This window comes from Dermacentor variabilis, chromosome 6 (assembly GCF_050947875.1).
Source record: "Dermacentor variabilis isolate Ectoservices chromosome 6, ASM5094787v1, whole genome shotgun sequence".
In the NCBI taxonomy this organism is placed as follows: Eukaryota; Metazoa; Arthropoda; class Arachnida; order Ixodida; family Ixodidae; genus Dermacentor; species Dermacentor variabilis.
The window spans coordinates 59010128-59080306 of NC_134573.1; the positions used below are offsets into that span (position 1 = coordinate 59010128).

General features: G+C 49.1%; 18 non-coding genes across 18 annotated transcripts; all 18 read right to left on the bottom strand.

Moving 5' to 3' along the window:
• Positions 1-19057: 19057 nt before the first annotated feature.
• TRNAT-AGU (transfer RNA threonine (anticodon AGU)) lies at positions 19058-19131 on the bottom strand. The gene has a single exon. It is a non-coding gene; the product is annotated as a tRNA-Thr (tRNA).
• A 76-nt stretch (positions 19132-19207) lies between these two features.
• On the bottom strand, positions 19208-19281 carry TRNAT-AGU (transfer RNA threonine (anticodon AGU)). Its single transcript has one exon. It is a non-coding gene; the product is annotated as a tRNA-Thr (tRNA).
• Positions 19282-28861: 9580 nt separating this feature from the next.
• TRNAT-AGU (transfer RNA threonine (anticodon AGU)) lies at positions 28862-28935 on the bottom strand. Its single transcript has one exon. It is a non-coding gene; the product is annotated as a tRNA-Thr (tRNA).
• Positions 28936-29019: 84 nt separating this feature from the next.
• TRNAT-AGU (transfer RNA threonine (anticodon AGU)) lies at positions 29020-29093 on the bottom strand. The gene has a single exon. It is a non-coding gene; the product is annotated as a tRNA-Thr (tRNA).
• Positions 29094-29177: 84 nt separating this feature from the next.
• TRNAT-AGU (transfer RNA threonine (anticodon AGU)) lies at positions 29178-29251 on the bottom strand. Its single transcript has one exon. It is a non-coding gene; the product is annotated as a tRNA-Thr (tRNA).
• Positions 29252-29335: 84 nt separating this feature from the next.
• Positions 29336-29409, bottom strand: TRNAT-AGU (transfer RNA threonine (anticodon AGU)). Its single transcript has one exon. It is a non-coding gene; the product is annotated as a tRNA-Thr (tRNA).
• A 76-nt stretch (positions 29410-29485) lies between these two features.
• TRNAT-AGU (transfer RNA threonine (anticodon AGU)) lies at positions 29486-29559 on the bottom strand. The gene has a single exon. It is a non-coding gene; the product is annotated as a tRNA-Thr (tRNA).
• An 11199-nt stretch (positions 29560-40758) lies between these two features.
• Positions 40759-40832, bottom strand: TRNAT-AGU (transfer RNA threonine (anticodon AGU)). The gene has a single exon. It is a non-coding gene; the product is annotated as a tRNA-Thr (tRNA).
• Positions 40833-40916: 84 nt separating this feature from the next.
• On the bottom strand, positions 40917-40990 carry TRNAT-AGU (transfer RNA threonine (anticodon AGU)). The gene has a single exon. It is a non-coding gene; the product is annotated as a tRNA-Thr (tRNA).
• Positions 40991-41066: 76 nt separating this feature from the next.
• TRNAT-AGU (transfer RNA threonine (anticodon AGU)) lies at positions 41067-41140 on the bottom strand. Its single transcript has one exon. It is a non-coding gene; the product is annotated as a tRNA-Thr (tRNA).
• A 76-nt stretch (positions 41141-41216) lies between these two features.
• On the bottom strand, positions 41217-41290 carry TRNAT-AGU (transfer RNA threonine (anticodon AGU)). Its single transcript has one exon. It is a non-coding gene; the product is annotated as a tRNA-Thr (tRNA).
• A 76-nt stretch (positions 41291-41366) lies between these two features.
• Positions 41367-41440, bottom strand: TRNAT-AGU (transfer RNA threonine (anticodon AGU)). The gene has a single exon. It is a non-coding gene; the product is annotated as a tRNA-Thr (tRNA).
• Positions 41441-41524: 84 nt separating this feature from the next.
• Positions 41525-41598, bottom strand: TRNAT-AGU (transfer RNA threonine (anticodon AGU)). The gene has a single exon. It is a non-coding gene; the product is annotated as a tRNA-Thr (tRNA).
• An 84-nt stretch (positions 41599-41682) lies between these two features.
• On the bottom strand, positions 41683-41756 carry TRNAT-AGU (transfer RNA threonine (anticodon AGU)). The gene has a single exon. It is a non-coding gene; the product is annotated as a tRNA-Thr (tRNA).
• A 4981-nt stretch (positions 41757-46737) lies between these two features.
• TRNAT-AGU (transfer RNA threonine (anticodon AGU)) lies at positions 46738-46811 on the bottom strand. The gene has a single exon. It is a non-coding gene; the product is annotated as a tRNA-Thr (tRNA).
• Positions 46812-46887: 76 nt separating this feature from the next.
• On the bottom strand, positions 46888-46961 carry TRNAT-AGU (transfer RNA threonine (anticodon AGU)). The gene has a single exon. It is a non-coding gene; the product is annotated as a tRNA-Thr (tRNA).
• An 84-nt stretch (positions 46962-47045) lies between these two features.
• TRNAT-AGU (transfer RNA threonine (anticodon AGU)) lies at positions 47046-47119 on the bottom strand. Its single transcript has one exon. It is a non-coding gene; the product is annotated as a tRNA-Thr (tRNA).
• Positions 47120-47195: 76 nt separating this feature from the next.
• On the bottom strand, positions 47196-47269 carry TRNAT-AGU (transfer RNA threonine (anticodon AGU)). The gene has a single exon. It is a non-coding gene; the product is annotated as a tRNA-Thr (tRNA).
• Positions 47270-70179: the final 22910 nt, after the last annotated feature.

Below are 70179 nucleotides of genomic sequence, written 5' to 3' on the forward strand. Positions count from 1 at the left end.
GTCCCTGTCCGGTAGCCGAGGCGCTGAGGGCAACGGAGGATTCTCAGAACTCGACTCGGTATGGGGTTGCTTTCCGTTTCTCCTGGTGCTTCGTCCAGCCGAGGAGCGATGGTGCGTCGCTTGTCCACAACACAAGCTTTCGCTAGCACAGCTACAAGAAGTGCGCCAGCGCGCCGTACACAACCGAACACACAGTGACGTATGTTGTCGCAACATTATGCGGTAGCAATAAACAAATAACAAAAAAGCAGCGCAGGTAAGACGACTGCACAGTGTTCCAAAGGTGGGTCACCACGTCAATGCCACACATGCAGCACAAAATGTGACAGTGCAGAAGTCGCGCTTTCACCCTGATGCGGAAGCTTCAACCTACATCGACAAAAATATGCTAGTGTCGTCTGCTGTTGGCGATAGTTGCCGACTTCGAACAGTGTAGCTTTGAGCACTGTCGAATGTTTGTCAGCTTTCAACAGACGTCGCGTCCCCAAACCGAAGTGCGGATGCAGGCGCATTCGAACCGCTCGAGCTAACTAATAAAAAAATATAACTAATAATACAGCAAACGTAATAACAAAATCCTGGCATGCTGCGAAATATTGCTGGTTGCCAGCACTCGAGGCTGCCAACTCGCTGATGCATGTTGCCAGTTGCTGGTTACCTATTTGGACAACCAGAGGGCGCATGCGAACAGCACCGCATCATGCGGTTTCAGCGTAAATGCAATTTTGTGACCGATCGCGACGACCGCCCGTTTTTCACGAACCGCATGCATGCGGTGCGGCGTGCGGCGATGGGCGGTTTGAGCGTCAATCGACCCTAAGCAAAGCAACTCCGACACGCTTTCCCGACTTCCGCATGATTCCGCACCAGCAAGCGAAGAAAATCCCTTACCGTTGCTCGTCCTTGATCATGTGGACATCGGGGAAAGGCAGAGGGAGGATTCATGGATGAAAGAAGTAATACAGCACCTAGAGCAGCCGAGTGCACCTGTTGTCAGGAAAACCAAAAGAGCGGCCCGGAGCTTTCGGTTGATCGACGGTGTGTTGTATAGAGGAGCGAAATGCTTTCAAGAAGATCGCGCAGCACTCGTTGTCCCCAAGTGTTTGAGATCGGAGGTTCTGATGCACTGCCACGAAGACATCCCGGCGGGCCACCTCGGTGTCAAGCGCAATCTCTAAATGTGCGCGTTTAATTTCTTGAGCCACCTTTTATTTTGTAGTAATGCTTTGTAACGAGTGGGACACTTTTTTTTCGTAGGGAAAGGTGTCGCGAGAAGAGTATACTTCGGGCTTCTTTGCTTTCTTTCCGGGAATTTTGTGGCCTCCTTGACGCGGGGGAAGCCTTTGTACCGAAATAATAGCGACGGCACCGCGGGCACGTGCTACCGCCCGGCCGCCGCCACCACCGCACCTGGGCCGTCAGTACGTGCACATTAGCGTCCTCTTCCCACGCTTGGCTGTCAAAAGCTGATTAGTTATGGTCAAAGTGCTTTTGTATACGGAGTGTTCACGCGACCATTTCTTGGCCCCTTTAAGCTCTGACGCTTATTGGATGACGTCGGCCTGCCTGATTGGTCAGAGTAAAAACATAGCCCATTGGTGGAGAATGCTGTCCCTTGGATGCTGCGGAAACTTAATTAAGGAATAGTTTGGGTAGTTTTTGGGTGAGCAAGTAGACAGCAGCAGACGGCGCAATTTCACCAGGGGAGACCAGGCCGGTCAGTCGGTCCGTCGACGACGAGTATGACATCGTTTCGTGTGTAGATATTTTGTACAGTTTAACGTTACGGCAAATGCCAAGTGAATAAACCTAGTTGTTCAAATGCTACTCTCGTCGTCGTACCTGCGCATTTGGACTGCCCCTGCCAGAGCTCATCCCCCTTCACCTTCCGTCTTCCTGGTGAGCTGATGCGTCTGATATCCAACCGCTGCGTCACTTCGCCACACCCGTGTGCACGCTTTCTTGACAGAGTAAAAAATCTGCCTGACACTGCAACTCCATTTCTTCCTTTATTTCACGGTGTTTTATACAAGATGCTCGTTCAATCACGTCCATTCTTACATTTTTTTAAAAACACCCCCATGTATAAATTAAGTTGTCCATGTTACACATGTGTACTTCATCTAATTTAGCTTTAACGTGCTCTACAAACGTGTCGTCATCGAGTAGCTTGTTGTTCAATTTCCATAGATCCCAGCTGAATCTCTGCTTTTCTTTTTTATTGATGGGGAACATGAATAGCTTATAGTCGCTGAAAGAAGCGTGCTTCGCAGTTTAATCTCCGCACAAGGGAAGTAATGGTGTAGATACGTAGGCTCTGTCAAGCCTCGCCTGACTGCCGTACTGGTGACGTGTGTACTGGGTGCTCTGAGACATCGTACGTCGTGCAACTCTCGCTCGCGAACCATTGCATTCAACAACAAGGCGCTATAATCAGGCACCGGCGCTTTTAACGTGAGAGCGTTAAGGAGCTCGTGTCGCAGAAAAGCCGGTGTCGTCGGCGTGAGTGTCGGTGTCGGCGTCGGCGGCGTTGGCCGTGAGCGATAAATCAAGGCAGGCACTTCATAAATAAAAAGCAACTTACAAGATCGGCTGGGTGGGAATCGAACCAGGGTCTCCGGAGTGTGAGACGGAGACGTTACCACTGAGCCACGAGTTTTTTTTTTTTATTGCCAGACCTCGACATATCACAACACAAATTCCTAAATGATATAAACAAAGACCAAAGAAGCAAAAAGGGATGAATACACAAACGGAACAAGGAACAGTAATATTTACATTCGCTGCCGTCCGCTACTGTGGCACGACGTTGTCGGATTAAAATTCCTTTAGTGCTGTAAGGGGTTCAACCCTCGACAGCCACTCAGGAACAGGCTGTTGCATCTTGATCACTTCCACATACCGTTGCATGGATTCACAAAAGTACAGACGCGCCGGTCGGGCATCCGGGTCACAATGGTAACCCGCCATTCTTGCGCGCCATAAACAGTGGAGGCCCGTAAGCATGATCAGGTCGTACGGGAAACCTTCGTCGTCATATACTGGCAGAAACCTGATTCCGTGGGGATCTATAGGTAGCTCCTTTTTTAGAGTCCTTTGTAACACGTCCCAGAAAAAGACCCCTTCCCAACAGTGGATGAAGACGTGATCTATGCTTTCTGTTTTTTTACATATAAGGCAGTTGGTTCCCCATGGCATGTAGAACCCACGTTGTTCAAGGAAGATTTCAACAGGTACAGTACCAGTGTGTAATTTAAAAAAGAACGATTTAGTGGCTGGTTGAACTGGCATCTTCTTCACCCTTTTCAATACATCTAGGCCTGGGCCTCCACTGTACGGGGCTCTGTACATAGGTACCAGCAAAACACTGTCACATAAATCACGATATAACTTTTTCCGTTTTACACTCCACAAATATGCACTTGAAAAACGAACACGCGAAAAGGAAACACTCTGAACTATTTCCCGAAAGAAACCACGGACTGGTCCTGGCATTATTTCCGTACCTACAATGAATTCGGGAAGTGATCTTGACAGCCTCATTTGGATCACCGTGCGCAGAAATGGGTCGTTTGTATCTCGAAAGAAGGAGAATCTATTCACCAGTTGACGCAAGAAGAGGTGCGCCAACCCCAGACCACCATCCTTCACGCGCCGGAAGAGATTATCTCGGCTACATCGCTCCCAGCTCGATGCCCACACGAATACAGCGAACACGCGGTGCAGTTTCTGCACATTAATACGAGAGCACTGTAGTACCTGCATTACGTACCAGATCTTTGTCACGAGAAACATGTTGCACGCTGTAGCTCTCGCGAATATTGACAAGTAACAGGCGTTCCATCGGTCGGCTTTTTCTTTTAGTTGTTTTGTCCGCTCCTTCCAGTACTCGCTACTGTCCTTGTAGGCATCAAGGGGTGCTCCAAGGTACTTAACTGGCGTCGTGACCCAGTTTACGTTCGAAAAGTGGTCTGGTGTAGACGCCCATCTTCCATGCCAAAACCCCAAACATTTCTGCCAGTTAACGTAGCTGTTAGTGACGTTACCAAACTTTTTGACGATGTTAACAGTATTCAATACACTTTGTTTGTCCTTACAGCACACAGCCACATCGTCAGCGTATGCCAGTAGCTTCACTTCTGCTGATTGAAGACTAAACCCCTTAATACATTCATTTTCAATGATGGCCAGACATAGCGTTTCTATGTAGACACAAAACAGGAGTGGACTGAGTGGACAACCCTGGCGAACGGAGCGCTTCACGTTAATGGGGGCCCCCAACATCTGATTAATTATAAGTCTGGTATAGCAGCTCCGGTACGCCATGGTCACCCCTTCAGCGATTATGTGTGGCCAAAATTAACGTGTTCAAGGATGGTAAGCAATATGTCGTGAGAAACACAATCAAACGCCTTCTCCAAGTCTAGCTGGAGGATGGCTACTGCATCGCACATGGCGTCACAACACTCCAGCACACACTTCATTTTATGGATGTTAGTGAAAATGTTTCTTCCACGAATACCACACGTCTGGTGTGGGCCGACTACTTCCTGAATAACTGACTGGACCCGTCGTGCCAACACCTTCATCAATATTTTGTAGTCGCAGTTAGTAAGCGCTATGGGTCTGTAGGAGGAAAGTTGCTTGAGCTTTTCGGTCTCTTCTGTTTTCGGTATTAGTACTGTATGGGACTGGCCAAAGGATGGTGGAAGTATTTTCAGTTCATATGCTTCATTGAAAACTGCTGTTAACATAGGAGCTAGGTGGCTCTTGAACGATTTGTACCAAGCGGCACAAAGACCGTCTGGACCTGGCGACTTCCCAGGATTCAGGTCTTCGATGGCTTTCATCACTTCATGTTCTGTTAATGGTCGTTCTAAGGTTTCTTTAACCTCACTCGACAGCTGTGGGATTCGTTGCAAAAATAACTTCTTGAAATCGTGCATGTTGACAGGCCTGAATGTAAAAAGTTCTTTGTAATGCTCAAAGAAAGCACGCCCTATATTATTGTTATCCGTTAATACCACCCCTTCATATTCGATAGCCTCAATCTGCTTACGTCTCGAGTGCTTTTTTTCTAACCCCAGTGCTCTTTTCGTTGGCGTTTCCCCGCATGATAGCCTTTCTGCTCTGGCGCGCACTAGCGCACCTCGGAAGCGATCTTCGTCGAATACCTCGAGCTTCTTCTTAACGGCGCGCATATCTTGTTGATAGGCGCCAGGTTGCATGCATTCAAGCTTCGCAAATTTTTCTAGCAATGTTGTTAAATCCTTTTCTCTGGCCTTTTGTTCATATCGCAGTACGCTACTTCTTTCAATTGCCTTCAATTTAATGCTTTGCTTCAGCAACTCCCATTCCTCACCAAATTTCGTAGAACTGTCTGTTCCAAAAGAATTCAGAGCGGCCACTACATTTTCGTTAAAAGTTTCATCCCGTAACAGCTCTGCATTCAATTTCCACAGTTCCCAGACGAACTTGTTTCGTTCTTTCTTCCTGCCCACCGTGCATTTTACCAGGCAGTGGTCAGAATATGATATGGCCGTAACTGTGTAGCACTGGCATTTTTCAACTAAATCATATGAAAGATAGATACGGTCTAAGCGTGCGTGACTTGTGCCCTGAAAGTGAGTGTAGCTTACGTCTCCGTGACCGCGAAAACATTCTGCGATATCTTCTAATTCGAATTCGTGTGTGATCTGCGCCAGGATATCACTACTTTTGTCACAAACCACGCGACGCGTAGACCTATCCTCAGCTTTCAATACGCAGTTGAAGTCGCCTACACAGGCTATCATTTTTTGCACATGTAAATGATGCTTTAAACTCAAAAAGAAATTTGCCCTCTCTTGCACAGTATTAGGCGCATAAATGCAAAACACGCGCCATTGGACATTACAATAGCTGAAGTCACAAAAGACAAGTCGACCAGAAGTACAGGAGAAGTAACCATCTATAACAAGACCAGGGAGCTTCCTCACGAACAGCACACACCCTGCCGAAGTCCCTAAGGCGTGGCTCACTACCGTATAGTAGTTATACGTGAACCTTTGCACCATGCTCCCGGTCTCCTCCTCGCCGTCTACCTTGGTTTCTTGCACGGCTAAAACGTCGAGGTCGTGGTCCACTAGTAGTCTGTAAACCTGACTCTGTTTCCTTTTGGCGGCCAGACCTCGAACGTTTAGCGTGCCGAGGCTAAGCGACGGGTTGGTAGCCATTATTGGTGAAAACCGGAGGGGAGAAGGCCCGGAGCATGGTGCTCACCTTAACGTCTAGCTGACCGCTAGACGCCTCCGTGGCCATCCGGCGGCCGTCGCCCGGGTTCCTCTTTGGTCGGCTTCGGGGTTAGCCTACGGTCAGTCTCCAGGTTCGGCTTGGGCTTGAGGGTGGAGCGCCTTCCAGGTAGCGTCTTAGCGGGTGGTGCCTCGGAGTCACCGCCGGCCTTTCCGTCGACTTTCTCCTCGTGCTGCAGGGATCTCTTGACCGGTGCCGAGACGGATTCGACGCGGGCGCTAGCAGGGGTCGCGTTGTCGTCCGCCTCTGCCTGCGTTGCATCCGTAGCTGGCTGGTGGCTCTCATTTTCTTTCGGGGCCGTCTTCACGCTCTCGACTGTAGCCGCTGGTTCTTTGGGGGGAGGGATATTCCTTCCTCCTTCGGCTTGCTTGGTCGTCGTGCCGGTTTCTGCCGCCACTTTGCCGTTTCCAGCTCCCGTGGCCGCTTCCTCCGCCTCGGTCACGTCCATTACATGGTCTAACGTCGACGGCTCGCTCTCCGCCGAACCCGCGGCTACTGCGTATGAACGCACACAGTCCGCGTCGTTGTGTCCAAAAAGCCTGCACCGCGAGCAACGGGGAACCTTGCATTCACGACGAACGTGGCCAGAGCCCCGGCAGCGCAGGCACTGCATGGGACGTCCTGGGGCTACCACCAGCGCAAGCTCGCCGGCGACGCGGATCTGGTGGGGCAGGTCGTCGACTTTCATTCCTGCCTTCAGCTGCAGCAGCACTGCTCGGGTCGTCGAGCCCTTGTCGGAAACGCCATCCACTCGCCAGCGCTCCCGGGTCACTTCCGTCTCCTTGCCGAAGGAGGCCAGCGCGGTCTTGACGTCTTCGTCGTCCACCCCATGCAGAAGCCAGTGGATACGAAGCTTCACCTGTTGTTCCTTGGGGTCGATGACCAGGCAGCGACGCCCCTTCACCTGCAGCTCCTTCAGGGCCGCCAGCTTTTCGGCAGCCTCGGCTGTCTTCATCGTCACCGCCCATACATGGTTGATTTGGTATGCTCCAAGGGCGACGACGCCAGAGAGCATACCAACAGCTTGAAGCGCGTCTCGAAAATCTTCTACACGAAACGGGCGAACACGAGCGTCGCCGTGCAAAAAAACTGTGTTCAAAACAATACGTCCTGTAGGTAGGCGAGGCAAAATTATCTGGTAATCTTTATCTTCTTCCGTCGAAAGCCTGTTGCCGCGGCTAACAGCCGCATATGCCGCTCCATTGGAGCCCATGATCCCGCGATCCGTTCAGCTCGGGAGCCGGAAGCAGAATGACCACTGAGCCACGAGTTCGATGCTTCAAAGCGGTACAAAAGCGCCTCTAGTGAACGCGGTGTTGCCTTAGAAACGAGCTGTTTCTAAGGCTCAGGCGTGCGTCGCTTGCTCAGGCGCACATTTCGTTGTCGCGCCGAACGCTGCGTTGCTCGACGCTCACCGCGTCCGATGCGGGGCGCGTAGTCGCTGCGCCGTAGCCTATTGTCTTACACCCCTTGGCGGGTCGACGGGAACGCTGTCGCGTTCCACTCTTGAAGGCGAAGCTTAAGCGTCCTCCAATTTTTCTTGCCCTATCTTCGGGAGTGCTAACACAGTTGAAATCTCCGAGAAAAATAATTGTCCTATCCCACGACTGGCGCTTTTCAAGGTTCTCGAAAAATATTTTTCGCTCTTGCTACCTATTTGGCGCATTTACGCAACCAATGCCCCAACTCGGGAATACTTGTCTCGTCTCTACTTTCATCCCAAAGGCTCTTGCCGGCCAGGCCGCTGGCTGCGCTCTCGCTGTCGTCCATGTTGTCCTGCCCAGCCTTTCCTTGGCTGAAGTTTCACAGGTTTGTGGCCTCTCTGAGGCTGTTGCATTCCCTGGTAGTGTCTCCGACCACTGGTCTGCGGGCTCCTGCCCCGTTGTCGTGTTCGGCCCTTCTACTGTGGCCGGGAATGGCGTCGCCAGCGCTCTGTCACACGCTCTGTCGCCCGAACTTGCGGTGTCTTCAGCTTCAACCTCGTCCATGAGTAGCTCGGACGCGTCGCCACCATCCACGGGTCCGGTGACGCAGGCAGGTCCGCAATTTTTAGGCCCACCTTGAAACAGAGCTTTACCAGACGGGTCATTGAACCTTTGTCGGCCACGCCGTGTACCCGCTACCGCTCCCTGCTGACTTCCGTCACTTGGCCGTGCGGCGCTAACGCACGTTTCACGTCTTCGTCGATTACATTGTTAGGCAGCCAGGCTACCTTCATCTGCACATGTTGGTTTGCTGGGTTGATGACGAGGCACCGAGAATTTTTTACCTTGAGGTCTCCGACGCAAAGGATCCTTTTCACTGCATCTATATTCTTGAACGTCACCGCCCACACATGACTGGTACGATACGCCCCCATGGCAACAACCTCAGGGAGCAGCGTCAGACGGGCCAATGTGTCGCGGGTCTTGCACTCGATGTCACTCGAACGTCAGCATGTAGGGAAAAAAAATATTCAAGATAACTCGTCCGGTAGGCAGGTTTGGCAATAGAACTTATTCAACGTCAAAACGCCTGTTATCGCTGCTGAAACATGCCGCTGTAGCAATCCCTGAAGGGCCTGCCATCCTGCATCCGCTCAGCTCCGCTTCCGGAAGCAGAATTCGACGGCGCCGTCGAAGAGCCATCTCTAGCGTGTTCGACGCAGTCGCCGGCATTGAGCTGTTAACCATAGAAAAACGGCAAAGCAAACGAATTCAGGCACTGGTGAAATTCGAACTCACTACCTGCTGTTTACTACACAGGCGCTTTAACCAGCTAAGCCGCGGCGCCGGTGAAGAGCCCCACTTTGCGCGTTCAACGCACTCACCGGTATTGTGCGGTGAACCATAGAAATATGGCAAAAGAAATGAATTGAGGCATCGGTGAGATTTGAACTCACGATCTCCTGTTTACTGGACATGCGCTTTAACCAGCTAAGCCACGGCTTTTTTTAATTTATTGCCTGTCTTTGGCCCGGATAAAGAAAAACGTACAAATTCACAAATCATCACCAGCCACACTCACAATATGTTGAAAAAGACCACTGAACTTGTGCGACCGCGTATGTGCTAAAACTCTTTTATCGCCAGTAATAATTCCACACGTGCCAACCGCTCTGGGACGCACTCCAGCAATTTTTGTTTGTGAAGTTCCTTACGCTTTCTTTATAATACTGGCGGGCCATTCTTGCATCGAGATCGGTGTTACTTACTGCCGTTCCACATTTCCAAATGCCATGTAGGGCTATAAGCATGATCATATGAAAACGGGTGCGTCATCACTTTCCATTGGCAAGTAGCAAATCGCCTACGCATCTAGGGGGAAATCTTTTTCGATTGTGCGCCGGAGCACATCCCACAGGAAAATAGAATCCCAACAATGCAGAAAAACGTGTTCAATTGTCTCTTCCTGCCTACAAATTGTACGAGTTCCCCAGGGAACAAAGAAACCTCTTTTAGCCAGCCAAGGTTTGACAGTCAGTGTTCCGTTGTGCAATTTAAAAAAGAACGTCTTAGCGCCTGGCGGTACTAGCATCGCCTTAAAGTGCTTTAGAACACTGTGCCCATGGCCAGCGCTCTAAAAAGAACGATATAAAGGCGCGAGGAGAACCCTATCATACATGTCCTTGTACAGTTTTGTCTTGTTGACTTCCATCAAATATCCAAGTCAAAAACGCGCTGACAAAAAGCTGCATGATACCACAACTTCACGTATAAAACCATAAACACCACCTGGCAAACTGCCAGCTGAGACAACCATATCGGGCAAGCGTTTGCCCAGGCGAAATTGGCAGACAGTGTATAAGAACGGTTTTCTTGCGTCCCTGAAGAAGAAAAAAAGTGATTGAATACCTGTCTCAAAAACAAATGTGACAATCCAAGTCCTCCATTTCGCACTCGGAGAAACAAATTGGTGCGACTTGATCTCTTCAAAGACGATGCCCACATGAACACGGCGAACACACGGTGAATTTTTTTGGATGTTTACCCTTGAGCAATGCAAGACTTGCAGGATATACCAAAGGTTGCTCACTAAAAATATGTTGCCAATTGCGGCTCTGGAAAAGATCGACAAATTCCAGCCATTCAACTTGTTTACTCTGTCCCGCAGCTTATCCACTTCATTCCTCCAGTACGATTCACTGTCTTTGTAGCACTGAAGGGGAACACGCAAGTATTTCACCGGAGTCGCAACGAAATTCATGTTGGCAAAAGTGTCTGGGGCCCCCGCCAATCCCCATGCCAGAATCCCAGGCACTTTCCCCAGTTTACCGCGCTGCCGCTCACAGGACAAAAACATTTAACACATGTGACAGCCTGTGTTATACTGTCCAAATCAGTGCGAAACACGGCAATATCGTCCGCATAAGCCAACAGGCAGACTTCAACCCCATGCAGTTTAAGCCCGCGGACACAGTTTGTAGACCGAGCATATCGATATCTTGGTCAGTTAGAAGGCGTAGCACCTGACTGCTTTTTCTTTGTGGCTAAGCCTCACACATTTAGACTGACAGCTTTTAGCGTGAGTACAGAAGCCATTTTGCTGCGGTGATAAGAGGTCGAGAGCATGGTGCTTACCTTTCGCGTCTAGCACATCCCTAGACGCTTTTGTCAGTGTCGGGGTCACCTGTGTGGCCAGGTCGGCCTTGCTGCAAGGCCTGCTTTCCGGCGACTCTCCCTTCCAACATTACATTTGGCTTTGCTTGAAGAGTGGTCGTCTCCCTTGTGTCGTACTCGTCGGTGGCTTCTCGCTGCTAGCGGCCGCCGCTTGGCCCTTTTCATTGCCGGGTTCAGTGTGCGTGCGTTTCGCTGTGCCTGTGACGCTTGACGCTCGACCGCCGCTCTGGTCAAGGGGCTCCTGGCTGTTCCCTCGTTCAGATACGTCCGGCTCTGGTCTTCCCTTTGCACCACTCGCCCTTCCGTCTTCAGTTCCTTCGAAGCGTATCGTTTCCGTTTCTTTGCTTTCTTTGGTAATCGTTTCTTTTCCTCCTCCCTCAGTCACCGAAGATTTTGGAGTCGCTGCAGGCTTCTGGCATTCCCCCGGCTCCTTTTGCAGCTGCTTCCGCTTCGTCAACGTCCATGATGTGGTCCGCCGAATCTACCGAGGACGCAGTTCCTGTAGCCACTGCGTACGTCCGTACGCCCTCTTCCTCACCGTGGCCGAAACGTCTACATTTTGAACACCTTGGTATCTTGCATTATCAGCGTACGTGGCCTGTGCATTCCGAGGCAGCGCAAGCACTCCATCGGCCGTCCAGGCACGACTACGAGGGCCAGCTCTCCTACAACACTTATCTGATTGCGGCAGGTCCTCGATCTTCATACGAGGCTTAATCTTTAGGAGCACGGTTCTCGTGGTAGAACCCTTTTTGTGGACGCCTTGAACACGCCAGCGCCCACGGGTCACTGACCTTCCCAAACGCTTCAAGCGCCGTCCGAATGTCATCGTCGGCCAGGCAATGAATCATCCAGTAGAGTCGAAGCTTCACCTGTTGGTCCTCTGGGTCCAGGACAAGGCACCGGCGCCGCTTGACGTTCAGCTCCTTGAAGGCGAGAAGCCGCTTCCTTGCTTCCGCGCTGCCCAAAGTCACCTCCCAGACGTGGCTGATATTATGCGGCCCCAAAGCCACCACGTCAGGGAGCGTACTGGCCTTGGTCAGTGGTCTCGGAAATCTTCGACTCTAAATGGTGGCACTCGTTGGTCTCCGTGCAAAAATACCGTGTTCAAAACAACGCGTCCGATGGGCAGAGTTGGCAAAATAATATTATACTCGCTGTATTCACCTCCTTCAGGGCCGTTTTCGCGGCCGCCGAAGCCCGCAATCGCCGCTCCGCTGGAGCTCATGATTCGTCGTGCGCCACGGTCGTTGGCCGGAAGTAGAATGAACGAACTAAGCCACGGCGCTGGCGAAGAGCCCGCTCATGCGCGTTCAACGCAATCGCAAATATTGTGGTGTGCACCATAAAAAATGGAAAAAGAAATTAATCGAGTCACCGATGAGATTCGAACTCACGATGTCCTTTTTACAAGACACGCACTTTAACCAACTAAGCCACGGCACCGGCGAAGAGCTCCCTTTTGCGCGTTCAAAGCAATCGGCGATATTGTGCTGTGAACCACAGCAAAATAAACGAATCGAGGCACTCGTGGTATTCGAACTCGCGATCGCCTGTTCATTTAGACCGGCGGTTTAACCAACTGAGCCACGGTGCCGGCGAAGCGTTCCCTTTTGCGCGTTCAAACGCTTTGTATAATGGTAATAGCATCCTTACATCGGTTAAATCTTTGTATAGTTTCTTTCTCGGTACAAGGCTCAAGTACTCGAATGAGAAGCGTGTTTTAAGTATCCTAAACGACGTGACTGATTCCCTGAAGTAACCTTTTGCACCGCAGTCGATTGCAGCCGCACTCGACACAACAAATTCGGGCAATACATTCTTAAGGCGCATTTGCATCATCGCTCTCAAAAACGGGTCTCTCTTGTCCCGCAGGAACATAAAAGGCGACACAATTTGTCGGATGAACAGATGAGAAAGGCCGAGGGCTCCGTCTTTCACTGGGCGAAACAGATCAGTGTGGCTGATTCTCTCCCAACTGGAGCCCCAAATAAGAACCGCAAATATTCGGTGCAGTTCCTGGACATTGACGCGTGACATTGACAAAAATTGCAACACCATAGCACACTTTGGCAATCAAAAAAACATTGCATGCACTGGCCCTAGTAAACATCGATAATTCGCGGCCTTGACACCCTCCAACATTTTCCTTCACCCTTGGCGTCAGGTCATCCCAGTAATCTGCAGTTTGTTTATATTGCTCGAGAGGCACGCCTAAATACGTAGAAGGACTTTTTGCCCACGTGATGGTCACAAATCTTTCTGGTTTAAAGTCGCATGTTCCGTGCCACAAACCGACACTTTTTTCCCAGTTTATCGCGGAACCTCTCTGTTTGCAAAAATCTGTGGTGACGCTTAAGGCTTCTATGCTATTGCGGTCAGTGCAAAAGATTCCTACATCATCAGCGTGGGCAAGGATTTTCACATGATGCGTCTGAAGCCTGAAACCATGTACTTTTTCATTAATAATAAGACTGAGGCAGAAGGGTTCAAGACAAATAGCGAAAAGCAGCGATGACAACGCACATTCTTGTTTTATAGATGGCCGGACGTCAATACTCTGGGTGAGGTTCTTGTTAACTATGATGCGTACAGTACAATCATTATAAGCCATGTTTAAACCTTCTAATAACACTTTGACAATATTGACATATTCAAGCACAGAGAAAAGAACATCGTGTGCGACACGGTCGAAAGCCTTGTAGAGATCGAGTTGTAACATAGCAACTCGTCCCCAGATGGCATCACAACGTTCTAGAACTATGCGGGCTACATCCACATTTGTACATATCGAACGTCCTTTTATTCCACATGTCTGGTGCGGTCCAACGAGAAGCATAATAACGCTTTGCAAACGTTTAGCTAAAATTTTGGTACAGATCTTATAGTCCACATTTGTAAGAGTTATTGGGCGATAGGCCCCTACTGATAAGTCTAGTTGGATCATCTGTCTTCGGTATCAAAACAATATGGGCAGCGCGGAAGGAAGGCGGTAAGCGTTTTTCCTCGTATGCTTTGCTAATAACCTTATGCAAAATTGGGTTGATTTCTTCAATGAATATTTTGTAAAAGGCTACTCCTATTCTGTCCGGCCCAGGTGTTTTTCCTGGAGTTAATTCTTTTATGGCACTTTTCACTTCCTCTATACTTATTGGCTGTTCTAATCGCGTCTTACATTCTTCATCGAGCTTAGGCATTAGATTAATAACCTCGGTTCTCAGCCCAGTTCTATCGCTTTTTTTATTCGCAAATAATTCGCTGTAATGTTCGACAAATGCCTGCTCAATTTTACTCCTGTCTGATGTCTGTTCGTTACGGTAGTTGATCTGGCGTATTTCGTTTTGAGCCGCTTATTTTCTTTCGTCACACATCGCTGGCTTGTTGGGCGTTTCACCCAACCAAATCTTTTCGGCTCGCGCCCTTATCACTGCTGCTCTTTACTTTTCGGTTGCAATTACTTCTAGTTTGCTTTTCCCTTCGCGAATTGCTTTTATATACATGCCGGGATTGCAGCTTTCCATACATATAAGAAAATCGAGTTGGCACTGGAGTTCTTTTTCGTTACACTTTTGCTTTTGACTACTAATGGTTCCCCTTTCAATCACAATAATCTTGACGTCGTTCTTAAGGTTTTCCCACTCAGCTGCCCACCCATGTGGCCCTTTGGATGTCATTTGTTTAAGCCTTTTTGTTGCACACTTCATAAATTTTTCATCTTGCAAAAGTTTCACGTTGAATTTCCACAAAGCCCAGTTAAAACATATTTTTCTGAGGTTGCTTCCTAGTGTAATCATGACAAGGCTATGATCGCTGAAAGACACATGTTTAACTTCATAGAGCCACAATCTCTTGCAAGGTCAACTGAGACATAGATTCTATCCAGCCTAGCATACCTTCCGCGAATGTAATGGGTATAGATAGGGCTACTTCCTCTTAACAATAAATCACCGATGTCTTCTAAATAACATTCCTTGAGCAGTGAAACAAGCACTCGCGAACTTTTATCTCGTACAGGGGTGTTCTTGGCTCGATCGTCAGCCAAACATACACAATTAAAATCATCAAGCACAATTAAGTATTTAACACTTTTTAAAAATTGTTTTAAGTCTTCAAACAAAACAACGCGCTCATAATCGATGTTTGGTGCATATATACAGATAACATGCCATTGCTTTGCGCAGTACGAAAAGTCAACAACAAGCAACCGTCCCGCCTCTGACGCAACTACTTTTTCACCTTCAATGCCCACGTTGTTGCTTATATAAACTGCACAACCACCAGAGGTGCCTATCGCATGGCTAACACAAACATTGAAGTTCCTTCGAAAAGTTCCCACCATTCGATCCGTCTGTTCCTCACTTTCTTTGTTTCTTGCGCGGCTACTATGTATAAGTAATTTTCCAGAAAAAGTCGGTTAAGTTGATTTTGGCGTTTCTTAGTCGCCAATCCCCGTACTTTCAAAGTGGCAACACGTAAGGGAAGAGGGAGTTTTTCGTCCTTAATTGGTGAAGAGCACTCGGATCGGGCAGTGTTCACCCCAGAAGTCAAGGATGCAGGGGAGTCTTCACTCAGTTGTGGCAGTAGTGGGTCAGGATGAACTCGCTGCCCGTCGCCTGCTTCCTCAACTGAAGTTCGGTAGCTGGACGGGACAGCACCGTCTAGGCGGCGTCGCTTACTCGGCCCAATATTGCTTACTCCCCAAGGGGAAGCTAATTCCCGCCTTTACTTCGGCGGTTTATCCACCGGGCATCTATCAGGAGGAATGTTCGGTTTCGGCTTTAACGACGTTCGTCGCATGAACGCCGTTTTCAAAGGCGGCCTCCCGCCACCTGCACCACCCAGATGGTCCGGTTCGTCGACACTGTCGCTGTGCATGCGCTTTCCGACGCCTCCACAACGCCTTCCATTGCTTGACACTGCACTGTCGGTGTTTCATTTGGCGACGTCACAGTAGCTTCACTAGAAGATTTCCATTGATGACATTTTCCCTTCATTTCGTTGTGCACGTCGTCACTGTTTGCACCGGCCAGATTTTTTTCACACGGTATTGTTTCAATAGCTGGCTCACGTTGTTGTACCACTGCCGGAGGTGTTTCCACAGGTTTTTGTTCCTTCGTCATCGTGGCAGCTGCTTCTTCAGCTTCAGCCTCGTCCATGAGAGAGAGAGAGAGGAGAGTTCAGGAAAGGCAGGGATGTTAACCAGTCAATAGTCTGGTTGGCTACCCTACACTGGGGGATGGGAGAAGGGGAAGAGAAAGAATGGAGAGAGAAGGTGTAGATACGTGTACGGACAGCACTTGAGTTAGAGTCGCTCGAGCAAACCAGAAGTTCTGAGAAAACACAAAAGTGCCTTCACTGCCTTCTGAGCCGATGATCGGTCGGGACGGTGCTCTAATATGGTCTGTTCACTCAGAGGACGATCATCTAGTTTCCTCAATGTGTTGGACAAAGACTGTCTTTGTGCTTGAAATTGAGGAAAATGGCACAATAAGTGGTCAATGTTCTCCTCGCATCCGCAAACATCACATGCAGGAGTATTAGTGATATTATCCAATATGTCAGCGTCCTTTCTGTGGGCCGTTATATTTGCGTACGTGGGCACGCACTCGCTTTCGTCATGGCTAAGTGTCGGCACCGTGAACATCACCGGATCCGGCAGTCGTGGCGGATAAGCGCTTTGCCCTGGCAGCGCAGCAAAGTGGCGCCTTGCTTGAAATAGCTACGAGAGCAGGCTCCCCAGCGACACGTACTTGATATGGAATATCTTCAGTCATGACCCCGGCCTTCAGCTTGAGGTTCAGCACGCGCGTTGTCGTACCTTATTCAGAAATGCCATGGACACGCCAGTGCTCCTTTGTCGTTTCTATAACCTCGCCGTATGGCTCAAAGGCCACACGTATATTGTCGTTCGTCACATTAGGGAGGACCCAGTGGATCTTCACTCGGACATCTTGGTTGTTCGGGTCTACTACCAGACATTTTCTGCCTTTCACAGTAATATTCCCCGCAGTCAACAACTTCTTCATGCTTTCATGGCTCTTGAACGCAACAGCCCACACATAATTCATCTGAAATGCTCCTAAGGCGTCAACCTCAGGCAGCAGTTCCAAACGTCCTAAGGCATCCCGGTAGTCTTCAACTCTGTATGGCCATGCTCGTAGGTCACCGTGCAAAAAAAGTGTATTGAAAACAATACGACATTTTGGCAAATGAGGCAGGAGCACTTGGTACTCCTGGCTGTCTTCCATGTCGTCCGTGTTTCCGCGGCTAAACTGGGCCGCTAACACCACCCCGTTGGAGCACATGAAAAACACGTCCGTAGGCTTTCGCGGCCGGAAGTGTAATCACCCAACTAAGCCACGGCGCCGGCGTAGAGCTCAATTTTGCGCGTTCAAAACAATCGCCAATATTGGGCTGTGAACCATGGCAAAAGGACCGCATCGAGGCACCGGTGAGATTCGAACTCACGATCTCCTGTTTACTAGATAGTCGCTTTAACCAACTAAGCCACGGCTTTTCTTTATTTAATGCCGGTCTTTGACAGAACACAGAAAATACAAATATTACGCACATCTCAGAAATGCACAACAGCGAGAAAAAGAGAGAAAAAAAATTACAATAATGCTATCCGTCCGTATAGGACCGGCGTTGTCAAATTAAAATTCCTTCATGGCTGTGAGAGCTTCTAGCCTCGACAGCCAATCCGGTGCACATTCTTGCATTTTCTGTACATCAAGAAACCGCGACATACATTCTCTGAAATATATATGAACCGGCCGTGCGTCGGGATCGCAGTGGTACCCAGCCATTCGAGACCGCCATATACAGTGGAGAGCATTCAACATAATGAAGTCACATGGGACGCCGTCGTCATCCTTAATAGGCAGATACCTGATCCCTTGGGGGTTTACAGGTAATTCTTTCTTCAGGGTTCGCTTCAAGACGTCCCAGAAGAACACAGCAGCCCAGCAGTGCAAGAACACGTGATCTATGGTTTCGGGCTTCTTGCAGATCAAGCAGTGAGAACCCCATGGTACGAGACAGCCTCGTTCTTCCATAAACGTCTTAACGGACAGGGTTCCAGTGTGGAGCTTAAAAAAGAAGGATTTTACCCCTGGTGGCACCTGCATGCGTTTCACCCGTTTAAGAACGTCCTGTCCTTGCCCTCCACTGTATATGGCTCTGTATAGCGGCACTGGGAATACAATATCACAAACATCTTTATACAGCGTTTTCCTTTTCACTTGACATAGGTAATCATTTGAAAACCGAACAGTAAGGAAACGGACACTGTCGGCCACTTCCTTAAGATAGCCACGAAGTGTTCCATTCATGCTTGCCGTTGTGACAACATGTGCCGGCAATGCGTCGCTTAATCTGAGCTGACATACGGTGCGAAGAAAAGGATCGCGCACATCGCGGAAAAAGAAAAATCTGTTGACCAGTTGTCGAAGAAAAAGATGGGCTAATCCCACACCCCCGTCTTTCACTCTTCTGAACAAATTTGTTCGGCTGCACCTTTCCCATGTTGAACCCCATATGAAAACCGCAAACACTCTGTGCAGCCTGGCTGTGGTACATAGTTTCACAAGAGGCAACGCTCACCAAAACGAATACAAAAGTAGAATATACATTTTCTGTATGTGCACATATTCAACCAGCATTGTGCTGGCACAGTCTAATCAAAATTCGCGCAATTCAACCAACGGTTCTCCTCTTGGGAGCCAGTCGGGTGGTTCCCCTGCCGCTTTATGGATGTTTTCAGTGCATGTTTTCCCTGAAATATATACGTGCAGGCTGCGCATCTTTATCGACATGGTACCCTGCCATTCTCGCGCGCCAAATGCAATGGAGGCCCAAGAGCATAATTAAATCAAAAGGCACCCCATCCTCATTATCCATGCTTAAGTAACGGATGCCATACGGGTCCAGTGGAAATTCTTTCTTTAGTGTCCTCTGCAATACATCCCAGAAGAACACACCTTCCCAACAGTTTAAAAAAACATGATCTATTGTCTCTGGCTGCTTGCAAATTAAACAGTGCGTTCCCCACGGTAAATATACTCGGTAATATACACGGCGCCGGCGTAGAGCTCCCTTTCGCGCGTTCAAAGCAATCGCCAATATTGGGCTGTGAACCGTAGCAAAATGGCAAAAGAAACGGATCGAGGCACCGGTGAGATTCGAATTCACGACCTCCTGTTTACTAGACAGGCGCTTTAACCAACTAAGCCACGGCGCCGGCTTAGATCTTCATTTTGCGCGTTCAAAGCAATCGCCGATATTGGGCTGTGAACCATGGCAAAAGAAACGGATCGAGGCACCGGTGAAATTCGAACTCGCGATCTCCTGTTTACTAGACAGGCGCTTTAACCAACTAAGCCACGGCGCTTTTTTTTTTCTTTATTGCCAGTACTCGACATAACACAACACAAATTCCTAAATGATATAAACAAAGACCAAAGAAGCAAAAAGGGATGAATACACAAACGGAACAAGGAACAGTAATATTTACATTCGCTGCCGTCCGCTACTGTGGCACGACGTTGTCGGATTAAAATTCCTTTAGTGCTGTAAGGGGTTCAACCCTCGACAGCCACTCAGGAACAGGCTGTTGCATCTTCATCACTTCCACATACCGTTGCATGGATTCACAAAAGTACAGACGCGCCGGTCGGGCATCCGGGTCACAATGGTAACCCGCCATTCTTGCGCGCCATAAACAGTGGAGGCCCGTAAGCATGATCAGGTCGTACGGGAAACCTTCGTCGTCATATACTGGCAGAAACCTGATTCCGTGGGGATCTATAGGTAGCTCCTTTTTTAGAGTCCTTTGTAACACGTCCCAGAAAAAGACCCCTTCCCAACAGTGGATGAAGACATGATCTATGCTTTCTGTTTTTTTACATATAAGGCAGTGGGTTCCCCATGGCATGTAGAACCCACGTTGTTCAAGGAAGAATTTAACAGGTACAGTACCAGTGTGTAATTTAAAAAAGAACGATTTAGTGGCTGGTTGAACTGGCATCTTCTTCACCCTTTTCAATACATCTAGGCCTGGGCCTCCACTGTACGGGGCTCTGTACATAGGTACCAGCAAAACACTGTCACATAAATCACGATATAACTTTTTCCGTTTTACACTCCACAAATATGCACTTGAAAAACGAACACGCAAAAAGGAAACACTCTGAACTATTTCCCGAAAGAAACCACGGACTGGTCCTGGCATTATTTCCGTACCTACAACGAATTCGGGAAGTGATCTTGACAGCCTCATTTGGATCACCGTGCGCAGAAATGGGTCGTTTGTATCTCGAAAGAAGGAGAATCTATTCACCAGTTGACGCAAGAAGAGGTGCGCCAACCCCAGACCACCATCCTTCACGCGCCGAAAGAGATTATCTCGGCTACATCGCTCCCAGCTTGATGCCCACACGAATACAGCGAACACGCGGTGCAGTTTCTGCACATTAATACGAGAGCACTGTAGTACCTGCATTGCGTACCAGATCTTTGTCATGAGAAACATGTTGCACGCTGTAGCTCTCGCGAATATTGACAAGTAACAGGCGTTCCATCGGTCGGCTTTGTCTTTTAGTTGTTTTGTCCGCTCCTTCCAGTACTCGCTACTGTCCTTGTAGGCATCAAGGGGTGCTCCAAGGTACTTCACTGGCGTCGTGACCCAGTTTACGTTCGAAAAGTGGTCTGGTGTAGACGCCCATCTTCCATGCCAAAACCCCAAACATTTCTGCCAGTTAACGTAGCTGTTAGTGACGTTACCAAACTTTTTGACGATATTCACAGTATTCAATACACTTTGTTTGTCCTTACAGCACACAGCCACATCGTCAGCGTATGCCAGTAGCTTCACTTCTGCTGATTGAAGACTAAACCCCTTAATACATTCATTTTCAATGATGGCCAGACATAGCGTTTCTATGTAGACACAAAACAGGAGTAGACTGAGTGGACAACCCTGGCGAACGGAGCGCTTCACGTTAATGGGGGCCCCCAACATCTGATTAACTATAAGTCTGGTATAGCAGCTCCGGTACGCCATGGTCACCCCTTCAGTGATTATGTGGCCAAAATTAACGTGTTCAAGGATGGTAAGCAATATGTCGTGAGAAACACAATCAAACGCCTTCTCCAAGTCTAGCTGGAGGATGGCTACTGCATCGCACATGGCGTCACAACACTCCAGCACACACTTCATTTTATGGATGTTAGTGAAAATGGTTCTTCTACGAATACCACACGTCTGGTGTGGGCCGACTACTTCCTGAATAACTGACTGGACCCGTCGTGCCAACACCTTCATCAATATTTTGTAGTCGCAGTTAGTAAGCGCTATGGGTCTGTAGGAGGAAAGTTGCTTGAGCTTTTCGGTCTCTTCTGTTTTCGGTATTAGTACTGTATGGTACTGGCCAAAGGATGGTGGAAGTATTTTCAGTTCATATGCTTCCTGGAAAACTGCTGTTAAGATAGGAGCTAGGTGGCTTTTGAACGATTTGTACCATGCGGCACAAAGACCGTCTGGACCTGGCGACTTCCCAGGATTCAGGTCTTCGATGGCTTTCATCACTTCATGTTCTGTTAATGGTCGTTCTAAGGTTTCTTTAACCTCACTCGACAGCTGTGGGATTCGTTGCAAAAATAATTTCTTGAAATCGTGCATGTTGACAGGCCTGAATGTAAAAAGTTCTTTGTAATGCTCAAAGAAAGCACGCCCTATATTATTGTTATCCGTTAATACCACCCCTTCATATTCGATAGCCTCAATCTGCTTACGTCTCGAGTGCTTTTTTTTTAACCCCAGTGCTCTTTTCGTTGGCGTTTCCCCGCATGATAGCCTTTCTGCTCTGGCGCGCACTAGCGCACCTCGGAAGCGATCTTCGTCGAATACCTCGAGCTTCTTCTTAACGGCGCGCATATCTTGTTGATAGGCGCCAGGTTGCATGCATTCAAGCTTCGCAAATTTTTCTAGCAATGTTGTTAAATCCTTTTCTCTGGCCTTTTGTTCATATCACAGTACGCTACTTCTTTCGATTGCCTTCAATTTAATGCTTTGCTTCAGCAACTCCCATTCCTCACCAAATTTCGTAGAACTGTCTGTTCCAAAAGAATTCAGAGTAGCCACTACATTTTCGTTAAAAGTTTCATCCCGTAACAGCTCTGCATTCAATTTCCACAGTTCCCAGACGAACTTGTTTCGTTCTTTCTTCCTGCCCACCGTGCATTTTACCAGGCAGTGGTCAGAATATGATATGGCCGTAACTGTGTAGCACTGGCATTTTTCAACTAAATCATATGAAAGATAGATACGGTCTAAGCGTGCGTGACTTGTGCCCTGAAAGTGAGTGTAGCTTACGTCTCCGTGACCGCGAAAACATTCTGCGATATCTTCTAATTCGAATTCGTGTGTGATCTGCGCCAGGATATCACTACTTTTGTCACAAACCACGCGACGCGTAGACCTATCCTCAGCTTTCAATACGCAGTTGAAGTCGCCTACACAGGCTATCATTTTTTGCACATGTAAATGATGCTTTAAACTCAAAAAGAAATTTGCCCTCTCTTGCACAGTATTAGGCGCATAAATGCAAAACACGCGCCATTGGACATTACAATAGCTGAAGTCACAAAAGACAAGTCGACCAGAAGTACAGGAGAAGTAACCATCTATAACAAGACCAGGGAGCTTCCTCACGAACAGCACACACCCTGCCGAAGTCCCTAAGGCGTGGCTCACTACCGTATAGTAGTTATACGTGAATCTTTGCACCATGCTCCCGGTCTCCTCCTCGCCGTCTACCTTGGTTTCTTGCACGGCTAAAACGTCGAGGTCGTGGTCCACTAGTAGTCTGTAAACCTGACTCTGTTTCCTTTTGGCGGCCAGACCTCGAACGTTTAGCGTGCCGAGGCTAAGCGACGGGTTGGTAGCCATTATTGGTGAAAATCGGAGGGGAGAAGGCCCGGAGCATGGTGCTCACCTTAACGTCTAGCTGACCGCTAGACGCCTCCGTGGCCATCCGGCGGCCGTCGCCCGGGTTCCTCTTTGGTCGGCTTCGGGGTAAGCCTACGGTCAGTCTCCAAGTTCGGCTTAGGCTTGAGGGTGGAGCGCCTTCCAGGTAGCGTCTTAGCGGGTGGTGCCTCGGAGTCACCGCCAGCCTTTCCGTCGACTTTCTCCTCGTGCTGCAGGGATCTCTTGACCGGTGCCGAGACGGATTCGACGCGGGCGCTAGCAGGGGTCGCGTTGTCGTCCGCCTCTGCCTGCGTTGCATCCGTAGCTGGCTGGCGGCTCTCATTTTCATGCGGGGCCGTCTTCACGCTCTCGACTGTAGCTGCTGATTCTTTGGGGGGAGGGATATTCCTTCCTCCTTCGGCTTGCTTGGTCGTCACGCCGGTTTCTGCCGCCACTTTGCCGTTTCCAGCTCCCGTGGCCGCTTCCTCCGCCTCGGTCACGTCCATTACATGGTCTAACGTCGACGGCTCGCTCTCCGCCGAACCCGCGGCTACTGCGTATGAGCGCACACAGTCCGCGTCGTTGTGTCCAAAAAGCCTGCACCGCGAGCAACGGGGAACCTTGCATTCACGACGAACGTGGCCAGAGCCTCGGCAGCGCAGGCACTGCATGGGACGTCCTGGGGCTACCACCAGCGCAAGCTCGCCGGCGACGCGGATCTGGTGGGGCAGGTCGTCGACTTTCATTCCTGCCTTCAGCTGCAGCAGCACTGCTCGGGTCGTCGAGCCCTTGTCGGAAACGCCATCCACTCGCCAGCGCTCCCGGGTCACTTCCGTCACCTTGCCGAAGGAGGCCAGCGCGGTCTTGACGTCTTCGTCGTCCACCCCATGCAGAAGCCAGTGGATACGAAGCTTCACCTGTTGTTCCTTGGGGTCGATGACCAGGCAGCGACGCCCCTTCACCTGCAGCTCCTTCAGGGCCGCCAGCTTTTCGGCAGCCTCGGCTGTCTTCATCGTCACCGCCCATACATGGTTGATTTGGTATGCTCCAAGGGCGACGACGCCAGAGAGCATACCAACAGCTTGAAGCGCGTCTCGAAAATCTTCTACACGAAACAGGCGAACACGAGCGTCGCCGTGCAAAAAAACTGTGTTCAGAACAATACGTCCTGTAGGTAGGCGAGGCAAAATTATCTGGTAATCTTTATCTTCTTCCGTCGAAAGCCTGTTGCCGCGGCTAACAGCCGCATATGCCGCTCCATTGGAGCCCATGATCCCGCGATCCGTTCAGCTCGGGAGCCGGAAGCAGAATGCAACTAAGCCACGGCGCCGGCGTAGAGCTTTTTTTTTATTACCGGTTTTCAATATAACATCGCACATATGAATTTCACACTCATGACACAAATGCAAGCCTTTGGAAGAGGAAAAGGAAGGCAAGAAACAAAAAAGCGCAACGAAGCCGTCCATCCGCATAGGACTGACGTTGTCAAATTAAAATTCCTTCATGACTGTCAGAGGTTCGAGCCTCGAGAGCCAATCCGGAACACACTCTTGCATTTTCTGCATTTCAATATATACTGACATACACTCTCTGAAATATATACGCGCTGGCCGAGCGTCGGCGTCACAATGGTACCCGGCCATGCGAGCTCGCCGTATAGAGTGGAGGGCGTTGAACATAATAAAATCATAGGGTACTCCGTCTTCATCTTTAATTGGCAAATACCGGATCCCTTGGGGGTCCACCGGTAACTCCTTTTTCAGCGTTCGCTTTAAAACGTCCCATAAGAAAACCGCCGCCCAGCAATGCAAGAAAACATGATCAATGGTCTCCGGCTTCAGACAGATCAAACAGTGGGATCCCCACAGCACAAGACAGCCTCGTTCTTCCACAAAAGTCTTCACAGAGAGCGTTCCTGTGTGGAGCTTAAAAAAGAATGTTTTAACCCCTGGTTGCGCCTGCATTCGTTTCACCCGTTTAAGGACGTCTTGTCCTGGCCCTCCACTGTATATGGCTCTGTATAACGGCGCTGGGAACACAATGTCGCACACATCTTTATACAGTGTTTTCCTTTTCACGTGACACAGATAATCTTTTGAAAAACGAACTGAAAGGAAACGCACACTGTCGGCCACTTCCTTAAAATAACCACGCAGTGTTCCGGTCATGCTTGCCGTACTAACAACATATGCAGGCAGTGCGTCGCTCAACCTGAGCTGACATACTGTGCGCAAAAAAGGATCGCGCACATCGCGAAAAAACAAAAAGCGGTTGACAAGCTGTCGAACAAAAAGATGCGCCAAGCCCAGCCCCCCTTCCTTCACGTGCCTGAACAGATTTGTTCGGCTACACCTTTCCCAGGTAGAGCCCCAGATAAAAACCGCGAACACTCTGTGCAGCTTTTGCACGTTTACTCTTGAACAGTACATCGTTTGCATGACGTACCACAACTTCGTAATAAAAGAACATGTTACACACCATTGCCTTAGCGAAAATGGACAGGTTGATGCCTGGTGTTGGGCTGCTGAGCACGAGGTCGCGGGATCGAATCCCGGCCACGGCGACCGCATTTCGATGGGGGCGAAATGCGAAAACACCCGTGTGCTTAGATTTAGGTGCACGTTAAAGAACCCCAGGTGGTCAAAATTTCCGGAGTCCTCCACTACGGCGTGCCTCATAATCAGAAAGTGGTTTTGGTACGTAAAACCCCAAATATTATTATTATTACAGGTTGATGCCTTTCCACCTTTCTGCTTTTTCTCTAGTTTCTTTTGTTTGGTTCATCCAATATTCGTCGTTATTTTTGTAACTCTCCATGGGAACACCTAGATACTTGGTCGGGGTTTTCATCCAGTTCACATTTGCAAAATTGTCCGGGGCGGAAGACCACTCTCCGTGCCACAAACCGAGGGACTTCCCCCAGTTCACTCTACTGCCCGTCACACCACAAAAACTTTTCACTATGCTTATCGTTTTCGTTACACTTTGTTTGCTTGTACAGCACACTGCGATGTCATCTGCATATGCCAAGAGCTTGACTTCGGTGTCTGCCATGCTATAGCCGCGTATTTGATCATTTTGAAATATGGCCAAACACATAGTTTCTATGTAAATTCCAAACAAAAGAGGACTGACGGGGGGCAGCCCTGACGCACAGAACGCATGACGTTAATGGGGGCCCGCAATGATTTATTCACAATTAATCGTGTTGTGCAGTTCTGGTACGCCAACGCCACTCCCTCAGCGATGATGGAACCAATATTAACGTGATCCAAAATGGCAAACAAAATACCATGCGAGACACAATCAAAGGCTTTCTCGAGGTCGAGCTGAAGCACTGCGACTCCGCCCAAGGTGACGTCGCAGCACTCGAGCACGCACCGCATTGTGTGAATATTCGAAAAAATCGACCTTCCTTTGATCCAACACGTTTGGTGATCTGAGACAATTTGCTTTATTACACTTTGAAGTCTGGCTGCCAAAACCTTCATGAAAATTTTATAATCTACATTGGTTAGAGATATCGGCCTGTAAGATGTCACTAGCCTAAGTTTCTCCACTTGATCGCTCTGAGGGAGGAGTATGGTATGCGCCTTGCCAAAAGAAGGTGGCAAAGCTTTGTTCTCATACGCATCATTAAACAGCTGTGTTAGCAACGGTGACAGTTCCTTCTTGAAAGCTTTATATAAACAAGCGCCCAGGCCGTCAGGTCCTGGTGATTTGCCTTGATTCAAATCATCAATTGCCTTTTCAACTTCGCTTTCTGTTATTTTCTCTTCTAATCGTTCTTTTGTGTCGTCACTCAATCGCGGCATGCGACCGAGGAAGACCTTTTTGAACTTGTCTACATTCGCTTCTTGAAACGCAAAAAGGGACTGGTAATACTCGAAAAACGCTTGGCCTATACTCTTACTGTCGTCGGCAATTGTGCCATTCCATAGAATCTTATCGACGTAATTCCTTCGACCTTGCGCTTTTTCAAGTCCAAGCGCCCTTTTAGTGGGCGTCTCTCCACCTACTAATGCATTTGCTCTTGCGCGCACAATCGCTCCTTGGTACCGTTCTTTGTCGAACTGTTCGATTTTTTCTTTAATGGTTCGCACATCTTGTTTATACGCCTATGGCTCTTCGCACTCAAGCGCTGCCTAAGTGTCTTTCGCAAGCCCCTTTCTTTCATTTCCTTTTCAAACATTAAACAGCTCGATCTTTCACAGGCTTTCATTTTTACGTTTTGTTTGAACCCTTCCCATTTCTCTGCTGTTGTTTGACTATTTTCCTCACGAACCTCCCTAACGGCCTCATGTACTGCCTCTACAAATGGTTGGTCTTTTAGTAGTAAGGCGTTCATTTTCCATAGGTCCCAATTAAAAGATTCTCTCTTCCTCTCCGTGCCTATGTTACATTTCACCAAACAGTGATCTGAGAACGATACTGGTGCCACAGAATAACTATGGCACTTTGGAATCATGTCTTGCGATATGTACATGCGGTCTAACCTCGCGTGACTAATACCTTGAAATCGCGTGTAAATTACATCCCGCTCCCCCGCCAGACACTCGCAAACATCGTCCAGTTCATTTTCACTGATTAGTTTAGTCGACACACTGCTGCTTCTGTCACGAACACCGGCATTATTGGCTCTATCCCGAGCACTCAAAACACAATTAAAATCCCCCAACAAAAACATGCACTTATTGCTGCTAATATACTGCAAAAGGTTCTCAAAAAATAAGGTGCGCTCTTCTACAGAATTCGGCGCATATATGCACATGACTCGAAATTCAATTTCACGATAAACAAAATCACAATAAACAATCCTTCCGGACTGACATGAAAATATACTTTGAACAACAAGGTCAGGCAACTTCTTTACAAACAGAACACAACCGGTGGACGTCCCTACCGCGTGACTCACGGCCGCATAATATCTAGTCGTGAAACGCCGCACCATGCTCCCGGTCTCCTCCTCTCCGTCAACCTTGGTCTCCTGGACGGCTAGTACGTCTATGTCTTGGTCAGTGACCAACCGTGGGACCTGACTTTGCCTACGACTAGCCGCCAACCCTCTCACGTTTAATGTGGCGATACTAAGTGACGGTAAAAGAGCCATCTTAACTAAGAAAAAAGTAGGCCCGGAGCATGGTGCTTACCCTTCACGACTAGCCCTCGGCTAGCCGCCTCCGGGACCTTCCGGCTTGCTGGCGTTGGTCGCCGTCACCACTTTGACAACAGGCTTTTTTTCAGGCGGAATATTAGATTTTGGCTTGAAGCCCATCCGCCTCCCATGAGGCGCCTTCGGCGGTGGCCCCTCGTTGGTGCTGGTTGCACTACCGTCCGTGTCCTTGGTCGCGCCGTGGGGGCGCTTGACTGGGGCACCGAGAGTTGCAGTCTGCTCACCGTCGTTGGTGTCCTCATCCTGCAGCATTGCTGTCGTGTCATCATCGGGTGCCTCGTCGTTAACGCCCCCCGCAGCATGACCCACTGAAGACAGGATCTGTACCGTCTTGCTCGTCTTCTCGCCAGCCTCAGCCACCGTGCCTTCTGCACCGACGGTGGATGTCCCACTGACTGTCGCTGTCGGAACCAGGTGTCCGGTTCCTTTGGCGGCGTCCTCCGTCTCGACCACGTCCATAACGTGCTCTGCAGCAACGTCACTCGCTGCTGGTCCTGTCACGGCTGCATACGATTTGACGCAGTCAGCATCAACGTGGCCGAAACGCCTGCATCTTGAACAGCGGGGAACTTTACGATCTCGGCGGACGTGTCCCGTGCATTGGCAGCGCAGACACTGCATGGGCTTCCCGGGAACGACCACCAATGCTAGCTCTCCGCCGACGCGCACCTGATGAGGCAGATCTTCCAGTTTTACGCCGCTGTTCAGCTTCAGGAGCACAGTCCGGGTAGTAGGGTAGTAGAGTAGGGCGTAGAGCTTCTTTTTGCGCGTTCAAAGCAATCGCCGATATTGGGTTGTGAACCATGGCAAAATGGCAAAAGAAACGGATCGAGGCACCGGTGAGATTCGAACTCACGATCTCCTGTTTACTAGACAGGCGCTTTAACCAACTAAGCCACGGCGCCGGCGTAGGGCTTCCTTTTGCGCGTTCAAAGCAATCGCCGATATTGGGCTGTGAACCATGGCAAAATGGCAAAAGAAACGGATCGAGGCACCGGTGAGATTCGAACTCACGATCTCCTGTTTACTAGACAGGCGCTTTAACCAACTAAGCCACGGCGCCGGCGTACGGTTTCCTTTTGCGCGTTCCAAGCAATCGCCGATGTTGGGTTGTGAACCATGGAAAAATGGCAAAAGAAACGGATTGAGGCACCGGTGAGATTCGAACTCACGATCTCCTGTTTACTAGACAGGCGCTTTAACCAACTAAGCCACGGCGCCGGCGTACGGCTTCCTTTTGCGCGTTCAAAGCAATCGCCGATGTTGGGTTGTGAACCATGGCAAAATGGCAAAAGAAACGGATTGAGGCACCGGTGAGATTCGAACTCACGATCTCCTGTTTACTAGACAGGCGCTTTAACTAACTAAGCCACGGCGCCGTCTTAGAGCTCACTTTTGCGCGTTCAAAGCAATCGCCGATATTGGGCTGTGAAGCATGGCAAAAGAAACGGATCGAGGCACCGGTGAAATTCGAACTCACGATCTCCTGTTTACTAGACAGGCGCTTTAACCAACTAAGCCACGGCGCCGGCGTAGAGCTCGCTTTCGCGCGTTCAAAGCAATCGCCGGTATTGGGCTGTGAACCATGGCAAAAGAAACGGATCGAGGCACCGGTGAGATTCGAACTCACGATCTCCTGCTTACTAGACAGGCGCTTTAACCAACTAAGCTTCTTTTTTTTTCTTTATTTCCGAAGTTCACATGAGGAACAATAAGTCACAAACGATAAAGCACTTCAGCTACACTTGAGCTGAGGCGTGCAAAGTTAAAATTTCTTCCAACTCACTAAATCATCCTGAAGTGTTACCCACTGAGGTGGGTCATGCTGTGCCCGGATACATTCGCGAAGGTAAGCAGCGCTTTCTTTTATTTTTATTGCCGGTCTTCGACATTATTTAGACAGTACAGTTAGCACACGCTTGTGTATCTCAAATTCCAACCGTTGGAAGAGGAAAAAAAACGGAAGGTGCGTAAGGAAAGAAACCGCACAATAGAGCCGTCTGTCCATATTGGACTGGCTTTGTCATACTAAAATTCCTTCATGGCTGTCAGGGGTTCTAGCCTCGACAGCCAATTCGGTACACATTCTTGTATTTTATGCATTTAAATAAATCGCAACATACATTCTTTGAAGTAAGCACGAGCTGGCCTAGCGTCAGGATCGCAACGGTACCCTGCCATAAGAGCCCGCCATATACAGTGTAGAGCATTTAACATAACAAAGTCATAGGGAACCCCGTCGTCATCTTTAATGGCCACATACCTGATACCTTGGGGGTCCACCGGTAGCTCTTTCTTCAGGGTTCGCTTTAAGACGTCCCAGAAGAAAACTGCCGCACAGCAATGTAGGAAAACGTGACCTATATTTTCGGGCTTCTTGCATATCAAGGAGTGCGACCCCCAAGGTATGAGACAACCCCGCTCCTCCAGAAACGTCTTCACGGAGAGCGTTCCTGTGTGTAGCTTAAAGAAGAAGGTCTTTACCCCTGGTGGCACCTGCATCTGTTTTACTCTTTTAAGTACATCCTGTCCTGGCCGTCCACTGTATATGGCTCGGTATAAGGGCACTGGGAAAACAATGTCGCATACATCTCTATACAATGTTTTCCTTTTCACATCACAAAGGTAATCATTTGTAAAACGAACAGAAAGGAAGCGTACACTGTCAACAACTTCCTTGAAATAACCACGCAGAGTTCCAGTCAAATTTGCCATGCTAACAACATGTGCCGGCAAAGCGTTACTCAACCTTAGCTGACATACGGCGCGCAGAAAAGGATCGCGAACATCGCGAAAAAACAAAAATCGGTTTACAACTTGACGAACAAAAAGATGCGCCCTGCCCACACCCCCATCCTTCACTCTTCTGAACAAATTTGTTCGGCTGCACCTTTCCCATGTTGATCCCCAGATGAAAACTGCGAACACACTGTGCAGCCTTTGCACATTTACTCTAGAACAATACAGCGTTTGCAAGACCTAATATAACTTAGTAATAAAAAACACGTTACAAACTGTCGCTCTTGCAAAAATGGACAGGTTAGTACTGTTCCATTTGTCTACTTTTTCTTTCAGTTCCTTGGTTTGGTTCCTCCAGTATTCTTTCGCTGCTATTATACCTGTCGAGGGGAACACCCAGATACCTGGTCGGAGTTTTCACCCAGTTCACGTTCGCGAAATAGTCGAGTGCAGAAAACCAATCCCCGTGCCACAGGCCTAGCGATTTGCCCCAGTTTACTCTGCTACCCGTTACGGCGCAGAAATGTTGTACTACAGATATGGTTTCCGTTACACTTGGTTTGTCAGTGCAACACACTGCAATGTCATCTGCATATGCGAGCAACTTAACTTCGCTCGCTGCCAATCTGAAACAACGTATTGCGTCATTTTCATTAATTGCTACACACATTGCTTCTACGTAGATAGCAAATAATAGCGGACTCAGGGGGCAGCCTTGGCGCACTGAACGCCTGATGTTAATGGGGGCCCCCAGAGACTTGTTAACAATTAATCTTGTTGTGCAGTTCTGGTACGCCAAGGCCACGCCCTCAGTGATGATGGAACCGACATTAACATGATCTAAGATGGCAAACAAAATAACGTGAGCGACACAATCGAACGCTTTCTCTAGGTCGAGCTGAAGTACTGCAACACCGCCACCGATGACGTCACAGCACTCAATCACATCGCATCTTATGGATGTTTGAAAAAATAGATCGCCCTTTGATGCCACAAGTTTGATGGTCTGCGACTATTTCCTTGATGACGCCTTGAAGCCTGCTAGCTAAAACCTTCATAAATATTTTATAATCGACGTTTGTTAGTGAAATCGGTCTGTAGGATGACACGAATCTGAGTTTGTCTATTTGATCGCTCTTCGGTATTAGAATGGTTTGCGTTTTTCCAAAGGAAGGTGGTAATGATTTCTTTTCTTATGTGCAAGCAAAGGCGCCAGCTCTCTTTTAAAAGCCTTATATAGACCCGCGCTGAGTCCATCAGGTCCCGGTGATTTACCCAAGTTCAAATCGTCGATTGCCTTTTCGACTTTTCTCGCCCTTATTTTTTCCTCTAATCGATTTTTTACGTCATCGCTCAAACGTGGCATGCGATGCAGAAAACCTGCTTTAAAACCCTCAACATTCGCTTCCTGAAATGCGAAGAGCGACTGATAGTACTCAAAGAAGGCGCGCTGAATGCTATCACTGTCTTCAACGACATTCCCATTCACTAAAATCTGGTCGACATGGTTTCTTCGTCCATACGCCTTCTCAAGACCCAGCGTCCTTTTAGTGGGCGTCTCCCCTGCCGCTAGTGCATCTGCTCGTGCTCGCACGATGGCTCCTTGATAGCGTTCCTTGTCAAACAGTTCAAGTTTTTCTTTGACGTTTCGCACATCGTCTTTGTACGCACCAGGCTCTTTGCACTCAAGCGTTAGCAGCTGCCCAAGCAGTGTTCTGAATTCCTTTTCTTTCATTTCCTTCTCGAATTTTTTACAACTGGATCTTTCTATTGCTTTCATTTTAATCTTTTGTTTAAAACATTGCCACTTCTCGACGATTGTTCCCGCAGCATCACATAGAACTTCATTAATCGCATCCCGTACTACCTGTAAAAAGGGCTGGTCATTTAGTAACACGGCATTCAGTTTCCACATATCCCAGTTAAATACATGTCTCTTTTTCATTATACCTACGTTACATTTCACAAGGCAGTGATCTGAAAACGACACTGGTACTACACAGTAACCGTGGAATCTTGGAAATATATCCAATGAAATGTACATTCGGTCCAAACGCGTATGGCTGCTGCCCTGAAAACGTGTAAAAGTCACTTGACGCCCCCCTTCCAGACATTCATAAACATCATCGAGTTCATTTTCATTAATTAAATTTGATAACACTTCACTGCTTCGGTCACGCACACCTGCATTATTGACTTTGTCTCCAGCACTCAACACACAATTAAAGTCCCCTAACATCATCACGCGCATATTACAACAAACATATCATGAAAGGTTCGAAAAAAAACGGGCGCGCTCATCTACTGAATTCGGCGCATATACGCATATGATGCGGAACTCTGAATCACCCATAACAATATCACAAAGAACAATCCTTCCTGACTCACACGAAAAAATGCTCTAAATCTGCAATCCAGGCAGCTTCTTCACAAGAAGAACGCACCCTCCAGCCGTGCCTACAGCATGGCTAACCACCGCAAAATACCTAGTCGTGAAACGTCGCACCATGCTCCCGGTCTCCTCCTCTCCTTCAACCTTAGTTTCCTGGACGGCCAGTACGTCTATGTCGTGGTCAGTGACCAAACGTAGGACCTGACTTTGCCTACGACTAGCCGCCAGCCCTCTCACGTTTAATGTGGCAATCCTAAGGGACGGTATTTGAGCCATCTTGATCTAAAAGAAAAGTAAAGCAGGCCCGGAGCATGGTGCTTACCGCTCACGACTAGCCCTCGGCTAGCCGCCTCCGGGACCTCCCAGTTTGTTGGTGTCCTTAGACGTGGCCGCTTTGTCGGCAGGCTTCCTTTCAGGCGGTACATTGGGCTTTGCCTTGTAGCTCATCCGCCTCCCATGAGGCGTCTTCTTCGGCGGTCCCTCACTGGTGCTGGGTGCCCGATCCTCACGGTCCTTCGTCTGGTCGTGGGTGCGCTTGACGGAGGCAGCAAGAGCCTCAGTACGGTCGTCGTCGGTGACGCCCTCGTCCTGCTGCATTGCGGTCGCGTCGTCAGTTGCGTCTTCACTGACGTTTCCCGTCGCCTGCCCCTGGGTCGTAGCATCCCGTTCCGTCATACTCGGCTTCTGAGTAGCCTCAGCCGCGTTGCCGTCTACCTGCAGAATCGTCGTCCCACTATTTGTCTCTGTCGACACCATGTCAACGGTTCCTTTAGCCGCGTCCTCCGCCTCGGCCACGTCCATGAGGTGCTCTGCCGCAACATCATTCGCTGGTGGGCCTGTCACAGCGGCATAGGACTTCACGAATTCAGCGTCGACGTGGCCGAAACGTCTGCACCGGGTACAACGAGGTACTCTGCACTCACGGCGGACGTGTCCCGTGCCGTGGCAGCGCAAGCACTGCATCGGTCGGCTGGGAACGACGACCAAGGCTAACTCTCCACCGACGCGGATCTGATGGAGGAGGTCTTCCAGCTTCATGCTGGCCTTCAGCTTGAGAAGGACGGTCCTGGTGGTTGAGGTCTTGGTTCCCATGCCTTCAACGCGCCACCGTTCCCGGCTCATCTCCTCCACCTTGCCGAAAGCCGCGAAAGCCGTCCGGACGTCCTCGTCGGCAACGCCGTAGAGCAGCCAGTGAAGCCTAAGCTTCACCTGTTGGTCCTGCGGGCCAATGCTGAGGCACCGTCGTCCCTTCACTTGAAGTTCCTTCAGGGCAAGCAGCCTTTTCGTTGCAGTTGCATCGCAGAGGGTCACTGCCCAGACGTGATTGATTTGGTACGCCCCTATGCATACCACATCCGGCAGCAGGCCCGTCGGCAGAAGGGCATCCCTGAAATCCTCCACCTTGTACGGCCTCGCACGTACATCACCGTGCAAAAAGACCGTGTTAATCACCAGTTGTCCTTTAGGCCGCTGCGGCAAAATAAAAGCATAATCCTTATCATCGTTGAACCTGTTTCCGCGGCCAAAAGTGGCCGCTGTCGCTGCTCCACTGGAGCCCATGATTCTGCTGACCGCTCAGCTCGGCTGCCGGAAGCAGAATCCAGGTAAGCAGCGCTTTGAATAAAGTTTTTCACGTGCACTGCGCGTATTAACATCTGCATGCCTTACTTGCATTCGTATTTTCCACAAGCTGTGGAGGCCAAGAAGCATGAACAAATCATACGGTACATCTTCGTGATCAACCGGTAAAAAACCTGATACCATAAGGGTCTAGTGGTAACTGTTTCTTCATAGTTCTCTGTAGGACGTCCCAGTGGAATATCGCGTCCCAGCAGTCCAGAAAAAACATGTTCGACTGTCTCTGGCCTCTTACATAACAGACAGTTCGTTGTCCAAGGGACAAAGATTCCCTTTTCTTGAAGCCACGTTTTGACAGGTAATGTATTAGAGTGTAACTTGAAAAAGAATGTTTTCACGCCTGGCCTAACTGGCATCTTCTTCACTCGCTTTAAAATATTCTGCCCTGGGCCTCCACGGTAAGGCGCACGGTACAATGGCACCGGCAGCATCCTATCCACAAGACCTTTGTACAGCTTTTTTCTTGGGAAGACTGTACAAATAGTCCTGGGAAAAAACGTACTTCTAACAACTTACATGAAAGCACAACCTCGCGCAAAAAATCCGGTTACAGCACCGCACATGTTTTCACCAGAGGACACTATGTTTCTTGGGAGTAGCCTCTGCCATCGGACTTGTATAACCGTTCTTAAGAAGATGTCATTTTGATCACGAAAGAAAAAAAAGCGTGATACCACTTGCAAAAACAAATGAACCAGTCCAAGGCCTCCACCCTTCAGTGAAAGAAACAGGTTCGTCCTCCTCATTTTTTTCCCAGGTCGAAGTCCAAAGAAAGACGGCAAATATACGATGCAATTTTTTGAATAGAGGTCCGCGAAGCACACAGCACTTTCATGAGGTACCATATTTTTTGAAATGAGAAAAACATTGTAGACAAAGGCACGTGAGAAAATTGATAGGTTCCTTCCTTGCCACGCTCCCCCTTTCTCTTTCGCCCTTAACATCTCTTCGTTCCAAAGTGGGCTGGGATCACGATAACATTTTAGGGGCACATCAAGGTATCGCGTTGGCATGGGAGACCATTGCAGCCGTGAGAAAAAATTGCGGTGTAATATCTCATTCCCCGTGCCAAAAATCTAGAGCTTTTTTTCCCAGTTTACTTGACATCCAGTCTGGTTACAAAACCTTTCCAGAATGTTTGTAACTTCACAAATGCTTTCTCTGTTTGTGCAAAATACCGCTATGTCATCCGCACACGCAAGAAGTTTCACCTGAGCAGATTGCAGCTTGAAACACGTGACGTAATCACTTGATAACGGCCAGACATAAAGGCTCTAGATACGCTGCAAAAAGCAGGGGAGAGAGCGGACAACCTTGCCTCACCAAAGAATGCACTGTGAGGCGCTCAGTAAGGTCACCATTAACTATAATGCGTGTCATACAGTTTGCATACGCCATTTTTTACTGCTACTATTACGCTACCGAAACCTCAGCAGTCATGGAGGCATGACGGAATCAGGGTGTAGATGAGCCATATGTAAAAATACTGGAAGATATCTATAGCGGCTCCACAGCCACCGTAGTCCTCCATAGAGCGAGCAACAAAATCCCAATAAAGAAAGGCGTCAGGCAGGGAGATACGATATCTCCAATGCTATTCGCAGCGTGTTTACAGGAGGTATTCAGAGACCTGGATTGGGAAGAATTGGGGATAAAAGTTAATGGAGAATACCTTAGTAACTTGCGATTCGCTGATGATATTGCCTTGCTTAGTAACTCAGGGGAACAATTGCAATGCATGCTCACTGACCTGGAGAGGCAAAGCAGAAGAGTGGGTCTAAAAATTAATATGCAGAAAACTAAAGTAATGCTTAACAGTCTCGGGAGAGAACAGCAATTTACAATAGGCAGCGAGGCACTGGAAGTCGTAAGGGAATACATCTACTTAGGGCAGGTAGTGACGGCGGATCTGGATCATGAGACGGAAATAATCAGAAGAATAAGAATGGGCTGGAGTGCGTTTGGCAGGCATTCCCAAATCATGAACAGCAGGTTGCCGTTATCCCTCAAGAGAAAAGTATATAATAGCTGTGTCTTACCAGTACTCACCTACGGGGCAGAAACCTGGAGGCTTACGAAAAGGGTTCTACTCAAATTGAGGACGACACAACGAGCTATGGAAAGAAGAATGATAGGTGTAACGTTAAGGGATAAGAAAAGAGCAGATTGGGTGAGGGAACAAACGCGAGTTAATGACATCTTAGTTGAAATCAAGAAAAAGAAATGGGCATGGGCAGGACCTGTAATGAGGAGGGAAGATAACCGATGGTCATTGAGGGTTACGGAATGGATCCCAAGGGAAGGGAAGCGTAGCAGGGGGCGGCAGAAAGTCAGGTGGGCGGATGAGATTAAGAAGTTTGCAGGGACGGCATGGCCACAATTAGTACATGACCGGGGTTGTTGGAGAAGTATGGGAGAGGCCTTTGCCCTGCAGTGGGCGTAACCAGGCTGATGATGATGATGATGATTACGCTACCCAGGTTAGCATGCTCTAGAATGGAGAAAAGAATGTCATGTGAAACGCGGTCGAACGCTTTGGCCAAGTCCAGCTGTATCATAGCTCCCTGGCTTCCAAGCGCGTCAGCACATTCCAATACGGTTCTGGCAACATGTATATTTGTTGCAATGCTGCGACCTTTCATGCCACAGGTTTGGTGCGGCCCTACTAATTTGTCGATTACACTCTGAAGTCGTCTGGCTAGTACCTTCATGTACACTTTGTAGTCGACATTAGTGAGGCTGATAGGTCTGTAGGAACCAAATAACATTCGTTTCTCCGGATCATCAGACTTGGGAATAAGTACAATGTGTGAAGTACCAAAGGACAATGGTACTTTTTTTACGTTCATAGGCTTGTTATCACATGTAACAAGAACTGAGAAACATAATGTTTAAAGGTTTTATAGAAGGCAGCGTTCAGCCCATCTGGCCCCGGAGCTTTTCCAGACGGAAGATTATCTATTGCTTTCTCGATCTCTTCCAAAGTGATAGGCAATTCAAGACGCTCTCTTACATCATCGTCGAGTGTTGGCATTAGTCGTAGGAAATCACCTTCAAACCCTTGCGCATGCTCGCGCCTATTGCTAAAAAGTTCAGCAAAGTATTTCGTAATAGCGTGCTGAATCTCACTAGGGTCGCTTGTAATGTGCCCCTCGTATCTTAATTGCCTGATTTCCTTCTGGCAAGCGTACCGCTTTTCATGTGATAGCGCCCGCTTTGTAGGCGCTTCTACTGCCCATAAGTTATCGCTCCTTGAGCGTATTATTGCTGCTCTGTACCTGTCAGTGTCAATTGTTTCGATCTGACACTTCACGTCTTTTATTTCTTTACTAAAATTTCCTGACTGATTTGTTTCCATGCTAACCAAGCACTCGAGTTGTTCGCGAAGTTCCTTTTCTTTTTCTTTCTCTTTATACCGAATTGCGCTACTTTCTTCAATAGCTTTAAGCTTCACTCGTTCTTTGAAACTTTCCCATTCAACGGTAAAGCAGTCCGCGTGCTCAGCTAGTACACCATCGAGATCGCTTTTAATTTCCTTTACGAATCCTTCATCGTCTAAAATTTTCTCATTTAGTTTCCAAAGGTACCAATTAAAGCGTGATTTCCTTCCCTTCGTTCCAAAAGTCGCGCTCACAAGGCAATGATCGCTAAACGACACAGGTATTACATCATAGGCTGTGCATAGTGGCACGAGATCAGTAGAAACATACAGCCTATCTAATCTTGCGTGACTGTCGCGTTGAAAGTGTGTGTAATCAAGCCGTGTTCCAGCCGAAAACACACTTCCAACGTCCTCCAATAAATAATCGCGCACAAGTTCAATCAAGAGTTCCGCGCTCTTATCCCTCACTGGTCTACACTTCACTCGGTCAGTAGCAGCACAGACGCAGTTAAAGTCTCCCAATAGAAGCAGCACCTTGTCACAATTCAAGTACAGCTCAATGGAATCAAAAAAAGCATTTACGTTCACTTTCAACATTGGCGGCATAAACACATACAAAGCGCCAGTGTAAGCTTGAAAAAGAAAAATCAACAACCAAGAGGCGGCCACTTTCACATGCAAATACAGACTCCACACTTATACCTAGTGTGTTGCGAATGAAGAGAAGGCATCCACCCGATGTCCCAACGGAGTGACACACACACATTTCAATGTTGGCGCGGAAAGTGGGCACCATGCGGTCAGCGTGTTCTTGCGACTCTATCTTTGATTCTTGCACAGCTATTAGGTCAAGGTCGTTATCAATGAGCAGGCGATTAAGCTGACATTGCCGCCTTCGTGCTCCCAGCCCTCTAACATTCAAAGTTGCTACACCCAATGGGGCTCTTAGCTCAACTACCATACGTTTGCGTAATAAAAAGGGGCGCGCTCCGCATGATGCCTACCTCTGTCAACCATGTGATTCTCCCGACTGATGTTCCGCAATGACGTTCGGGGGGTCTGTCTGGCCACCCAAAGGGTTGTCTGGTGTTTGTCTCGAAGTGGTCTGAGGCACTTCCTCGTCGCATCCTCCACTTTGCATGCGCGCAAACTCGAAATGTCAGCCAAGAACACTGTGTCGGTCGACACACAACCGACGCTGACATTCCACAGAACACAGAAAAAAAAATTACGGAGGCGGTTTACCCGCCTTCCGTGACTGGGCCAAGAGGTTTGGCTGCGGCTTCAACGACGAACGTCGACTTCCTGTCGTTTTTGGAGGCCGCTCCCCACCTCTACTACCACCAGGCTGCAGGTTCTCTCCGGCGCTCTCTTCGCGGGACCGTTTTCCAGCGGTTAGGGCAGCCGCTTCATCGTCGGCGTCCATGGCGTCGGCAATGCGAGGCTCCACGCAGTCCGGGGTTTTCAGCGAAACTTTCGTAGCGGCCACCGCACTGTGACCGCTGTCGCTTTGGGGGCCACGCTGCGCTAGCTGAGATGCCACAACTGCAGGAGGCGTTAAAGTTGTCGTTGCCTTCTGCTTAACCAGAGGCGTAAAAGAAGGCCCATCTTTCGTCCCCGTTTTCCCAGTTGTCATCGCCGCCTCTTCTGCGTCCGCCTCATCCATCAAATGCTCCGAGGCATCTTCACTGGTTCCAGGGCCGGCGATGCTCGCATAAGTACGGGGGCACTCACCGTCTTCGTGACCGAAACGTCGACAAGCTCCGCATCGCGGGACCTTACACTCCCGACGAATGTGTCCCGTACCTCGGCAGCCAAGACATAACGGAGGCCTTCCAGGCACAACGACGACTGCCAACTCACCCCCAACGTTAAGCTGGTGCGGCCAGTCGTCCAGTTTAACGCCAGCTTTCCATTTCAGCGTGACCATCCTGCTCGTTGAGCCTTTCTCTGACACGCCGTGCACACGCCAGCGCTCCCGGGCCACCTCGGAGACCTTTACGTACGGTGCAAGCGCGACACGCACGTTCTCGTCCGGCACGGTGTGAAGCAGCCAATGGAGCGTGAGACGTACGTCCTGGTTCGCTGGGTCAATAACCAAGCAGCGGCGTTCTTTCACGCGCAGCTCACCGACGCCTGCAATCTTCTTAACGGCATCCGCATCCTTCAGCGTGATGGCCCAGACATGGCTCATCCGATACGCCCCCAGAGCGATAATATCCGAGAGCAGAGATTGCCTAGCCAACGCGTCTCGAAAATCTTCCACCCGGTACGGGCGAGCCCTGATATCCGCGTGCAAAAAAACAGTATTTAAAACTAAACGCCCGGTTGGGAGACTTGGCAGAACAACCTGGTAGTCGGTTTCCTGTTCAATAGCCCTGTTACCATGGCCAGAACTGGCCGCTGAAGCCGCTCCAACGGAGCCCGTCATCATGCGTCCGTCAGGCTTGGTGGCCGGAAGCAGAACCTTTTGTCCAACTAAGCCACGGCGCCGGCGTAGAGCTTCCTTTCGCGCGTTCAAAGCAATCGCCCATATTGGGCTGTGAACCATGGCAAAATGGCAAAAGGAACCGATCGAGGCACCGGTGAGATTCGAACTCACGATCTCCTGTTTACTAGACAGGCGCTTTAACCAACTAAGGCATGGCGCCGGCGTAGAGCTTCCTTTTGCGCGTTCAAAGCAATCGCCGATATTGGGCTGTGAACCATGGCAAAATGGCAAAAGGAACGGATGGAGGCACCGGTGAGATTCGAACTCACGATCTCCTGTTTACTAGACAGGCGCTTTAACCAACTAAGCCACGGCGCCGGTGTAGAGCTTCCTTTCGCGCGTTCAAAGCAATCGCCGATATTGGTCTGTGCACCATGGCAAAATGAACGGATGGAGGCACCGGTGAGGTTCGAACTCACGATCTCCTGTTTACTAGACAGGCGCTTTAACCAACTAAGTCACGGCGCCGGCGTAGAGCTTCCTTTCGCGCGTTCAAAGCTATCGCCGATATTGGGCTGTGAACCATGGCAAAAGGAACGGATCGAGGCACCGGTGAGATTCTAACTCACGATCTCCTGTTTACTAGACAGGCGCTTTAACCAACTAAGCCACGGCGCCGGCGTAGAGCTTCCTTTTGCGCGTTCAAAGCTATCGCCGATATTGGGCTGTGAACCATGGCAAAAGGAACGGATCGAGGCACCGGTGAGATTCGAACTCACGATCTCCTGTTTACTAGACAGGCGCTTTAACCAACTAAGCCACGGCGCCGGCGTAGGGCTTCCTTTTGCGCTTTCAAAGCAATCGCCGATATTGGGCTGTGAACCATGGCAAAATGGCAAAAGAAACGGATCGAGGCACCGGTGAGATTCGAACTCACGATCTCCTGTTTACTAGACAGGCGCTTTAACCAACTAAGCCACGGCGCCGGCGTACGGTTTCCTTTCGCGCGTTCAAAGCAATCGCCGATATTGGTCTGTGAACAATGGCAAAATGGCAAAAGAAACGGATCGAGGCACCGGAGAGATTCGAACTCACGATCTCCTGTTTACTAGACAGGCGCTTTAACCAACTTAGCCACAGCGCCTTTTTTTTTTCTTTATTGCCAGTACTCGACATAACACAACACAAATTCCTAAATGATATAAACAAAGACCAAAGAAGCAAAAAGGGATGAATACACAAACGGAACAAGGAAGAGTAATATTTACATTCGCTGCCGTCCGCTACTGTGGCACGACGTTGTCGCATTAAAATTCCTTTAGTGCTGTAAGGGGTTCAACCCTCGACAGCCACTCAGGAACAGGCTGTTGCATCTTCATCACTTCCACATACCGTTGCATGGATTCACAAAAGTACAGACGCGCCGGTCGGGCATCCGGGTCACAATGGTAACCCGCCATTCTTGCGCGCCATAAACAGTGGAGGCCCGTAAGCATGATCAGGTCGTACGGGAAACCTTCGTCGTCATATACTGGCAGAAACCTGATTCCGTGGGGATCTATAGGTAGCTCCTTTTTTAGAGTCCTTTGTAACACGTCCCAGAAAAAGACCCCTTCCCAACAGTGGATGAAGACGTGATCTATGCTTTCTGTTCTTTTACATATAAGGCAGTGGGTTCCCCATGGCATGCAGAACCCACGTTGTTCAAGGAAGAATTTAACAGGTAGAGTACCGGTGTGTAATTTAAAGAAGAACGATTTAGTGGCTGGTTGAACTGGCATCTTCTTCACCCTTTTCAATACATCTAGGCCTGGGCCTCCACTGTACGGGGCTCTGTACATAGGTACCAGCAAAACACTGTCACATAAATCACGATATAACTTTTTCCGTTTTACACTCCACAAATATGCACTTGAAAAACGAACACGCAAAAAGGAAACACTCTGAACTATTTCCCGAAAGAAACCACGGACTGGTCCTGGCATTATTTCCGTACCTACAACGAATTCGGGAAGTGATCTTGACAGCCTCATTTGGATCACCGTGCGCAGAAATGGGTCGTTTGTATCTCGAAAGAAGGAGAATCTATTCACCAGTTGACGCAAGAAGAGGTGCGCCAACCCCAGACCACCATCCTTCACGCGCCGGAAGAGATTATCTCGGCTACATCGCTCCCAGCTTGATGCCCACACGAATACAGCGAACACGCGGTGCAGTTTCTGCACATTAATACGAGAGCACTGTAGTACCTGCATTACGTACCAGATCTTTGTCACGAGAAACATGTTGCACGCTGTAGCTCTCGCGAATATTGACAAGTAACAGGCGTTCCATCGGTCGGCTTTTTCTTTTAGTTGTTTTGTCCGCTCCTTCCAGTACTCGCTACTGTCCTTGTAGGCATCAAGGGGTGCTCCAAGGTACTTCACTGGCGTCGTGACCCAGTTTACGTTCGAAAAGTGGTCTGGTGTAGACGCCCATCTTCCATGCCAAAACCCCAAACATTTCTGCCAGTTAACGTAGCTGTTAGTGACGTTACCAAACTTTTTGACGATATTCACAGTATTCAATACACTTTGTTTGTCCTTACAGCACACAGCCACATCGTCAGCGTATGCCAGTAGCTTCACTTCTGCTGATTGAAGACTAAACCCCTTAATACATTCATTTTCAATGATGGCCAGACATAGCGTTTCTATGTAGACACAAAACAGGAGTGGACTGAGTGGACAACCCTGGCGAACGGAGCGCTTCACGTTAATGGGGGCCCCCAACATCTGATTAACTATAAGTCTGGTATAGCAGCTCCGGTACGCCATGGTCACCCCTTCAGTGATTATGTGGCCAAAATTAACGTGTTCAAGGATGGTAAGCAATATGTCGTGAGAAACACAATCAAACGCCTTCTCCAAGTCTAGCTGGAGGATGGCTACTGCATCGCACATGGCGTCACAACACTCCAGCACACACTTCATTTTATGGATGTTAGTGAAAATGGTTCTTCTACGAATACCACACGTCTGGTGTGGGCCGACTACTTCCTGAATAACTGACTGGACCCGTCGTGCCAACACCTTCATCAATATTTTGTAGTCGCAGTTAGTAAGCGCTATGGGTCTGTAGGAGGAAAGTTGCTTGAGCTTTTCGGTCTCTTCTGTTTTCGGTATTAGTACTGTATGGTACTGGCCAAAGGATGGTGGAAGTATTTTCAGTTCATATGCTTCCTGGAAAACTGCTGTTAAGATAGGAGCTAGGTGGCTTTTGAACGATTTGTACCATGCGGCACAAAGACCGTCTGGACCTGGCGACTTCCCAGGATTCAGGTCTTCGATGGCTTTCATCACTTCATGTTCTGTTAATGGTCGTTCTAAGGTTTCTTTAACCTCACTCGACAGCTGTGGGATTCGTTGCAAAAATAATTTCTTGAAATCGTGCATGTTGACAGGCCTGAATGTAAAAAGTTCTTTGTAATGCTCAAAGAAAGCACGCCCTATATTATTGTTATCCGTTAATACCACCCCTTCATATTCGATAGCCTCAATCTGCTTACGTCTCGAGTGCTTTTTTTTTTAACCCCAGTGCTCTTTTCGTTGGCGTTTCCCCGCATGATAGCCTTTCTGCTCTGGCGCGCACTAGCGCACCTCGGAAGCGATCTTCGTCGAATACCTCGAGCTTCTTCTTAACGGCGCGCATATCTTGTTGATAGGCGCCAGGTTGCATGCATTCAAGCTTCGCAAATTTTTCTAGCAATGTTGTTAAATCCTTTTCTCTGGCCTTTTGTTCATATCACAGTACGCTACTTCTTTCGATTGCCTTCAATTTAATGCTTTGCTTCAGCAACTCCCATTCCTCACCAAATTTCGTAGAACTGTCTGTTCCAAAAGAATTCAGAGTAGCCACTACATTTTCGTTAAAAGTTTCATCCCGTAACAGCTCTGCATTCAATTTCCACAGTTCCCAGACGAACTTGTTTCGTTCTTTCTTCCTGCCCACCGTGCATTTTACCAGGCAGTGGTCAGAATATGATATGGCCGTAACTGTGTAGCACTGGCATTTTTCAACTAAATCATATGAAAGATAGATACGGTCTAAGCGTGCGTGACTTGTGCCCTGAAAGTGAGTGTAGCTTACGTCTCCGTGACCGCGAAAACATTCTGCGATATCTTCTAATTCGAATTCGTGTGTGATCTGCGCCAGGATATCACTACTTTTGTCACAAACCACGCGACGCGTAGACCTATCCTCAGCTTTCAATACGCAGTTGAAGTCGCCTACACAGGCTATCATTTTTTGCACATGTAAATGATGCTTTAAACTCAAAAAGAAATTTGCCCTCTCTTGCACAGTATTAGGCGCATAAATGCAAAACACGCGCCATTGGACATTACAATAGCTGAAGTCACAAAAGACAAGTCGACCAGAAGTACAGGAGAAGTAACCATCTATAACAAGACCAGGGAGCTTCCTCACGAACAGCACACACCCTGCCGAAGTCCCTAAGGCGTGGCTCACTACCGTATAGTAGTTATACGTGAATCTTTGCACCATGCTCCCGGTCTCCTCCTCGCCGTCTACCTTGGTTTCTTGCACGGCTAAAACGTCGAGGTCGTGGTCCACTAGTAGTCTGTAAACCTGACTCTGTTTCCTTTTGGCGGCCAGACCTCGAACGTTTAGCGTGCCGAGGCTAAGCGACGGGTTGGTAGCCATTATTGGTGAAAATCGGAGGGGAGAAGGCCCGGAGCATGGTGCTCACCTTAACGTCTAGCTGACCGCTAGACGCCTCCGTGGCCATCCGGCGGCCGTCGCCCGGGTTCCTCTTTGGTCGGCTTCGGGGTAAGCCTACGGTCAGTCTCCAAGTTCGGCTTAGGCTTGAGGGTGGAGCGCCTTCCAGGTAGCGTCTTAGCGGGTGGTGCCTCGGAGTCACCGCCAGCCTTTCCGTCGACTTTCTCCTCGTGCTGCAGGGATCTCTTGACCGGTGCCGAGACGGATTCGACGCGGGCGCTAGCAGGGGTCGCGTTGTCGTCCGCCTCTGCCTGCGTTGCATCCGTAGCTGGCTGGCGGCTCTCATTTTCATGCGGGGCCGTCTTCACGCTCTCGACTGTAGCTGCTGATTCTTTGGGGGGAGGGATATTCCTTCCTCCTTCGGCTTGCTTGGTCGTCACGCCGGTTTCTGCCGCCACTTTGCCGTTTCCAGCTCCCGTGGCCGCTTCCTCCGCCTCGGTCACGTCCATTACATGGTCTAACGTCGACGGCTCGCTCTCCGCCGAACCCGCGGCTACTGCGTATGAGCGCACACAGTCCGCGTCGTTGTGTCCAAAAAGCCTGCACCGCGAGCAACGGGGAACCTTGCATTCACGACGAACGTGGCCAGAGCCTCGGCAGCGCAGGCACTGCATGGGACGTCCTGGGGCTACCACCAGCGCAAGCTCGCCGGCGACGCGGATCTGGTGGGGCAGGTCGTCGACTTTCATTCCTGCCTTCAGCTGCAGCAGCACTGCTCGGGTCGTCGAGCCCTTGTCGGAAACGCCATCCACTCGCCAGCGCTCCCGGGTCACTTCCGTCACCTTGCCGAAGGAGGCCAGCGCGGTCTTGACGTCTTCGTCGTCCACCCCATGCAGAAGCCAGTGGATACGAAGCTTCACCTGTTGTTCCTTGGGGTCGATGACCAGGCAGCGACGCCCCTTCACCTGCAGCTCCTTCAGGGCCGCCAGCTTATCGGCAGCCTCGGCTGTCTTCATCGTCACCGCCCATACATGGTTGATTTGGTATGCTCCAAGGGCGACGACGCCAGAGAGCATACCAACAGCTTGAAGCGCGTCTCGAAAATCTTCTACACGAAACGGGCGAACACGAGCGTCGCCGTGCAAAAAAACTGTGCTCAAAACAATACGTCCTGTAGGTAGGCGAGGCAAAATTATCTGGTAATCTTTATCTTCTTCCGTCGAAAGCCTGTTGCCGCGGCTAACAGCCGCATATGCCGCTCCATTGGAGCCCATGATCCCGCGATCCGTTCAGCTCGGGAGCCGGAAGCAGAATGACTTAGCCACAGCGCCGGCGTAGAGCTTCCTTTTGCGCGTTGAAAGCAATCTCCGATATTGGGCTGTGAACCATGGCAAAAGAACGGATCGAGGCACCGGTGAGATTCGAACTCACGATCTCCTGTTTACTAGACAGGCGCTTTAACCAACTAAGCCATGGCGCCGGCGTAGAGCTTCCTTTTGCGCGTTCAAAGCAATCGCCGATATTGGGCTGTGAACCATGGCAAAAGGAACGGATCGAGGCACCGGTGAGATTCGAACTCACGGTCTCCTGTTTACTAGACAGGCGCTTTAACCAACTAAGCCACGGCGCCGGCGTAGAGCTTCCTTTCGCGCGTTCAAAGCAATCGCCGATATTGGTCTGTGAACAATGGCAAAATGGCAAAAGAAACGGATCGAGGCACCGGTGAGATTCGAACGCACGATCTCCTGTTTACTAGACAGGCGCTTTAACCAACTAAGCCACGGTGCCGGCGTAGGGCTTCCTTTTGCGCGTTCAAAGCAATCGCCGATGTTGGGCTGTGAACAATGGCAAAAGAAACCGATCGAGGCACCGGTGAGATTCGAACTCACGATCTCCTGTTTACTAGACAGGCGCTTTAACCAACTAAGCCACGGCGCCGGCGGTGGCAGTGTGACTGCGTGTCTATGTAGCCTCGTAGACAGGCAAGTGACCCAGTTTATGCAGCTCATTGGCTTTCACCTCACGAAGGCGGCGGCTCTTTGCAGATCGCAATACGGAATCTCGCGGGGCCCAATCAACTCTTGAGGAAGTGCCTATATATAGAGATTTGTAGCTGCAGTGGGCTATATGAACGGTGATACAAAAGGCGGTGTCACAGAGAGAACTATGAGAAACGCAAGTTGATGGTTTTTTGTAAGGAGGAAAGCAATATCTTCGGTAACATTCTCGGTAATATATTGATTAATCTGCTCGCTCGACGAGATAATTGAAGGTCTTGAAGGAAGCACAGATTCAGGAAAACCGGGATTTTATCGCATTCGTTGAAAGGTTGATTGCCGTAACTCGGGTAACAAAATGGTTTACTTTGGTTAGCAGCGTGACGACTTACATGAGAAGTAAGAGAAGGGTCAAGAAAGGGTACACAGAACTCTTTCATGCAAGTTCTTTCACTTTTCATGCACATCGTCGCGCTGCTTAGCAAAGATGCATTACCAACATGCTCCCTTAGCCCCCCTCCCCCCCCCCCCCGCGATAGTGCTTTACGCCCGAGGTATTTGCTTGTGTTTAGGTAAAGGATGGTCTTCCCCACTATAGACAACCTGCGGCGTGCTTAGACTAGTTAGTGGAAAATCCTTATTATGTGCCCTGATTCCCTTCGTGAACATGGCTCTAAACTCGATAGAGCTGTCCGGAAGCTGAAGTGACCAGTCCTACTCACTGCATTTTTCAAGCAATAATTTGTTATAAATGTCTGCTGGTATAGTTGCAGCAATACTTTTTAATAAGTGGCGTTCTTCAGCCGAGGTGAAGAATTTGTAACAGCAACGAAATCCAACAATACGTCTCTATATTAGTTTCCAAACGTAATTAAATGATGGACGGAGACCTGATGACAACGCTGCTGTCAATACATTCTGAATCATACGTATCCAATTTTTATTTTAAATGGCGAAGGCAGTGGTGGCGCATAAAATTAAACGTGCAGATGCCATCATGTTTGTCTGGTCTAACAGCATACCTGTGGTAATTGTTTTAACATATCCACAAAAGAAAAATCATCGGGAAAGTTAGGACATTCCTATACATAACAAAATATGTCCTGAAATCTAAACGAACGCAAGACCAACGAGTGCATGACGGCGCTTTCAGTCACTAGTTTGATTGTCTTTCCTTCGTTCTCGTTTCGTGCTGGCTTTCTTACGCGTGAAATCTTTACGCATGTACTGTCTCCATAAGTTTTCTTTGCAAGTTGCATTGTCACTGAAACAGCAACCTGATAAGTAGGTGTCTCTATTTTGTTCAGAATCAGAATCAGTTTCAGAATCGGTCTATTTACGAGTAAAATAGGGATAATTACATGATAAATATATGTAGAAGGATAATAATAATAATATTTGGCGTTTTACGTGCCAAAACCACTTTCTGATTATGAGGCACGCCGTAGTGGAGGACTCCGGAAATTTTGACCACCTGGGGTTATTTAACGTGCACCCAAATCTAAGCACACGGGTGTTTTCGCATTTCGCCCCCATCGAAATGCGGCCGCCGTGGCCGGGATTCGATCCCGCGACCTCGTGCTCAGCAGCCCAACACCATAGCCAGGTGCAGAAGGAGCTCGCGTATAGTTAGAAGCTGAATTAGGGCCACCTGTGCATGATGCCTAGAATTAATAATACAAACAACAAAGGCATGATAATAAACGTTTTTAGGAGACAAGGCATAAATGAACAGTAAAGCTGCAGATGAATGCATTAAGCAATAACAGGATTTCGGATTAGTTAACAATAGCTGGAACTATCAAGGGAGCCTAGAAAAAATGTAAAAATATATGTGGGGGATAAATACAGAAAGAAAGCTAAATTTAAAAATACAACAAATACTACACTCAAATGGAAAACTCGGAGGAAGGTAAAAGAAAGTGCTGAAGTTCTGTATGAAATTTGTGAGCTTTGAGCAATTTAAAATAAATGGTAATGTCTTCAAGAGAGATAAAGCTGGAAAGTGTAATGGCTGCTTACCATAGCCGGTGCGAACATACGGGTCTTGGCTTTTTTTTTTTTAGCGCAAAGCTTTCTTGTCCTGTTGCCCCTCTGCTGTGCAGGTGCTAGCTGATGGCTGCTGCTGCGTCGCCCATTATGGAACCTTGACCAATGGTTATGTTCCAGGGAGTCTGTGTGTGACTGAGTACTTGGTGAAAATTCTTAGTCAATCTCGAGCAATTTGTACGTGTACCCTGGCTAAGTGTCCGAACAGACGAGCCGAGCAAGAAATGAACAAGTGGGCAAAAGACATAAAACTCGGCTAGAGATAAGTGACAGAGTTCGCAACAAAAGCAGCCGAGTTTGTCGAAAGAAGTCAAACAAACAGCAAAACACCATAGCGCGCATTGAGCGAGGACCGGTAAGTGACGCTGTAACGTGGTAACTGAAAACTAAGATATTGGACAGTTCTAGTTCAGCGTGTTTAGCGTAATAGTGGGCTTAGTGGTGTAGCGGGATCGAAATGCGCATGCGTAGAACCCATACGGATTAGCGTGTGCATGCTATTTCTCAGATTTAACGTTACCGCTTTTGCGTGGTTTGCGTAGCTTACGCAAAACATGGCTGCTGTCCTGGCCACCCGCTTCGAACGGAATTTGGCGTTGTCTTTGCAGTATTAACTTCATTCGTAGCAAATGACTGTCACAAAGCTTAATATCAGGCCGCTCCGGCTACAGAGTATTATGGATAACCTTGAGTTTTTGACATCACTTCTCGTTTCGAATGAGTCCAAGCCTAAGGAGATAAATCAACGGATTGAGGCTTTGAGCATCCCCTTTGAAATGGGGCGATGGTTTGCGCCATCAAGCTCTGATTGTTTCATTGCCTCATGTCCTACCTATAATAAAGAAGAAAAAGAAAGCTTACGAATAATTTCCCATAACCAAACTCTTTGAAGGCCTATTGGGAGCTTTGGTTTCGTACGCCTCCGCTGCTTGTCGTTTCTCTACTTTTCTTCTACCCTTCTTCCAATTACCTCATAATAATCTATACTGTGCACATGTTTGCTTTCCCGCCTCTCTCACCTAACCTAATGGCTTCAAGGAGGCCAGAGGTGCCTAAATCGACCACTGGGCAGATATCGTCACATTCTAATAAAAGCACTCTATCGTTTCCATAGCTCTACCGCAGCAAGCACATGCTTCATCTTCCTTCTTGTACATCGCTTTATAAGAGCGTGTTATAAGGCACCCTTATCTCGCTTTCGAAAAGTAGTGAGCTTTCCTTTAAGTTATCATAAATTCTTTACTTTCTGATTTTGTTTTTTCTTCTTAAGTAGCTCCTCAAAGCAGGTTTCTTTTCCATTGCCGCCACCCATGAGATTACCTCAGCCTCTCTTACTTTCCGTTTGGCGTTCTTTGTTGTCATGTTGCTCACCATGCAGGTCGCACACTTTATGGTAAGTTTTGTAGTTCTTTTACTTCTCTGTGAATCAATGTTTTTCCTGTTATAATACCTGAATGCTCTCCCAGTCCATTTACTTTCTCCCGTATTCATCAAAGGTTCTTCATAATCAATTTTATTGTGAGGTTTTCTCACCTCAAAACTTGTCCAGCACATATCACCCTGCACAGCTTCCTCTGTAGCCTTCCCGTCAGCCCCCAATGTGAAGTCTCCCACTGACCTTTGGTTGCCATCGAGTCCTGATTGTACGCCTGACTTCAAGCAAGCCGCACTACCAAATGTAAGTCTTGGAACCATTACACCTATCCACATACCCAGGAGCACCTCGTACCTAGTGTATTCCCATAGTGCTCTGTGTTTCATTATGGCCGCATTTCTCTTTCCCTTTGCTGTTTCTTTTTTCCTGCATTTCCATATGTCTATTGCCTTCATTTATCCATATACCAAAGTACCTACATTGTTTTACGCTAGATATTTTCTGGCCCTGTATTGACCCTGCCTGTTCACTGTTTTCATTTAATACCATAACACCTGATTTTATGATTCTAAATTTAAAACCTAGATTCTCGATTTTATGTTCACAGATGTTAGCCAGGCGTTGCCAATCACATTGCTTGTTGGTTCGGGACACAATGTCGTCCGCATAAAATAAACCTGGAAGCTGCTGCTCTACTATTGTACCCGCTTGTTTGCATGAGAGATTGAACCCGATATTAGTTCCTTCTAGCAGCCTCTGCGTGCTCACCATGCACATCATAAACAGCAGTGGGGATAAAGGGCACTCCTGCCTTAGTCCCTAGATATTTCCTCGCTTTCTCCTTTGCCATTTAAAGCAAACGGTATTTTCTAGGTGGATCTCTTTCAATAGCTTAAATAATCGTCGCCTGAGGCTCTCCTTTCAGAATATCCCACAAAATGTTGAGGTCTACGTTGTCATACGATCCTGTAATGTCTAAAAAGGCCACATATAAGGGTCTGCTTTCTACTCTTGATATTTCAATACACTAAGTAAGAAAAAACAAGTTGTCAAAATGCCTGCCTATTCTGTAGCCATTCTGAAGTTCTCCCAAAGTGCCATTATTGCCTGCCCATGCTAGCAGCTTTAATTTGATTGCCTGCATTGATAACCGGTATATTATCGATATTGTGGTCAACCGCCTATATCTTTTCCCATTACATTTATAAATTGCATTCATTCTACTTTGTCGCCAACTGTCTGGTATTCTTCTATCTTTTAAATATTTTCCACAGTTTTCACCAGAGCTTCCTTACACCCCCATTTGGTCTTACTTTATCAATCACCCTAAATGGAAGCACGTCTAGCCCTGTGGCTGTGCGCTTAGGAATTTTCTCTTCGGCTTTCTTCCAGTTGAAATTTGTGAGCACCAGCTCCTTTTCCATCTGGTTCTCTTTCATAATCTTTTTTTCTTCAAACCTCGTCATTGCCTTGAAATATTCGGCTGTTACTTTTCGGATGCACTTTAATGGCACGTCCCCTTCCAGTTTGTTTCCATCTTCGTCTAAGATATGTTGTATTGTTGCGGATTTGCTGCCTCATAAGTTTATGTGGTTCCAAAGTAATGCAGGTGCGGCCTTCTTTTTCTCACGTATTTCTGACAACGAACGTTCAGTTTAACCTATTTCGTTCAGCGAATATTTGAACCATAGGTTTTTTTCACCTGTTGTATTTCCCCTTTTCTGGCTGCTTCATTTTGCGGCAACTGCGCTTTTTTTGCCTGCCTGTGCTCTCGGGATGCTTTCTGTCGTTCGGCGATCGCTCTTCGTATCTCCCTGTTCCACCAGATTTTTGGTTTCAATTTTCTTATCCAACGAACATGCTGCTTCTTTCTCCGTATATCTGTCGTTATTACGCTTAGAAGTTCACTATATTTCCACTGTTTGCCTGGCCATTCGCCAAGTTCATCCTCGGCTCTTGTATAATAATTTTAATATTATTTATTTGTTCAGTGTTAAAATTTGGACTGGCGTTTTTGCGCTCCTTGCTTTCTTTGCCATCCCATATTCAAAATGATTCGTTTATGGTCGCTACCTATGCTACTATACCCTTCTTCATCAGTGACCGCTTCTCTCAACCTATCATGAATTACTTGTGTCATCAGACAACAATCAATGGTTCATTTCCGGTTTCCCACTTCCCACGTGGTCTGCCCTTCACACTTAGGCCCTGTATTCACAAGAACGAGGTTGTGTTGCTCACAGAGATCTAGCATTCACTTCCCGTTGTTATCGGTATAGCCATCTGGAGCCGGTATGTGGGCATTCATGTCACCTAATGCGATAATTTCGGCATGATTCCCGATACCCTTAATATCAGCACTTCGGCATTCTACTAATTCTTCATTTTTCTCTCTGCAATTATTTCTGTTGTACAAGTACGTCAGGCCCAGCCAAGTTTTCTTTCCAGTCATTGTACTTGATAGCCAAATATGCTCTTGACATTTTGAATTTATTCTCCATTCGGCTTCCCGCTGGATGAGCATACCGACTCCCCCTCCTTTTCTTTCATATTTATTTCTGCTGCCTCCTTGTTAAAAATAAGTACAAATCCCTGGCGGCTATTCGGGGTCTCTAAGGTGCCTTTCTGTAACCGCATATACCCCTATTTATTACCTATTGAACTGCTCCTGAATGTCTACCAAGTTTTGTCATATTGTCACGGCTCACTGAAGACAAGAGCAGAGAGCGGTATTTAATTGAGAGAGTTAGGGCAAGCGCTCAGTTCAGGCTTCTTCTGCTGTAGCGCCTCGCCTGCACACACGAGGTCGTCGTCTTCATCGTCAACGTGGTTGGGCACAGATGGCGTCGCGGCATTTGCCCCCTCCAGAAGGAGCATCGTCTCGATGCTCGGCCGGTAGCATCCGGTGTCCAGCAAACCAGTGTGTGTCCATGTCACTCAGAAAAATAAGGTTTCATGCGCACCACGTGCACAGTCTAAGGCAGGTCCTGACGGCGCCTCGAGCAGGATGGGCTGTCAGAAACGACTTCATAGTTGACGTCGCTAAGGCGTGGTAGTACCCTGTATGGTCCGAAGTAGCGGCGCATAAAGTTTCTCCGCGAGGCCTCGGCGTACTGGAGCCCAAACCCAGACTCTTTGGCCGGGCTGGTAGACCACGCATCGATGGTGTTGATTGTAACGACGGGCATCACGGTCTTGCTGGCTAGCTATGCGAACGCGCGCGAGCTGTCTTGCTTCTTCGGCGCGCTCTGTAATATCTGCAGCGCCAGTTTCGGAATCACTGGAATCATGAGGAAGCATAGCATCCAGTATTGTGGTCACTTCTCGACCGTGTAGGAGACTGAATGGCGTCATTGTTGTTGTTTCTTGCCGAGTCGTATTATAAGGAAGCGTTACGTAGGGTTATATTTAGTCCCAGTTCTTGTGTTCCACATCGACATACTGCAGCATATCTGCGAGAGTCTTGTTGAGGCGCTCCGTAAGTCCATTGCTTTGCGGGTGATAGGCTGTCTTCCTTCTGTGCGCCATGCCATTGAGGGTGAGTACAGTTCGCAAAAGTTCAGCCGTGAACGCGGTTCCCCTGTCTGTTACGATGACCGCTGGAGCACTGTGCCTCAGGACGATGTTTTCGATGAAGAACTGTGCGGCCTCGGCTGCTGTGCTGCTAGGAAGTGCCTTGGTTTCAGCATATCGGGTGAGGTAATCTGTCGTGACTATGATCCGCTTATTTCCGGCAGCAGATATTGGGAATGGACCCAAAAGGTTCATCCCACTTTGTGCAAGCGGTGTTTCCGGCACTGGAACGGGATGTAATAGTCCGGCAGGTTTCGTAGGTGCCATTTTTCGACGCTGACATTCAAGGCACGTTCGAACGTAGTGCTTCACCTGTGTTGCGAGCGGTGGCCAGTAATACTTCTCTTTGACCCGTGCTAATGTTCTTGTGTAGCCTAAGTGACCTGATGTAGCTTCATCGTGACAGGCCTGCAAAATTTCATTGCGGAGAGTTTTAGAGACGACTAGTAGATATCTCTTCCCTGTTGAAGAGAAGCTCCTCCTAAAAAGAACACTGTTGCGTAGGCAGAATGATGACAGGTGCCTTGAGAACCATATAGGCTTGTTTGTGGTGCGGCCTTCTAAGAAATCAATTAGTGACGCGAGCTCCTGGTCCCCTTGCTGTTGTTGAGAGATGCTGGCCGCATCAACAACTCCTAAAAAGCCTGCGGATTCTGCATCATCTCCGCCTGACGACTCGATCGGCGATCTGGAAAGGCAGTGAGCGTCTAAGTGCTACCTTCCAATTTATAGACGACTGTCATGTCGTACTCTTGAAGGCGTAGGCTCCAGCGTGCCAAACGTGCAGATGGATCTTTCATGTTGGTCAACCAACAGAGAGAATGGTGGTCACTTATAACTTGAAATGGGCGGCCGTATATGTACGGGCGGAACTTGGTAACTGCCCATACTACAGCCAAGCATTCCTTCTCTGTGGTGGAGTAGTTCGACTCGGCACGTGACAATGTTCTACTCGCGGAAGCGATGACTCCCTCAGCGGCGTCTTGCCACTGAACAAGGTCGGCGCCAAGACCTACGTTGCTGGTATCGGTGTGGATCATTGTCGGCGCATCCACGTCAAAGTGGGCAAGAACAGGCGGAGTTTGTAGACGGTGCTGCAACTAGTTAAATGCCGCCTCCTGCTCCTCGCCCCACACAAACGTGACATCTCTGGTTAAGCAGGTGAGCGGTGAGGCGATGCGTGCAAAATCCACAATAAATCGCCGGTAATATGCGCATAGGCCCAGGAAGCGTCTGACTGCCTCTTCGTCTGTAGGCCTTGAAAACTTTGCGATGGCTGCAATTTTCTGAGGATCAGGTCTGACACCTGCGTGACTTACTACGTGGCCCAAAAACTGTAGTTTTTCATAGCCAAAGTGGCACTTTTCAGGTTTTAAGGTAAGCCCAGCCGACCGTATGGCTTGAAGAACCGACCGTAGCCGTCTGAGATGTTCATCAAATGTGGCAGAATAAACAATGACATCGTCAAGGTAGACTAAGCAAGTCTTCCACTTAAGGTCTGAGAGAACAGTATCCAATAGTCTTTGGAACGTGTCTGGGACGGAGCACAAACCAAAATGGAGAACTTTGAATTCATAGAGCCCATCAGGTGTTACGAAAGCAGTGTTTTCGAGATCCCGCTCATCGACCTCTATTTGCCGGTATCCATTTTTTAAGTCCATCGATGAGAAGTACCGCGCATGCCGTAACCTGTCGACGGAATCGTCGATGCGTGGTAAGGGATACACAACTTTTTTTTGTAACCCGATTGAGCTTGCGATAATCGATACAAAACCGCAGGATACCATCCTTCTTCTTAACGAGTACCACGGGTGATGCCCAAGGGCTTTTTGACTGTTGGATGACGTCGTCTTCTAGCATTTTCTTGACTTGCTGCGGTATTGCTTCACGGTCTTTCTGAGCCACGCAATACGGATACTGTCAGATGGGCATTGTTGTTTCCTCCGTAATGGTGCGGTGTCTCGTCAGTGGTGTTTGACGCACTCGGGAAAGTTGTAGAGAAGCAGTCCTTAAAATCGTCAAGCTGTTCCCTGAGACTTTGTTTCTGCTGCGGCGCTAAACCTATGGGTCAACGTCGACGACGGGTGCATGTGTCATGGTATCGGTGGTCGATTCCTCTTTTACAACAAAGCAATGTTGAACGTGGTCAATTTCATCAAAGTATGCCACAGCGGTGCCTTTATTGATGTGCCGGCGCTCATTGGTGAAATTTGGCAGAAGTACCTCTGTGCGATAACCGATTAGGCTGACAATACCGCGAGCGATGGCAACACCTTTATGGAACAGAAGTGCAGTTAGTTGTTCGGCTTCACCGTCCTTGTTAAACTATTCTCCGCAACTGACGGAGACAAGACTGCATGATAGGGGTGGTTTGCAGACGTCGTCGTCGGCGACACGCAACGATGTACGTTGGCGCTTTACGTCGTTGCTGGTCTCTGTACTAGTTGACAAGGTTATCTCGCCCTCCCGTATGTCAACCACGGCACCGTACTCCCGCAAGAAGTCCATTTCAAGGATGAATGATCTGCAGCATTCTTTTAAAATCATAAAAGTGGCGACAAAAGCTATATTTCCTATCTGGAGTCGTTAAGTACATTTTCCTGTAGGTGTCATTATCTGGCCCCCGGCATTTCGAATAGAAGGGCCCGTCCATTGCATTTTAACTTTCTTAAGCCGGTGTGCCAACTGCTCACTCATTATCGAAAAGTCTGCGCCAGTATCAACTACAGCTGTCACGTCGTGCCCATCAATCGTTAAGAATAATCGTTAGAATGCCTCACAAATCCGTCGGCGTTCAGTTTCTCTGCGTTGCTCTGCTTTTCTCTGTAATGTCGGGGGATTTTCGGTGGTTCGACGACTTGCAACCTTCCCCTCGGAGGTCGCCGATTTCAGCTTCCCCGCCGTGGGCTTGGAGAGCGGCCTCTCACCACGTCGGCGAAACTGCCACGGTTCGGCGAAGAATAACGCAACGGAGACGGCGAGCGCGACCGGAGATTATCTGAGCTGCCTTGTTCCCGAGTGACACTGTCGTCGAAGCGTCGATGTCTCTCTGGAAACTGTCGCGGAGTGGCAGGTGACATTTCCTGAATGCCACCTTGGCGATGAGGGCAAAAACGATAAATGTGGCCTGGTTCGCCACATTGAAAACACAATGGTCGGCGATCAGCAGTGCGCCAAACGTCGGTCCTGCGAAGCTGGGGTCGCCTGAAATGCTCCCTCTGTATCCAGGCAGCAATAGGTGGCCGCTGGTGGTACTGCTGCACTGGCCCGGTAGAAAGCGGGCGACGAACAGCATCGGCGTAGCTGTATGCGCGCGGCTCGAAGCATTGCTCTGGACACGGTTCAGGGAGTGGGTCAGGTGATGCAAATAACTGCCGGATTTCTTGGTGGAGAACTTCAGCGACCGAAGCAACAGTGAACTCTTTCGGTGTCGCAGCTTGCTTCGTAATCTCCTCGCGCACAATGTCTCTTATTAGTTCACGCAGCGAGGTCTCGTCTGTCACTGTCAGTACTGCGGCTCCAGCAGGTGCATCGTTAGTCAGGCGTTCGTATTGCCGACAACGTTGCTGCAGCGCCCGCTCGATTGCTCTGGCCTCCTTAATGAACTCTCCCACTGTTGTAGGCGTGTTACGCGCGAGACCAGCGAATAGCTGTTCTTTGACGCCGCGCATGAGATGGCTCAGCTTCTTTGAATCAGGCATGTTGGGATCCGCGCGGCGAAACAAACGAGACATGTCCTCAGCAAACATCGAAACACTTTCGTTGGGCTTCTGAATGCGCAACTCGAGAAGGAGTTGTGCATTATCTCGGCGATCAGTGCTTCCGAAGGTGTCAAGTAGCCGACGGCAAAATTCGTCCCACGTTGTCAAATGTGCCTCGCGATTTTGGAACCACGTCCTTGCGCTACCTTCAAGAGCGAAGTACACATTGAAAAGCTTCTGGTCCGGACGCCACTGATTGATCTTTGCTACGCGTTCGTACTGGTCCAGCCAGTCTTCGGCGCCTTCATACGGGTCACCGTGGATGCTAATGGGGACTAGATTGTTTTGAACAGTCACCCGTGTTGGACTTGCAAGCGCCATTTCTTGAGTCGGTGAGGTCGCTGACAAAGTTCCTTAGAAGAGGCCGAATTCTGGGTACAGACCTTGCAGACGGCTGCTTGCGCGGTGCACAGGTGTCTCGACGCGTGGATGATGTCTTGAAGGGCTGGATGCAAAGCTACTTGCAGGAGTCGTCCCTATCATTTAAGTGATGATGCGATACCCACCACCTCCACCAGTGTCACGGCTCACTGGAGACAAGAGCGGAAAGTGGTATTTATTTGAGAGACTTAGGGCAAGCGCTCAGTTCAGGCTTCTTCTGTAGCGCCTCGCTTGCGCACACGAGGTCGTCGTCTTCATCGTCAATGCGGTTGGGCACAGGTGGCGTCGCGGCAATATTTATGTCGCCTACTCCATGGCCAGTTCTGTTTCTTGTTTTCCTTTTTTCCTGTTATTGAAGATAATACTATTCCAAGGTTCCCGTGGGAGACCTTCTTCATTACTACCTACTCTGGCCTACTGAGCGCCCTTGGGCTTATGCGCCTTAAGCTCGTGCGCGACAGCGAGTCGCCAGCCCACTTTCTTCCAAGCCTGTGATTGAAGTAGTTCCCGTCTCGTTGAAAACTACCACATGTATTCACTACCCTGTTTGCTTCTACAACTTCGAAACCTTCATCTTCGTTCAACGTCCTTATCGCCTTATTAGCAGCCACTACGGCTCTTTTTACGTTAGTGTCACGTACGCGCGCCTCCAGCACCATGCACACCACGATGTGCACCTAAGGGGACAGGACGCGCAAGTCGTCTACCCCCTTCGCCAAGAGCCGTTTTGTGTTTATCACGTCATGAAGCCCAGCTTCGATTGCGACAAGGTTGCGTCCGTGGGAATTTTCCGCAAGCTTTGCTTTTGCTTGCTCCATGACAGCGCCCAATGCCTGCCCTGGAAATATCCCTACTGCCACTCTTTTATTTCCTTTCACCCTCCCTACAATTGCTTGCGCCATTGCCAGCGCCGTTTATCGGCAAAGTAGGGAGATAGGCGCAACAAAGGCATATGGCCTCTGAGATCGGAAGATTTCGGAGGCTACGGTACACAGCTTGTACTGCTAGTACCGTTTCGCCTCAGAACGGCTCACATGGAAAGTAGCAAAGTAGAAGTACAGCATTCTAATAACTGTCGTTGCACTGGCTCTCACGCTTTCCAAACGCACAGAGTGATGGAGTATCTTAGGCGTAATATGTATGCGAAATTTAAACACGAATGGAATAGCGTTTCGCACCTGACTTACGGCATCACGCTATATACTAAAACTCGCTTTGTGCAATGTTCGTTTCAACTAAAACTGTCTGTTAGGTACGCAGAAAAAAGAATTTGCATCACAGGCAGCTGAGTGGGGAGAAAGAAGTGAACAAAATCGGTTTGTTCTCGTGGAAGGCGACGACAACAACGGCAACAATGGAATCAAAGCGTGCATTGAACGAAAAGAGCTGAGCTACACCGAAGCGAATTGAAGACATTTTAGCCTACACCGAAGAAAGCTTCGCTTATAGCTGGCTCCCACATATGCACGAGACTGGCCATTCTTTATTTGAACAAGACTTCACAGAAAGCACGAGAGAACGATGATGCTGTTTGAAAGCGTAGAGCACAAGTGCATGTGAAAATATGACGGGGGTGGAGAGGCGTCACTTATGTTACCCCGCACTGGGGCACCTTGCCGTCGACATTTTGAGATGTTACCCCGTGTGACAGCAGAGAAGAGACCTGCCAGCGACAACTGCGTATTTTTTTTTAATGGGGCTAAAACAGACACAGTACAACAAATATGACAAACACAGACGCCAGCGCCAACTTGCTGGCGATTGAATCTTACGTGGTAATATTTTTAAAGGCTCTTTGGCGTTTCTTTACGACAGTAAACATATTTGCGCTATTCTGCATTGTTAGTATATTCTTATACCCATGCTCTGGTTCTGCCAAGGGCAGTTCCGTCACAGCCCATTATTTCTGCATCCAGGCTAAAAATACTTTCAGTCGCATATTTTCACAAAAGCGAGCACTTTGCGGCCTGGTAATAATGGCTTACCTATACTTTATTTATGCTACGCGTAGGTTTCCGTACCGTTTACACGTGACCAGTTATTATTATTTACGTTTTTTTCTGTTTATATCCACCTTTTCTCCGCTATGACTTTTCTGATGAATTGCTAATGCTAATGGTAGACATTTAAATGATATATGATGTCCGATATTTTTTGTAACGTGGGAACACTCACAAACATTATGGATGCATGCATAGAAGGTTGGGTGATGCGAATGCGTTTTCTGTAGCCAAATATTCAGATATAGCGATTCTCTTTCGTAAAAGTGTGCAGAATTCTGCGACGTACTCTTATAGAGTGGCTTACCGTTCAGCAGCGCCAAGCTGCATTACAAAACGGGGTAGTAAAAGTTAGAGTAAAGCGGTTGCTCCTCTGTGTTTGGTTTTCACACCAAGAAGGTAATAAGATCCAGGTAATGACCAGTGAGGAAGTGAGGCCGACCGTGTTACATGGAGCAATATGAAGGCGCAGAGTGTGCGGTGGATTGGGAATTTAGAGAGCGACCATAAGTCATATTCACTATTTGCATGCTTGCTGCAGATGCAGATAAAGAAGGTTTATTAAAAATGTACACTAACATTTATTGTTGCTTAGAAATGAATACATTCACGAATGATTGTGTATAGTAGTGTTTTTCAATCTGCGGGTCATGACCCCCAATTGGGTCATCAGCCTTCTTCTGGTTGTCATGGAGGGCCCAACCGTATGTGGGATATATGCCTTCATAGCGTAGATTTATTTCAATTTGCTTTTATTCTATTCCTCCTGATGTCAAATTTGCGTAACCACCGACGGAAGCATTGGGCGGTGACTTGCAGCGCTGTTTAAAAAGCACAATCAAACACACTCCTCGTTTGGAGGAGGTCACTTCCTTTTGCTTTTCAAAGCGAGTAGCATTGCCATGATTGAGCTTTTTTGGTCATATTATTGGCTGACAAAACGTGAGGAGCACGCTCAAGTGAAGAGGATTTCGACGGGACTGAACCAGCATAATGAAAGTAAATGATCGGATGAGAAGGGTGGCGTCGGCGTCTGCGATTGGTCCACTTGCTCTTGCGGTGGTCGGTCGAAAATCGCGGCGGCGAGCAACGGAAGACTACAAATGCCGTGAAAACGGATCCGCAGCAAACAAGAGTTGGCAGAGCGATGTCGTATGCGTGCCGCAAGGGCTCCCCCCCCCCGCCCCCCCATAACGTTATTCTCCCTCTGTAAAATATTTATTATGCGCAAATCATGATCCCTGCCAGCTCCGAGTGACCAGTGCCTGAGTGATCGGCGGGCCGCCATCTTCTATTTCTTTCGGAACGCGGCCCTCCCGGCTTAAAAAAGATAAATTTTCTTCGGCATATTAATGCGCTTTAGTGCGTGAACGTCACTTTGAAGCGGCGAGTTTTCGTGGTTTTTGACGTCGCGTGACAGAGAGATGAAGTGCCCGCCGCCCAGAAATGTTTCACCTACTGTAGGCCGCTAATGAGGAAAATTAGAAATAATTATTTTTGTGATTTGATCTAATCATGCATCGTGCACTCTGCACATAAAATATCAGATCTTTCGTTTACGTGGTTTTCGTGACGTCGCGCGGTAGACAGGCGAAGTGGCGGTGACATGAAATTTTTTTGACGAATTGTGGATATCTGATTAGAACAGAGAAGTTCGAAACAGCTTTACGTTACATCGCCCATAGTTTAACCCACTCACGACCCCATCGCAGTTCCTCCTGCTGCAAGGGTAGATCAAGCTACAACTGCGCTGTAGGATCTTTTGTGCCTAAGTGAAGACCCTCGCGATTTTTAGCTATTTCCTTCTCTGTCGCATTAGCCTTGGTTTGGCAAACCTAGGAGGCTATAACGTAAAGCTGTTCCAAACCTATCTACTCCTCCGCAATTGGTAAAAAATTGGCGGGCCACGTGTCCTTGCGGTCCACCTAGCCACCTTCGCCTGGATGTCACGCAGCGTTACGAAAACCGCGATAACTACTAATCTGGTATGATGTGGTCACACTGATTATGCACGATTTGACCGAACAAAAGAAAAATAATTATTTCTGATTCGATGTCTTTTCACCGTTAGCCCTCTCCTGCGCCCAATTCCCCTGTCTGTCACGCGACGTCACCAAACCGCGAAAGCTCACCGCGTCAAAGTGACGTGTACGCGTTGAGGCCGACCTCCATGAAGCGAAGTAGCGCGCCGAATTTTACGTGACGAAAATTTCAGCGCGCAGTGCCGCCTCGTATCCGTCCCACCACACCCCATGGAAACAAGAGCGGACGAACGCCGCTGACCGCGCGGTCGCCGTAGCCCCCCGAGGAATCATTGTGGCCACATTAGTTAGCTTACAAAGGCGACGTCCGCGAATGAAAGCGGAACGTAAAAATGCGCCTAAGCCAATGTTTCTTGCACTCAAAGTAAGGCAACTGACTTGGAAAAAAGCGCTCCCAAGTGTCCGCTTTAGACGGAACCTATTTAGGTTCCTGCGTTTCTTTTATTATTTTTTTAATACGCGACACGTCGGCATTAGGTCCGTTTCATTTTAAGTTTCTTATTCTTTAAGTACAATTAATTGGTAAGAGACAAATAACAGACGAGGGTCGCAAAGTCGTAACACTGCGATGGGACCCTCGGTATGTAATAACAATGGAGAGGCGCATAAGAGATCAGCAAGCTAGGTAAAACAAAGTCGATACTATCCCTTCCTAGTGACCCTTTCTCTGTTTACGGCTCGCTCTGTTCGCGCGCAGGTGAGTTTTTCCAATGCCTGCCAATGCCTGCAGCGTGGAGCGATAAACCCGGTTCCTCGTCTTTTTTCATTTCTCGTCCCCGCGATAAGGCAACGAGCACCACTTATGGCACACGCCTGCAACCTAGATTACGTGCTCTGGCCTCTGAGATTACCATGGCATCTTTTACCGTCTCAGAGGCACGCTATAACGCTCACAAGCGGGTACCCCCGCATACTGAAGCTGTCGACGCTCCGACGGATGTATTCGGTTGCCGCTGCCACCGGAAGTTGAAAAGGCAAAGAGTGCCACCTCACGTAATGTTTGCAGAACTAAGGGAACGGCCGCAGCAATGTGAAAGCGAGCGACACGGCGGGAATCTTGTAAAGTACGCATTGGTTTTTCTCTCGTCGGCGTCCATTTTCGAGCCTGCCCTGAAATCGAGGAAACACGGAACGCTATTTATGTCACGAGTGTAATGGGTGCACGGAACAGTTTCGAGGGTAACGTCTCTTCGTAACCGAAGAGGCAGGTGACGCAGAGCAGGAACAGCTGGTTCCCCGAATGGCTCACACTCGTGCCAAGCACTGGCGATCAGGCTGGCCCACTGGTTGCACAGCAGGCATGGAAGAGGCGATCTGGCAGGCCTTGTTCTTGTGCTCTTGTTCTTCATTACAATTACCCCCGGTGCAAAAGCGGAGCCATCCTGGCGACTTACGACGTGGAGACGAGCGGGTCATAGAATTGTTTCAGGCGGCGCACGTGAACAACATCCCGTCCACGGCGGCGCTTGTCGGATGTCGATGTAAGCAGCTCTATGACATAGTTGACCGGAGAGGTGCGTTCGACGATGCGGTATGGTCCATCATACTGCGAGAGAAGTGTTTTCGAAAGTCCAGGCGTAGTAGAAGGCACGGACAACAAGACAAGGGTGCGGGGAGTGAAGTTCGGACTCGTAGCGTCGCCATCACGATTGGCTTTTTGTCGTTGTTGGTCAGCGGATGTGAACTTTCGGGCTAATTGATGGCATTCCTCGGCGTATCGTGCGACGGCTGAAACGGGAGCACATTCTGACGCGTCTGGTGTATAAGGCAAAGCCGCATCGATCGTATGGGAAGGATCGCGACCGTAGAGAAGAAAGTATGGAGAAAATTCTCTGGTACTGTGCGTAGCGGTATTATGTACGTACGTGACAAATGGGAGGATGATGTCCCAATTGGTATGCTCCGATGAAACGTAAATTGCGAGCATATCATCAAGGGTGCGATTGAAACACTCTGTAAGCCCGTCAGTTTGAGGATGGTACGCCGTGGTGGTCCGATGAACTATGCGGCATTCAGCAAGCAGAGCTTCAACCACCTGCGACAGAAACGCACGTCCTCTATCACTCAGCAGCTCCCGAGGTGGGCCATGACGAAGAATGAAACGATGGAGCAGAAAGGATGCAAGTTACTGGCGGTCACTGCAGGTAGAACAGTGGTTTCGGCATAGCGTGTAAGGTGATCAACGGCGACAATAATCCATCGTTTTCCAGCGGGTGTTAGTGGTAGCGGCCCGTACTGGTCAATTCCCACACGGTAGAAGGCACGAGCAGGGTACGGAAGCGGCTGTAATAAACCATGGGCCGGATGAGGCGGAGATTTGCGGCGTTGGCATTGTGGCTACGAGCGGACAACCTTTTGGACAAAAGTAAACATTCCTCGCCAGTAGTAACGTTGACGCAGGCGGTCATAAGTCTTCGAAACGCCTGCGTGTGCACATTGTGGGTCAGTATGGAAAGACGCGCACATGTCGGAAAGCAAAGTCCTAGGGATAACCAGGAGCCACTTGCGACCGTCGGGCTGGTAGTTGCGTCGATACAAGAGGTTATCCCGGACAGCAAAATGGACAGCCTGGCGAAGCAGGGAGCGGGAGATGGGAGATGCAGGCGAGCCAGAAAGGAGATCCAAAACAGAGGCCATTCAAGGATCCTTGCGCTGTTCTGATGTGAAGGTGTCGATGTCGACCGAGGACACCGCCTTAATGGTGGAGAGGGAGGCCGTGTAGGCTGGCAGCGGAGAGCGGGACAGAGCGTCAGCGTCAGTGCGCTTGCGACCTGTGCTGTATGGCGTATATGTCGTATTCTTGAATGCGCAGAGTCCAGCGGGCAAGGCGTCCAGACGGGTCTTTTAAAGAGGATAACCAACAAAGGGCGTGATGGTCAGTAACCACATTGAAAGGCCTGCCGCATAAATAAGGGCGAAACTTCCCGAGTTCCCAAACGATGGCCAGTCATTTTCTGTGACGCTGTAATTGCGTTCCGCTTTGGTCAGCGCACGACTGGCGTAATCAACGACGTACTCGGAGTAGCCGGACTTGCGCTGCGCAAGGACAGCGCCAAGGGCAATACCACTGGCATCGGTATGCACTTCAGTTGGAGCGCTGGGGTCGTAGTGTCGCAGTATAGGCGGAGACGTCAGGAGACGGCGTCAGGTGACGAACGCGGTGTCGCATGCAGGGGACCAGGAGGATAGGTCGTTGGCGGCACTTAAGAGTTGTGTCAGAGGTGATATTATCGAGGCAAAATTACGAAGAAAGCGTCTGAAGTAAGAACAGAAGCCGATGAAGGTGCGGAGTTCTTTGAGTCCCTTAGGTTTCGGAAATTCTGCCACGGCACGAAGTTTTGATGGGTTGGGGCAAATGCCGTGTTGCGATACGACGTGACCTAGAATCATGAGCTTGCGCGCGGCGAACTGGCACTTTTTCAGGTTCAGTTGCAGGCCTGCGTTGGTCAAGGACGTCAACACTTGCCTAAGGCGAAGAAGATGCACGCTGAAATCAGGGTCGAACACAACGATGTCGCCGAGATAGCACAAACACGTGCTCCATTTTAGGCCGCGCAAGATATTGTCCATCATTCGTTCAAAGGTAGCAGGCGCATTGCATAGACCAAATGGCATCACATTAAATTCGTATAAACCATCTGGCGTAATGAATGCAGTTTCAGGGCGATCAACTGGTGACATCGGGATCTGCCAGTCGCCCGAGCGTAAATCCAACGAAGAGAAGAATTTAGCGCCTTGCAAGCTGTCCAGAGCGTCGTCAGTGCGCGATAGAGTGTAGACGTCCTTGCGCGTTATCTTATTAAGACGGCGATAATCGACGCAGAACCGAATGGAACCATCTTTTTTTGTGACGAGAACCACCGGTGATGCCCACGGGGTATTGGAAGGTCGAATGACGCCGCGCAGAAGCATGTCGTCCACGTGCTCACTGATCATCTGACGCTCCTTGGCGTATACGCGGTACGGACGCTGCCGCAATGGCGCGTTGGAGGCAGTGTCGATGTGGTGGCTAACGGTTGACGAGCGACCCAGAGTAATCTGAGCGACATCAAAAGAAGAGCGGAACTGGGCAAGCAGGTGAAGCAGCATGGAGCGCTGCTCGGGAGTAAGGTCATCGGCAATGAAAGGTGTAAATAAGTCAGGTGATGGCGGATCAGAAGTAGAAAGTGCACAGAAGTCAGTGAGCTCTGCATATGAAGCATCCGGCACGTCGGTTATAAACATGTCATCAAGAGGCTGAACATGGCCAAGTGCTTCGCCGCGAAGAGCCATCAGGGCTGTAGGAAGCGGATTGCAGACAACGATGGCGCTCAAACCGGCTGAAATGTCAAGCGCGGCGAAGGGAGGGGAACGTCTTTGCGGGTCATGAAGAGTTCTGAAGGAGTGAAAAGGACAGCGCCTTCAGAGACAGCGCCACAGAAGACGTTAACAATGGCAGACGAGTACGGTGGTATGGCGATGTCTTCTCGAAGAACTACCTTAGCGGGAAGAGAAGTGGCGCCGACGAGGGGCACGTCACACAGAGGCGATAATTCGACTTCAGCACGTGCACAATTGATGACGGCGTTATTTCGCGAAAGAAAGTCCCACCCAAGTATCACGTCGGGCGAACAGGACTGCAAAACCACAAACTCCACAATATAGAGAATGCCTTGAATAACAACTCTAGCTGTGCATGCTGCTGAAAGCTGAACTGGCTGGGCGCTTGCTCTGCGAAGGGAAAACCAAGAAAGTGGCGTCGTAACTTTTCGTAAAGCGCGAGAGAGGCGTTCGTTTACGACAGACACAGCTGCTCCAGTATCAATTGGCGCAACGGTAGGGACGCCGTCAACAGTAAGATCGACAACGTTCGAAGGCGACAATGGAGGACTTGTACAGATCGATGGCGACGCAGTTCTTGCCTCCTGAACTGCGGCGCTTAGTTTTCCTCTTGCGTGGGCGAAGGGCGCCGACGCATGTGGGACAACGAGCGGCGACGCGGCGATGGTGAACGACGTGTAAGGACCGGGCGCTGGGCTGGTGGCCTGTTCGGCTGCCGACTAAAATAAGTGTCGTGGAAAGGCTGCACATTGGCGTAGGGAGGCGACTGCACAAACTTATCAGAGTGCAGCATGCGGTGGCGGCAGAGTCGTGCAACATGGCCGGGAGTACCGCAGGCATAACATATGGGCCTGTTGTCTTGCGTGCGCCAAGGTTCAGTAAAGGTGTTAGTGGTATCGGCCCGTAGAGGTCAATTCCCACACGGTCGAAGGCACGAGCAGGGCACGGAAGCCCTGCTCTGAGCCCTGTCTGAGTCGATGAACGGGACTATGAACGGGTGGTGGCGGCCGAGGATGTAGCGCAACGAGTGGTTGACGAGGGGGCTGCGCGGCGATGGGTGCTTAAGTGGCGCGGCGGCAGGGTACTGCTGATGCTGCATTGGTCTTCAGCAACTTGGTCTTCAATAACGCACCGGAGCGTAGGACCGAGCTGTGTAGTAGGCTGTGGCGGCAGCGGCTGCTGTAGCTCAGCGAAGGGTAGCAGAGAAAGCTGACGTGCAACTTCCTCCCGCACGAAAACTTGGATTTGTGTGAGCAAGGAGGAGCGATCAGAGAAGGCTGTCATGGAAGAGAGGGCCTCGTCAGCCACTGAGGGGCGCCTGGTCAACTCGCGCCGCCTCCTCAACTCGTCGCAGCTTTGGCAAAAGTTTATGAGCTCTGCTACGGTGCGCGGGCTCTTGGCGATCAACATTTGGAAAATGTCACCGGCGATGCCCTTCAAAATATGCTTCAATTTGTCATTTTTGGGCATAGACACATCCACACGTTTGCATAGGTCGAGAACCTCTTCAATATAACAGGTGAATGTTTCACCGGGTAGTTGCGCTCGCTCTCGTAACCTCTGCTCGGTGCGCAGCTTGTGGACGGCAGGGCGACCGGAAACTGCAGCGAAACTGGTCTTGAACGCGGACCAGGACTGAAAGTCGGCTTCGTGATTTTTAAACCACAGGTGAGCTACTCACGCAATGTAGAATATGTCGGCATTTAACTTGGCGGTATCATCCCATCGATTGTGCAAGCTCACCCGTTCGTACGTAGCCAACCAGCCATTGACGTCCGGTTCATCCGTACCGCTGAAAACCGCTGGATTGCGTTGCGGGACAGCGCCAGAGCAGGCAACGGGGGGTGGCGGCGACGTCGGCTGGGGAGAGTCAGGCATGATGGGAGGCAGAGTCCGAGACTGGAGTTCCAGGGTGTAGATGTTCTTGAGTACACCGCACCTTCCACCAATTGTAATGGGTGCACTGAACAGTTCCGAGGGTAACGTCTCTTCGTAACCGAGGAGGCAGGTGACGCAGAGCAGGAACAGCTGGTTGCCCGAATGGCTCACACTCGTGCCAAGCACTGGCGATCCGGCTGGCCCACTGTTTGCACAGCAGGCATGAAAGAGACGATCTGGCTGGCCTTGTTCCTGCGCTCTTCTTCTTCATTACACGAGGGACATGCGTCAACAGCTAAAAGCGTCAACAACCAGAACCCCATCCGACGGGCGACTGACGGAAGCCAGCCTCTGTGCTACGGTCCTATTGGTCCATGCTCTTTTGCCGCGCGCAACGACTTCACTTGGCACCGGTTCGATTGGCGGCGAATATGTGCCAAAGATTGGATCGGCGGCGAACAGCCAGTCTTTTGACATGGGGCGGCGAGCGGCCGTTACCGAGTGGCGGCCGCCGAAATTCCCTCGCATTTTGGCTCCATGGACGTTGACCTTTAAAGATACTATAATATACCGAGCAAAACTGACTTTTTTCCTTAATAGTCGGAGTCTTCCCAGTTGTGAAAGTAATAGACAATGGCTGCCGGACGATGGCTCAGGCACTGACTCCTGGTACCTGCCGGAAAGCATTGGTTTATTTGCGTAGTAAATGTTTTTATGTGGCCGTATAACGTTATTGAGCCCTTTCAGCGTTTATGACATCTCTCTGCCGACTCTTCTTTGCTGAGGATCCGTTTTAGTGGCGTTCTTTACCTTTTCTTGCACTGCGCCGTGCATTCCGACCGCCTACAGCAAGCTAAGAGGAAGTGGAACAATCGCAAGACGCCCGCCACCATACTCTTCATCCTCCATTCGGTTATCTATTTTCACTGCTCCATCGAGACCCTTTAGACTTGAGTGCGCTTCTCGCCTCTTGTGAGCCTATTAGATGAGAAAAATCACTCAATGTAGGCAATGCTATTCATTTTGAAAGCGAGCATAAGTGACCTCCTATAACAAAAGTAGGGCGTTTCATTGTCCATCGAAAAGTGCGCGTTAATCGTGTTTACGCGCAAACCATGGCACCGTACCCTGTTTCTATCAATGGCCAGGCTATAATATACCAGAAGTCTCACCGCTTTTTAGGTGTGGTTATTGACAGGTACCTTTTATGGAGCTCCCACTGCATCTACCGGATGCTAATTTCGATTGTACATGTACTGAGGTTCCTGTGCGCAAAAACCTGCGGCGCGTCGGTGCGGTTCATGCTGCAGCTGTACAGAGCACTGCTTCTAAGCTTTTTATGGTACAGCTTGCCGGTTTTGGCGAGCACATTAAAATAAACATTAGCACACTCGAAAGTTTGCAAGCCCAGGCTCTACGGATATGTCTTGCACTACCACGATGCGCTTCTACTTATTATTATTAGACTACTT